At 38.3% G+C, this 69,311-nt stretch overlaps 4 protein-coding genes across 12 annotated transcripts in view; 2 read left to right on the top strand and 2 right to left on the bottom strand.

Annotated features, from left to right (window-relative positions):
* LOC111638160 (major facilitator superfamily domain-containing protein 6-like) overlaps positions 1–2,980 on the bottom strand; it is a 28,137-nt gene extending 25,157 nt beyond the window's left edge. Inside the window, exon 1 of the mRNA XM_023383811.1 lies at positions 2,958–2,980. The gene's annotated coding sequence lies outside the window, so the exon portion shown is untranslated. The remainder of the gene's footprint in view (positions 1–2,957) is intronic.
* Positions 2,981–16,300: 13,320 nt separating this feature from the next.
* LOC111638159 (major facilitator superfamily domain-containing protein 6-A-like) lies at positions 16,301–23,308 on the top strand. 5 transcript variants are annotated; one of them, XM_023383808.1, is made up of 7 exons: positions 16,302–16,696; positions 16,823–16,911; positions 17,134–17,212; positions 17,361–17,457; positions 17,632–19,029; positions 20,785–20,940; positions 23,104–23,308. In XM_023383808.1, exons 3-7 carry the CDS (start codon positions 17,171–17,173, stop codon positions 23,232–23,234), a joined length of 1,824 nt encoding a protein of 607 aa, XP_023239576.1. In that variant the 5' UTR covers positions 16,302–16,696; positions 16,823–16,911; positions 17,134–17,170; the 3' UTR covers positions 23,235–23,308. The 5 variants fall into 5 exon arrangements, with proteins under 5 accessions (XP_023239574.1, XP_023239576.1, XP_023239578.1 ...); XM_023383806.1 differs by lacking the exon at positions 16,823–16,911 and having other exon boundaries at positions 16,301–16,696; XM_023383810.1 differs by lacking the exon at positions 16,823–16,911 and having other exon boundaries at positions 16,302–16,778.
* Positions 23,309–40,630: 17,322 nt separating this feature from the next.
* Positions 40,631–59,693, top strand: LOC111638162 (major facilitator superfamily domain-containing protein 6-like protein B). Of its 5 annotated transcripts, none has more exons than XM_023383816.1 (6): positions 40,631–40,980; positions 45,291–45,365; positions 51,619–51,706; positions 51,823–53,298; positions 58,960–59,136; positions 59,250–59,693. In XM_023383816.1, exons 3-6 carry the CDS (start codon positions 51,634–51,636, stop codon positions 59,498–59,500), a joined length of 1,977 nt encoding a protein of 658 aa, XP_023239584.1. In that variant the 5' UTR covers positions 40,631–40,980; positions 45,291–45,365; positions 51,619–51,633; the 3' UTR covers positions 59,501–59,693. The 5 variants fall into 5 exon arrangements, with proteins under 5 accessions (XP_023239584.1, XP_023239583.1, XP_023239586.1 ...); XM_023383815.1 differs by lacking the exon at positions 40,631–40,980 and adding an exon at positions 41,704–41,786; XM_023383818.1 differs by lacking the exon at positions 40,631–40,980 and adding an exon at positions 41,704–41,786 and having other exon boundaries at positions 45,291–45,361.
* A 5,902-nt stretch (positions 59,694–65,595) lies between these two features.
* On the bottom strand, positions 65,596–66,551 carry LOC111638163. The gene is made up of 2 exons (XM_023383820.1): positions 66,465–66,551; positions 65,596–66,382 (listed from the first exon to the last, which is right to left on the bottom strand). Exon 2 carries the CDS (start codon positions 66,372–66,374, stop codon positions 65,724–65,726), a length of 651 nt encoding a protein of 216 aa, XP_023239588.1. The 5' UTR covers positions 66,375–66,382; positions 66,465–66,551; the 3' UTR covers positions 65,596–65,723.
* Positions 66,552–69,311: the final 2,760 nt, after the last annotated feature.

A 69,311-nucleotide genomic window follows, 5' to 3' on the forward strand; every position in this document is an offset into this window, starting at 1 on the left:
GTAAGTAATGGTTTAAGTAATAATTATATACGTAGGAACTAGATTTATTAGAATCGTTTAATAATAAATTTTCATCGTAAATTATCGAAGAAGATATGCTGCCTTAAAGATTTTTCGTCCTGAGGTGATATTTATTTATTGTTCGATAATGTACTCGAACTTATTGCTCCATATTAGTACAGTACACGAAGAAAAGATATACTCGGCTTACATTTTATGAGCTTTTTAACAAATGTTTTTAGGACAGTAAACATTGCTTTTCAGATTTAAAAACTATTTATCACATAATATCAGAGTCGATAGATATACTGGTACTTGCGCTGAAATAGATAGCTGTTTAAAACTGTTGAAACTAATATCTCAGATATTATAGTAGAGATAAACGAGATTTATCACACTACTAGCGGTAACATAAAAATGACACTTTTATCATCAGAATACAATTTTTTGACATTTTAATGTTACCAGTTTTATTGTGATATAAGTCTCTGTTATCTCTGCTATAGTATCTGAGATATTATTTTCAACAATTTTCAAGACGAGAAGCTCTTTTATAATGTTGCTACGTATTGTGAATGAAAGTTTTGTACATAATGTTCTGTATGTAAAATAGCTATTCACGACATTGGTAATGGTAAAATAAGTAAATAAATTTGCATTTTACTGTTTTGTTTTATTACGTATGTATGACAATATAATTACGAAAACTGTAGGAAAATCCTCCGATACATTTAAATAGCCATAGAAATTGAATTCAGATAAAGACGAACTATTTTTAAATAATTTATTAACTTTAACCTTACATAAAGTGTGTTATATAATTTTACTTGATTTAGTATAGTGAGAAATAGTATTTGGGATGAAATAGTTTTGTATTTTTTACACGAGAAATTACATTTTTTATGACACTGACATTGGCTGTACATACTTTAGTAATTTATATAATATTCTGCACAAATGACGATTTATTGATAGCCTACTACACCTGTCGTTTATTTATATAGGTTTAAAATATCATTAACACGTCCTTTTTTTTGGTCTCCGTGTCATCACTAATCGCTTTTACTGTACTGTCAATATCTAACAATACTGTCTGAACTCTTTCCATTCTACATTTACCTATTTTATTTATCGACCTCTAACTCGTCATCCTCTAATCACTTGTAAGTTATTATGTGTCTGTAAATATGTTAAATATGTTGTCTAAATAGTTGGAATTTCCTCTTTTTCTTCTAACAGCCTATATTTGAAATCCAAGAACTAAATCTACTGACTTTTAATCCCCCTTTCTAACCTGTTCCTAACTTTTTTGGTTCAACTTTAATCGCTCTCTATCTCATTAATAAACACGATATAAACTGTGAATAACATATATCATAGCTCTTTTCTCACTGCAAACCATAATAATTTACTTAATATTAATAAATTAGAAAAAAAAATATGGGCTTAACCTCGATAAATTCGAAAGCCACCCTAAATCCTAAATCTCTTTTTCGTAACACTTTAAATCTATCCTACCTTAACACATGGTTTAAGATTTCTATACATTTCCATAATTAAATGTATATAATTCTCATCATTCCCTTCATTTCTTGACTCCCGAAGACATCCCATATTAATAATGTATATACAGGTTTAAACGTAGTCAAAATTTTTATTTTGACTAGGTTTTCTTGCCCTTAACGAAAACTCCCAAAAATATTTAAAAATGAACACAAATTATAAGCAGAAAACAAACAGTCTAATCAATTTAAAGTTTAAAGTAACAGTTAATAGAAATATAAATATTAACGATATTTACGAATAAATAATGTTCAAAACCGGAATAAAATAGTATTTAGCATATAAGCGGGCCTTTAAAAATGACAAATGAAATATCCGAGTTAAAAACGAGAAAATTTCATATATTAAAAGAATTTCGAACGTTAATAGCCGATTCTCCCTACGCTGCAGTCAAACGTACGCCTAGACGCGATGGAAGCGCTCGAAGTGGCAGAAATATTTATTACGCCAGTATCGTAGCATTAGAGCTATCGGCAGCGCAAAGACCGCTATATCTATCGACTCTGATAATATTATAATAAATATTCATTAATCAATTATTCTTCAAAAACATCTTATTTATATTAATTAAATTACTATTATTATTTATTAATTATTTGCGAAGATCTCTACCGCGTGAGATTTGTAACGAAATAAATGATTTAATAAACAACGATTCTTCGGTCCACAGACAACATATAACGACGAATCTGTTATAATACAGTATGTTGTCTGTGGACCGAAAACATACTTAAAACTTAACTTGGACGCTCCCGTTGGCAGTTTGCGTAATGTAAAAATGCGCGCGCATATAGTAAACGAAATATATGCTAATTTTAAGAAGTATCTGCAAAGTTCTTGGGTAATTTTGCATTTCGAAACTAAATGTATATATCGTATGATAAGAACCAGGGACGCGGCTTTTTATTTTCAAAGCTAGTCAGTTAAAAGCCCGGCAGCAAATGTGGCAATAGCCTCTGAACGAAAAGATATTCTATTTGGAATTACGAACGAAATTCCGCAGCTGGAGATGGAAAATGTACACCTCCACCTTCGAACACGGGAACCAATATAGCGACTCCGTAGGGAACATCGGCGTCCCGACCCGGCGTTTGTAGAGCTCGCCCGAATTCTTCTATTTTCCCGGACGGAGGCGGATAATTTTCCCAAAATCTCCCTAGACGGAAAGGTAAAAGACGCCTCTGCGGACGTTTTCCCACAGCCGTCCGCGAATCGGAGGAACCTTTCCGAATGGGCAATCCGAGTAGTAAGCGCCGTCCGATTCCCACCCGCTTTCCGGCGCAATCGGTAAATATCTTCTCGGCAACGGGAGGAAAACGACGAACGGACTTTTTACCTCCCGACCAATAGAAATTGCGATTAAAAAAGTGCGACCGAGCCAAAACCATACTCACTTTTCAGACTCGAACAGGTTGTCTTTTTTTTTCTATACCCAATCCTCGGCCCCGGCTGCCGACCCGTCCGACGGGAATGGTGGGGAAATCGTTTAAGAGAATTTCGCCACCGGTTTTATCCGTTTCGTCACTTTTGGCCCGACGTAAGGCGGGAGTGAGGCGGCAAATTTTTTTCCGACTTTAGACAAAATACTTTGACAGGATTTAGTGCACAAGTGTCGCCTCCGTAAGAACGAAGAGACGCCAATTGTTTGGCCGTGGACTTAGAAAGACCGACGACGGTTTAATTTGTCGAAACGAAACCGGCCCGAACGTAGAGCCGGGTTTGAGCGGTGGTGCGTGACCGGTAACCCGCCGCCCGACGGCTTATCCGGGCTACGCGTCGCTACTTAAACCCGGCTTTAACGGTACGGCCGAGCAATCCGGGTCCAGTCCGACCTTCGGCGGAAGACGAATAATTTACTCGCTTTTTTCCATTGGGAGAAACGACCCGAGTACAAAATTGTGTTCGTTTGGGAAACGCACCGTCGATACGGTTATCGTAACCTACGTTCGTGCGTCGAGTAGTACGTACTGTACGTGTTGCGATGCTACGAATCACGCTTTTTTTTTTCTTTCGGCGCAAAGAAGCGCTATTAGTGTCAGACGGTGTTACGCAATGTCATTGATGTTTGCGGGTTACCCGTTAGTGCTTAGTTTATATCAATTTTACCTTCTCCGTTTAATCCTTCGCGTTTAAATTTGTAAACCAATTTGCAAACCAATGTAAGGCATCGAGTGGTATGCACGTTGCGTAAGCTCTGTTTGATGCTTTGTTATCTTTCCTGTCGGTGCAAAATAAGCATTTTCATTGTCATCCAGTGTTTTGCAATGTTTTTATCCTGTACGCGTTACCTGTCACCGCTTCTTTTTTGTACATATTTATTTATTTTTTTTTTTCATTTTTTTTTTGTTAAATTCTCTTTACTTAGGCCTACATACAATCGATTGTTAATTATTACTGCACGTAAATCTGTAATTTGTCGGCTTTTCAATACGTAACGCGGTATTACTCGGCTGCGCTTACGCGGCGCCAGGGACGTAAATTATTTGTATGTTATCAATAAAAAAAAACTGAACCGAAGCACATTTTCCCATTAAAAATTTTACCGGGTAACAGAAAGATATAATACTTCTCGACGATTATCCTTTCTGCCGCCGACGTCTGTAAATTACAAACGGCGATGGCTTAATCCCCAGCCGGCCCTTTTTTTCGCCAAAATGCGAAATTGTATAAGTCTCGCTTGTCGGCCACCGCGGTGGAAACTCCCGTCGATAATTCCGCGCAATATTTCCAGAATGTCTTTTGTACCGCTCTTCTTAAAGAGGTTTAAATTCTCGACTGCCATCGCTGTCCGGCAGCCCACGACCGCGTAATTTACTCTAGTTAAAATAGCGGTCTCCTCGGAATAATCCGGGTAATAAAAATAAAATACGCTAGAAGATTCCGACCGTCGTTTAATTCGTCGATTGACGTTTTAAACGCATTCGCCCGCCAGTTGTCAATATGTCGTTCGCCTACGTTATCGCCGAATTATTCCGAAAATTACCGACTAAATCGTTCGTAATTATAATTTTGCCCGTATCTACGTTATTTGTCAGGTTAGAGTCGTAGTTGAGAATTCCTGGAATGAAGTAGTCTTTCGAAAATCTCACTGCCGACGATTCGACCGGTATATGAGAACAATAACCTAGTAGGCTATAAATTAAGATAATTTGTCGAAAATCTTACTCGTAGTATTTATTATTATAATTGGACGGTAGTCGAAAATGTAAGATTTATAGCTTTTTTTATAAACAAAAGTAATCGCGCTTTGGCCAAATTTACGAGAAAACGGCCAGTTCCCGTTACGATATGTACAGCACTAGTGGCGACAGTAGCGGCCACCCAAGAGTCGTCCATCGTCGGTCGTAGAGCGCGCGTGTTTCCTCTTGTAAAGTGTTTAGTTGTAATAAATAATACATTAAGTTTGCTAGTCGTCTTAATAGCGCAGTATACAACGTATAATATAACGGTTCCCACCCCACCATTCCAAATCTAAGATGGCGGCCGAGACGTAACGCCTGTCGGGCATTCTCCAAGTCGGATGGCGGCTATCGCGCCCACCTCCGTTCGATTTAATAGTAAAAATCATCGGCAAAATTTCGGATTCCGTTATTACGTCGGAAACGGAATCCGAATAAATTATTTATTTGTTATAAATAATTATAAATTTATTGGACAATTAAGGAAATGTCCACGGACAATTGATTTCCACTCCTATTTTAACAATTATACCCGCATTAATTATACATCTATTTCAACAATATAATAAAACAAACAAAAAAGAAAGTTAATGTTATGTTTACTAACAAAAAGTAAGATCTATAAGAGCGAATTTTATTAAGAAAGAAACGTTTCGCGTATTTCATTTGATCAAAAAATGGCAAAACGAGCCGCATTCTCCCGTCCTCGTACGAATTTTCCACTGCCCCGTTTCTATTTTAATTATTTTAATAATAAGCTTCGATTCGTTACGACAATAGAAGAAAATATCTTTTTTTTTCTTGATTAACACTTTAGTTATTTAGAATGATAACTTATTTTTAAATAACTTTTCGTACTTTTGGTAATATAATTCCTTTCATCTTTTGGAATGCAGAAATTTAAGAAATAACGTTATTTTTTCGACTAAATCATTTATTTCGTAACGTGTTTGTTTAAACTGAGGTGTTTATGAGGCAACGGATCGCGTAAGGCGCCATCCGTTACGATATCATACTTTAAAAAATTTTTATATTATTAACTGTTATAAAATGGAAAAAGCTTAATGTTGAGGGTTGAGACGAGTTTCCTACAAAATTGTAAATGTTAATAACGAATAACACCTTCATTAAGTCCGATGCCTCGCGAGGCGCGATACGTCACACCTCTTCGTCTCCTCGCTTGCTCGAACTTTAACCACCAAAATTTAATAGCATCAATGTCCCTTATACACGAGCTACCGCGCCAAACTTCGTTTTTGATCTTTACCTCATCCTGAGATATTGAACGAAATCGATTCCAACACACGTACTGTACAGTACCTATCCACGAAACTTCCCCTTTTTTTACTTTTTGAGTTCAGTAGGTCTCAAACTTTGGAGATTTGAATAAAAAAGAAAAGAAAAGAAGAAAATTTCGACACGATTACAATACTTTTCCTTCTTATTTATATGTTACGGCCAGCGCCCGATGTCTAGCCAATTGGCGAAATGGCTGGCTACTCGTAATTATGGCCGAATCGCCCGGCAAGTCCGAAATACGAGAGAATTTACGATTACTTCGGGCTTTGGCCGGCCAATTCGATACGCGCACGATGGCCAGTTGGAGAATCGTTGAAGAAAAAGTGGCCGAACCTAGAAGTTTTGCGGAGCTGGATCGTGCGGTTAAAGGAATCAGTTATATATAAAAAACCACACCAGCAAAGAAAAATCTCCTTAAATACAGCCGAAAAAATGACGTGAAGAAAAATAAAAACCCTTCAATTACAGATGAAAAATCGCACGACAGAGAAAAGTAAGTTATCTTACCGGGACGAAGGCCTCTACTTTTACTTGTTTCTGCAATGTGAACTGCTGCGATATTTCGAGTTACATAACGCGTAGACTCGTTTACGGTTGCCACGATTTGTCGAACACTCGCTAGCCCGAGAACGCACGTTTTCTAACGCGTATCCGGAAACAAAACGTGCGGTGGAAATCCCATATTTTTGAAGTAATTAATTGTCCCATTCCGGATTTTATAAGTATTTCTTTTTTCTCGTGACGTTAAAATTAAAATATTTACCGAAATTACGCGGCATATATATTATCGGGCCCACGAATAAATAGCTAGGAAAGAATTTCGGTAGGGTTTACTATTTGTATCCAATTGTTTTTAAATTTTACGCAGCCGCAACATCAATAGTGTCGTTTAAAACTGCGATCCACGACTTCGGCGCGCTTACGTTATAGTCTAACGTTAGATCTTAATCGTTATGTCTAACGATTAAGATCTAACGGCGATGGAAATTTATTAATAAATAATTATACAGATATAAGATTTGTGTTATTGTCTTTATTCCGTCGGTGTTTTTTAGAACAGCTAATTAACGCTAGGTGTTATTGGGTCGAAACAAAACTGATATTTGTGCAGTAAGAAAAAGAACATCGGCACCAGGCCGGCGGGATTTGGAAGTAATCCCAAATACCTCGTTCGAAAGATAATTGTTAAAGAAAACAATTATCTTTCGCCGAAGTATAAGCAATCGAAAAGTGCAAAAATCGGCAAAAAATTCTCTTCTTTTTCTTTATCCGGCAATGTAGACGCGCGTAGAGAAAAAAAACTACCGGATGTAGAAAGCTCAAATTTTAAACTTAAACCTTTCTGGTTATGGGTGAGGTACTGGCCAAACTTCCGGGACGATAGGTCAAAGTTCACGGGGATTTTCCATAGTGTTAATTAAGTTTTGCGGCTTAATTTTACGCTTATAAAATTGCGCGGAAAGAGACGAATTTTATTGAAAACGTTACTCGGCGTAACAAAAGCAGAAATTTATGCCAATTAAAACTTTTTATAACGATTTTTCTGAACGGCGTATCAAAAGAGTTCGGTCGGCGACGCGTTCAGTCGCTCAGTGCCGACCGATCTTATCTCTCGACGTAATAATACAATTATTAAACAAAGACAATCGATAACACGTGAGATGTAAAAAATTTCTGACGATTTAGACGACGATGAAAATTTTTCTTAGCAGTTTTCTTTGGTAAAGACAAGCTTGGCGTTTGGTACCCACAAGACTTTTACTTCTATTTACCTTACGTTTTGCCTTTAAGCGCCACGCTCATCTTTAGCAAAAAAAAAAACCTGCTAAGAAAAATTTTCATCGTCGTCTGAATTGCCTTAAATTTTAACTCGACGAATTTTTTACGCAAACTATTTAGAGTTAAGTGTTTACGTTTTGGCCGCGAAGAAAATAGATTCGATGTTCCGTGCATCGTCACTTCCTTCCGTAATCTGGAGCCGGATCCGAAGTTCATCGAAATAGTTTTTGACCGGATTATTCAAAATATAAACGTTAAATTGGATCCTTCTAATGTCTAGAAGATGAGGCTAATCGGTAATCTAAATATATAAAATTGCTTGTCCCGACTGACTGACTCACTCATTCACTCACTGATTCATCATCGCCCAGAGCAAACCGCTTAACTTAGAAGTGAAATTTGGTAGACAGTTAGGGTATGCCATGGGAACGCACACTAAGAAGGGATAAATTCCTCCGCGGGGGGAGAGGGAGAGGATTTAGTCTTCATCGAGTACTTAGGGGTATTAAATTAATAACATTTCGGACATTGTTATAAATATTTTTATCTATTTCGATTTTAAAAATGTTCGAACCGTTTTAAATTCGGATTTGTTATTGGTCCGATTATAGAACGATTGTAAACGTTGCAGAAAATTGATCAAATTGAAAACAGTTGGTTTGATTCTTGGCAATACTCGTCATTCTCGGCGGTAGGTGTTATATAACAATTACTTCGGTTGTTGAAATATTGAATGTAAATGCGGTTTGCTTGCAAAATCCGCGAGTAACAGCTAGTGTAAAGACAGAGAAAATTATCGGACAGTGGTTTTGCAGTCCAAATTAATTAATCGTAGGCGTGAAGTCAGTCGAAATTTCCAAGTTTAAGCTATTGTAGAATTGCGTCGGATGGCAATTAAGTTGTAAAAATAAAATTGAAAATGAAGCGGAAGAAGATTTGTTTTTAAGGCAAGTTTTAATTTTGACGGCTTAGCCTACAACGAAAGGTCGGTGGTCAAAAGTTTATACAGTATTCCAAAACATCGAAAGTGAATAAATAGTGATTCTTTTTTAACAGACTTCAATTTTATTTTTTCCGGTTTAAGCTATATTTTTTATAGGCCGGTTTATCCGGGAAGCCTACTTTAATTAGACGAAAGTAGTTTTGCAATTTTGGAAAGAGTTTTAACCGAAAGAAATTTGCGGTAAGTGGTCGTTACCATTAGTATTTATTTTATAATATAAATCGAGGAGCTGGCTTTTCCGCGCATTCGGCTATTGTAGTGTACAATTAGAATCTTACCGGCATTAATAATAGATGACGTAATACGTCGGAGCGAAAGAAGGGAATGCGTACGACACTTTACGCTTTCCCCGGAGATGCGTTGCCTCGGGTTTCGTACGTACCGCAATTAGGCCTAAATGGACGGAGATATTTTCCCTTCTTGTTACGTAGTCCGAATAAATACAAAGTTTAGTTTCGCATTTTCCCTAAGGATAATCCTTAAATTAGAAAATATCCGGAGCCGTTACCAGCCAAATCGGTCGGTACCGTAAGGATCGTCAATTTAAGGAAAGCTTTTTGTTTTTTGGAAAATCGTCACCGAGTTAGGGGAAAAGTATTAATAGATAGTCTAAAGACAAAATAGTTCCACACCTACGCTTACCGATTGTAATTTAACGGTATTTTGTACGGAATCTAATAACACTCGCGGCCCACCGTCTGGCCGGGAAGAGGTAAAAATTTTGTATTTTTATGTAATTACTGTTATTACTTACCCGCGGGTAATTGATTCCCGCGCGATTATCCACTGCGCTTTCGAAGGACGTTGGTCTTACTCGAAAACGGAAACGTTTTTGTAATCGGACGGGGAGTTTGCGCGTAAGTTACACGCGACAACCCGCGTGTAAATGAACGTGGGTCCAACGGTTCCTTACGAAATATTTTTATCGAAAAACATGGTTTCGATCCGACGATTGATTTCGCCGTAAACAAACTTTGCTTTCGTCTAATTTTGGTTAGCCTTACGGACGGCGCCGACGTTCTCGAAGTAAAAAAACTCGAGTTTATCGCGTGTAAGTGCAATTTACGATATCCCACGCGGTAAATTCGCTCTCTTTCTTCTAAACCGGCTCCAGAAATAACAACTTTTTCCGAAGCGAGTAAGGAGTCGGCTAATATCTGATGGGTTCGGTACGCCATTAACGAATGTTCGAATCTAGGGCTGTTGCGGCATTTTGTCTGGGAAGAACAAACGTTATACGATTTATATAAGTAATCGGTCGATCGATCGACAGGAATCGCCGCCTTTATTACCGTAAAAAGTTTTATTTCTACTTCTACCGTCTTCCTCTATCTCGGCCACAGTCAATAATAAATGCGTACGAAGAGAAAACGAGCTTCCGAGTAGTACGGCGCTTGAAGGGAATGACCGGAGGCGAAATGAATGGCGAAGAAAATAGTTATTTCCCCGTGACGACTGGTAAATAAAGCGAATCTTACCGGGAACTTTCTCTTCGTAAAATTGTTACTTTAACAAAAGAAAGAACGAAGCAAATCTTCAAAGGAGCGGTCGCCCCTTCTAGCCCTCCTCTCGGAACTTCTCGGCTAGATTTACGGAAAATTCTAATTAAATATATTTCGTGGCCCTTATTTCCGCTCATATATTTTGTGTCCTATCGGAATAGGAATACTGGACTTTATACGAATCGTATTATACGCCGTCATTCGGTATCGTCGCCATCTAACTCTAGCCGTATTACTTTGAGCACACGTGCGGACTTCGATCGACTAATATATACAAAGGCTAATTCGTAACAAACTTATCCGATAACCTCCGGAGTCCGCTCCTTTTGTCCGATGACGTAATAACACTCGGTGTCGGCACTTTTATATAGTCGTTTAAACAAAACCTGCGGAAAATAAAATATTTGCCAGAACTAATTCTAACTTTTCATAATTAAAAAATGCAAGTTTATTAAATAGAAGAGAAATCGAACTTGGTACATTATACGCGTAATCCAAAAAATAGTATATCGTTCGCAACCTCGAGTGGCGCGTTATTCCTTAACGCAAATAAGAAGAACGTTATTTTGCCACGTCCCGCCTTTCCCCCTGGCGGTAGATGGCGTTACCGCTGGCTGACGTGTTTCGGATTTTGGAAGACTTTTTGGCCCGTGGCGGAATCTGGTCTCATTAAAACTTCACTTAATTAAACCATTTCCACTGCGCGGTAACTTTTCGGACAACCTGTTCCGTGTCGTTCGCACCGCTCGCTATTAAAATGCGCGCTTCAAACGGAAATGATAAAAAGTTGAAATTAACATGTTTTTTCGGTACCGATCTCTTCCTAATTATTAACGACACGCGTAAAATACGAAGATTTGGCAGTTTTTTTTAAAATTAACAATAAATATGCTGTAGAGTCTGCGTATAAATAAAACTAGGAGCCCGAACAGTGTATATTTATCGTTTGTTAAGATGACAACTTTTAATTATATTAACGGAAAATTTTTGAATTAGAACGTGACGTTTTCGACTTGTTTTTTGCACTCGAACAAATGTCTATAAACAAAAGTAAATATCGGAAATTCGTCAACGAATCTTATCCTTCAAAATAAGACTGGTACTGTTATTAACACAGATATAATCTAGATTTTTTACGATACCTCATTTATACTACGATTAAAGATTTTTAAATCCCTACGAAGTCGATATATGGGTGACACCTGAGATTATATAATATGTTCCAATCAAAATATAAATATAGAATATTTACTATTTTACAATTTATACTTTGATTTTTTATAAAAATTGAAGGAACCGTCTTATACTCGTTTATTTAATATTATTTATTTACATTACACGTTATTTTGAACGGGCCAAGTTCTTAATTTAGGATCGGTAATTACAGAATTTCTCGATTGGCAAGAAACAATTATGAATAGATTGGCGATTGATCGTTCTGCCGTGGATGAACTATCGATTGCGAGGAAGCCGAATAAGCTGGGTAAGGAATTAAAGCTTAAACTTTATAATATCGTAATTAAACTCGCTACTACACAAGGTATAGAGTCTCGGGTCATAAATATAACTGACGAGCAAAGGTAGATAGCGTTGGAAACTAAATGTTTAAAGAAAAATTATCGAGCAGCGCGGGAAAATACGGCGGTGTTTTCGGTGTTATTGGCGAGAATCCGAGTAGACGCGCTCATCTACCATCCAACGCAAGAATTAAAACAGAAAGAAGAAAGGAAGCCGGTGAATGACCCGTGACAAAATATTAGACGTGAAAATTATAAAAATTTGTTTCGATAAAACGAGATAGACGAACAGACTTTATCCGAGGAAGACTCGACCCGTTCTAGGCGTACGAATAGGGAAGGAAAAGTTATTCTCTATAATATTTAATCTGTATTTCTAAATTTACTTCTTTACTGTCGTATATTGTTATCCCGCGCAAATTAATCACATTTAAACTTAAAATTGTTTTTGACTCTTCTAGGCCGACGGATCTTTTATAAAGAAATTTTATTTATAAATTACGTTTATACGATAACGCGGTTATTTTGTTCAAAAGATTTGTCTGCTAAAGAATACATTAAATATGGTACGAAGTAAATATACAGGTTATTTTGTCAAATGTTATAATAAACGAAATGTAATACAAAATCAAATTAAAACGTGTAAATTTAGTGACATAAATAACCGAAAGTCGAATACTAAGGTGTAAATATTGTAGTACAACGGTGGGCAACCCCCGGCCCGCGGGCCAGCTATGGCCCGCGAAAAGTTTCTATCCGGCCCGCGAGATGTTTAGAAGAAATTATAAATAAATATTTTCGATGTAATTCGTCTAGTTTAAATTGAATATTTTTTTCTGAAGTGTTGTGGCAGCAATGAGACGAAAAATAAGGGAATCATTTCCTTATTCAAACAAAAAATGGGAGAACAGAATTTTTCTAAATTATTTATATCTCATCGTGTCATCCATCAAGAAAAGCTATGCAATTAGAAAATGTAATGTCTGTCGTATCCAACTACATAGTGATGTTTTTATTGTGTTTAAAGTCACTTAGATTTTATAAATATGTGAGCCGTTCACAGCCCGGCACAGGCATTTGTAAAATCTAAGTGACTCATACAACATGGAATTCATATAAAACGGAATAATCAACAGTGTTATAGGGGGGTCGACTGTAGTAATTAATTTCTTTTTATTTATTTATTTATTTCATATTTGCAGACTANCGTTAAAAATTATTTCTTTATTTCTTACAAACAAAATAAATATATTAAAAAATATAAAAACAAAAATAATTTATACTTTAGAAGTTATCTAGTATCAAAAACGTTCGATTCAGCACGACACACAGTCCTCAGAAAAACACCACACAAAAGTGACAGTGCTGCCAGCTAAAACACATACACAAACAAAAAATATTCGAGTAATTCAAGATATAGCCAAAGATTGAAGCGCCACAGCACTAGCGAAAATTAAAATTTGCCGACTGGAATTCTTTCGGATAACCGACTTTCGGATAAACGACGCTCTACTGTAGTTAAGTACTGTCGGTTAAAATTTTTTTAAAGTGTATATATAAAGTGTATTTAATAAATTACGCGAACAACTTTTAATAGAATACGTGTCGTACTTTTGTACAATTGTAATTCTTCGTATAATAGTTTTACTCAAATTTTCCATCAAAATTATAAATTATCATTTTCTTTCGTAGCACTGAATGAGGATTTCACCTCAACAGACTAAATATACATACTTGGTGTTGTCAATGTTGTTCCCGAAAGCAATCAACGCGATCTCCATCTCCACAGACTAAACCTACGTCTTCGATGATGCTTTTTCCCGCATTCAACTCGGGCTTTCGATATCTTCGGCTACTAAGAAGACCAGGCAGGACTCTTGCGAGAGTCAGCCAATTGTCAGACAACCTGTTATGCTGAAAATGCATGTGTATATCTGTTTTATCCCCCTTGTGAGGATTTTCGCCATTGCCAGTTGCAATGTTTCATACGTTTATTTGCGTACTGCTAGTTTGGCGTGCTTTTGAGTTGTCAAATTATTGTTATTATTATTTGTAACACGCGTAAGTGCATATTATTATTATTGTTGTTATTATAATTATTTTTCCTCTGTGTTAATGGTCTTGTCGGTCTTTCATTGCAAGTCGCAATGTTTTGTCTATTTACTTCGTAAGTGTCCCTCGCTTATGACACTTTTGTAACATGGGCATCTTTCTGTTGTACTGTACATATCGTTTGTCTTATCATAAGGAACTTTGTCGGTTCTCTCATTGTAAGTACAATGGGTGTTGTAAATATGTTGTTTCCGTGCCAATCATTAGGGCGCTTCTGCAATTCTTTACTACTGTTCCACAACTGTATGTAAATTTTTAATTTTGTTTTAAATAAAAGCGATACAGGCGCCCTTTAGATTTCCGTTTCATCCCTTTCCTATCCTTCTTTATAATTTCACCTTCAGCCTTTTCCTCTAGATCATCTTTCTTCTTCATTTTCACCCCAGGCGATACCTTCGAGTAGCCCTGGTTTCATCCCCTATCTGCTAAAAGTAAAAGTATTTTTTCATACGGGCGCGCGTTTAATCAGAAACGCGCGCCCGTATGAAAAAATACTTTTACTTTTGGTCCACTATATTTTCAATCTGAGAAAATATAGTGGACCATTGTTAAGACCGAAATACGGCTCTCCCTTAATAGTCCGACAGGTATGGGACCAAAGGGGTGTTGGATTACCAAAAGTGTCTGGATTATCGAAAATAATTACATATTTTGCATTGTCCTTTTTGCTACCAGTAGCTTACAATATTCCCTACTCCAACTGTTCGAACAGAACCGCTCGCAGAAAACACACGAAATGTGTGTCATCGTGTAACAATTGGATGGGGAGATTCACGTCGCGACACGCTTCTGTGCAAGCAGACACATAACGGGGACGGGTACCTTGACGGGAGGTGCGTCGGACTACTGAGCATGTCGGATTAAAAAACGTCGGACTATCAAGGGAGAGCTGTACTTAATAATTTGATTCCCAAAATTAAAGTAGAAATTCCCCGCTTCGGCTGTTATTTTCCAACGCTTTATTTATAACGGATGAGAATAAAAACTGATCGAGCCGTAATCGGCGATTTAATTCGAATGAATCGGGTTAAGAGGGACGGAAGAAGTAAAGCCACTTCGTCTCCAATAATAAAACGTCGGTCGTATGAAATTAATATCAATGACGGACTCCGGGTCTTCTTTTTCGCGCTTTCGACACGCTTTTATTTAGGCTACCTTCATTTTTACTTTATTGGACGGCCGACGTCTTAACACTCTTATATTTACGAAAGATTTTTTAATTCTGTTTCAAAATTTTTCTATTTTTAAATTTAAATAAATACTGCAACCAGCCGCTTAACTTTCCTGGCAAAAAACGTTTTAAATCGCTCGTGGCGCTATCTGTTACCAGATTTTATTTTAAAAACTTTTATATAATTAATTATTATAAAACGACAAGGAGCTAAATTCTGACGGTAGAGACGAGTATTATAAACAAAATATACGCTAATAACCAGTCGAATAGTCATTAATTCCGACTCTACTCGAGATATAACGCGCCATCTCCTTTCTCTTCCCACCCCTCGACCTTTAACCGCCAAAATGTAATAGTGATTTTTTTGACCGACCGACTTTCCTTTTGTTATGTAAGCTATAACAGAATCGGAAAAGTAACCGCTTTTTATTTACTTAACGAGAGACCGCGGCCGTACGTAGAGTGTTTATTCGGCGGAAGAGGAAAGGGAAGAAGGAGAACGAGGAGATAGAAAGAAGCGAAACGGTGGGTTTCCGTCAGCGGCGTACTACTCCCTCCGCCTTTAACGCCGGCGTGCGGTTTTTAGCTTGCCGGGCCGTGGGTCTAAAAGAAAACCCGAGATGTAGCCAACACCGATAAGTAACGCGACTACTACCGGTACTTCTTTTTATTTACCAGACTTTTTGTTACCGCCCGGTATTCGGACAGGCGCGTATAATTTTCCATCCGGATCTTTACCCTTTCCGCATTTCCAAGTTCCGGGCAATTACTCCTATTTTCCACGGATTACGTGAAAAATACGAGTAATTTTTAAAGATGTTTTTCCAAAGAAGACGTAAACACGGTAATAGATGAAACCCGGTAATTTATTTTTTTCCGTAAATAAAGCAATTTTGGAGAAATGGACCATGTAATTTTTTTTAAAATCAATTATTAGCGGGTTGCAGTCGGCACTGTTTTGTCTCTACTCCCTCTACGGACTAAGGTGACGTTTATAACGGAAACGACGTCGGCCCGGTCCCACCGAGACGCGCCAGAAACACTTCGTAATAGCCAAAGGCCCATCGAATGTTTTTCGAATTGCCTTAAATCTTCCATCGGCGGTTACCGGGCGGCACCACATTTTTAAAGTGCCAATTAATGGAAGAACGGACGCGGGGGTTAAACGGGGCGGAAAGAAGAAGGCCGACAGATAATTTCGGTCGAACGGTTCGCCCTCTGGACTCTTTATCTGGGAATTAGCGCCATCGGACGTTTACGAAACGAAATTCTTCCCTCGATAAATAACGTTGGCCCGGACTCCGATTGTCGGCCTTTTCTTTTGGAAAACCGTCGTCCCGGACAATAGGAGATTCCGCCCTTTCCCCGGGCGACCGTCGGTCCCGGTGTTTCGTCTCGGCGCGTTTTGCCCGTCGATCGACCTCCCGATAAATTTCTACTTAACTCGGAAGCAAATTACTGGAAGCGGAGTGGCAATCCTCGCCAATGACGCGCTCGAATCCTTCTCCATTGGTCGAAGGACTCGGATACGTCACTCGAGAGCAAAATTCGTAAATGTCCGACTCTCGGTACGAAATGGGATTTCGATGACGTCACCGCCTCGACCTATTCCGTATCGTTCTCTTCGCCTTCCTTCTCCGCGTCCACCGCGTAAGTGTGCAGCGCGGGCGCTTAATTGGTTTCCTTTTTGATAGGACGGTTTGTTTAACGAAAATAGTGCAAAGATCGCCTTTACTTATCGACTAGAAGCAACGGGATCGAAGACCTTCGTCCTACGTCGTTAGTAAGTTACTGACCTTTACGCATTTCGGACCTTCTCTACTCCAAACCGGATCTCGTCCTCCTTTCGTAAACGCCGCTTCCGTAGACTTTTGCGTAAGAAATTATCGGGTGGGATAACGCGTAACGCGGAGGCCGTCCTCCTGGAGTACTTCGCTTCGGCCCGTCCCGCCGTCTTACTATTTATTTTCGATGATGGAAGACGTGACGAATTCTTGTATTCCAGGTGTCGAGGAACAAGGGCTATCCGGGAACAAGCGGATATGGAAGACGGTGAAATGGAAGACGGGCCAAAGAAAGACCAGGTAAGATTTACCCGTCGGTGTATTTTTACGCATTCGATTAGGTTACGCCATGACGGTAATCGCTACCCGACTCGTTTATTCTTACCAGGTAAATTATAGAATGAGATAGCCGTATATTTTTATAGGTACTGTACAATGTAAATTTCAGGCTAAAAGAAAATGCGAAAAGACGATGTGTCGACTTCCGTCCGGAATCAACCTCCCTCTCGTGCCTCTTAAGATCGTCAACTTTTGCTGGCACGGAGGTAAATATCTTCTCTTTCGCTTTTAGGCAATTAGTTATTCGCTCGAATAACGGAATTATCTATAGTAGAAGTCGAAACTTTTTCATATTCTTTTGTTTTCGTAGCTCCTAGATTAATGCAGCCGCGTTTTATAACTTAGTTCTAAATTAACTGTCCATTTGTTTTCTTTTTCAGCCTACGCCAGCCTAATGCCTTATTTAACGGTTTACATGAAAAGTCTGGGTTTAAACGTTCAAGAAACGGGTATCATCTACACCATCCTCCCCATCTCGGAAGTGGTGGCGCCGGTGGTGGGTGGCGCCATCGCCGACAAAACCGGGAAGTACAAAGCCGTATATATGACTTCGTTACTCATGTGCGCGGTTTTCTGCGCCTGCTTTCATTTCATCCCCCATATACCGAATAGCTGCCGACCCACCCGAGTCGACGTCGCGTGCTCTGGTTCTCGATATATCGCTTCTTTTTCCGCCAATTCTTCCGCCATTTACCTTAAAGATCTAGAATTAGAACTGGGCGACTGTCGACTTCGGTGTTCTAAACATTTTATCGAAGATTATCGGCACTTTTGCCACGACCGAGACGCCTGTTTCCCCGAGTTAACGGCGGGAATAGAACATTACATTAGCCTTAGGGGATCGGTCGATTCGAATCGCAGTCTTAACGTCAGCACGATTAGAGTCGTCGATCGCGTTTACCACCATCCCACTTGCGACTGGGATTCCGAAACTAAAGACTACCAATGCTCCATGAAATGCGTGGCTACTAAAGTCAATAACGTAAGCGTTTCTTGCGGACCCGAGGCAAAGTTCCGCTATTTAACCGTAGGGCTTTGTCTAATCGTCAACGTGGGTCTGGGTTTTTGCTCCGCTCTGTGCTTCAGCATGCTGGACGCCACCATATTCGTTTTGGTGACGAAACACAATAGTTATTTCGGAAGACAGAGACTTTGGGCCAGCTTGGGCCAGGCGATTTTTTCTCCTCTGACGGGTTACGTGGTAGACTTATTGAGCGAAGGATGGGGCTATACCGATTACTCCATCGCCTTTCACGTATTCATCGGCATGATCGCCTTGGAAGCCTTGGCCATGTGTTCGTTAAACGTCACGGCACCGGCCAGACCCAAACATTTTTTTAAGAACCTGGTCCGACTTCTGTCTTCCCCAAAAATATGCGTATTTTTCGTGGCGGTGTTTTTCCTGGGGACCAGTTGGGGGTTCTTGGAATCGTTTCTGTTTTGGTTCCTTTTAGATTTAAAAAGTCCGAATTATCTGTTGGGTCTGACCATAACGGTAGCTGCCGTATGTTCCGCCCCCTTTTTGTACACGTCCGAATGGTTTTTACGCAAACTGGGTCACATAAATCTCATGTTGGTGGCGTTTTTCTTTTACTTCGTCCGTTACTTCGGCTACTCGTTCATTACCGATCCCTGGTGGTGTCTACTCTTCGAAGTGATGGAGGCTTCCACCTATCACATGTTATGGGTGACCATCGCCACCTACAGCGGAATATTGGCTCCGGAAGGGTTGCTGGCCACCATCGAAGGATGCGCCGGAGCACTACATTTCGGAATAGGTAAAATTAATTATTATAAATATATAATGTTTAACGTCGAAATTTGCACGTGCCGAAAGTGTAGAAGGCGTATAACATATATACTGTTAGTTAATTTTATCGATAAACACTTTCAAAATCATTCGTGTCGCAATCGTTTCTTTTTGCGCGCACAAATTGACGCAGCTACGCATCAAAAGACAAAATGTCGAAGAAACTCGATTCGGTCGCTTACTTTCAAAATACTCTTTTTATCCTTGACCATTCCAATGAGGAATTCTTAATTTCAAAAGAAAGAAATGCTGGCTGATTATTTACATTTTTAGAATTTTTAAGTCGCGATAAAAACAATATAAATAATTTGCCTTTTAATAATCAGACGACGGTTTATTTATACGAATAAAAACCCCGATATACGATCGTAATTGGAGAAAAGGCCGATCTAAAGAGGTTACGGACGAGAATATTTTATCGTTAAAGATTCCGAAAGAGGGGAGACGAATTAATAGAAAATATAAGTGGACCAATTTCTAGAAAGTTATAATTCTCATAACCTAGGTCCATATCGCATATATTTTCGATAAACGCCACGATATATAAACAATTTAGTTATCTGGGACGAACTTCGAAGAATCTGTTATACGTCATTCCTGGCCCACTTGACCTTCGCGCTCTCCTTTGGTGGACATCGACTATCCGCATTTCGATAATTAGTTAAAGCCTTTTCGGACGTCCCTAATAATAGTAAAGTAATAATAATCTATTAAAAATAAAGGCAAATTTAACCTTTCGTTTGCGGAATTAAAGCTTGTCGCCGTATTAAAGAACAAAAGACTAGCAAAAGATCTCTAAATCGGATAAAAATTTATTGACTTTTTCTATTTCGTAGGTGTTTTATTTTTCTTTCGTCGTCGTAAACTTCTGTATCGATGTCCGACTACTTCGACAAACAAATTTCCAAAATTTTATTTTAGTCGAACTGTTAATATTTTTAATTGTTATCATTAAAAGCTTTTATTTAACTCGCTTCGTACCGTCCTTATAACTCGCCACTCAAATTTCGATCGCGCGCAGTAAAGATAGAAGACCGAAACTTTCGTGACGTACAGTACTTTACCCCGACGACCGAGCGTTTTAACGATGTTTTGAGGAATGGCCCCCGGTCCCGAAATCCGATAAAAGTTAGAAAGGTAGAATGAACTTAAGATAGAATTAAACGTACTCTCGATGCTGGCGTGTATTTAAACGCGCCGTTGCGATTTACATATCGTATATAGGCCTATTGATAGTAGGATTACCCCACTGTTATCCTTATCCAGTTTTGTAAAACACAACCAATAAAAGCGTTATTTTAGACTTATTCCGAAACCGCGTCTTCTTTAATTTATTATTCTATACTTCGCAGCTGGGTGCTTAGGTAGACGATGCGCATCTTTAGCATCACTAGGTAGACGATCTTTTGCTTCGTCTACCTGCGCACCCAGTTGCGAAGTATAGAATAACGTTATTTTAATCGAAAAGAAATAAAATTGTTACGCGAGAAAAATTTATTAATCCCATCTTTTCGACATTACTTCGGGCGGGAAAGGAAACTCGGTGGTTAAGTAATTAAGACCTCTTTCTACCTCTACCGATATTTTTTATACCACGTTTCTCTATCGCAGAACTGGCAAAAACTTTCTAACGAAAATCTCTGGTAAGAGACGAGAGGCGGCTATTTATTTCCTTCCCGGAGTTATATAGGCAATTAATAATAATAATTTGAATATTTTACAGGTCGGGGTGCGGGCAGTTTTCTAGGAGGAATGTTGATAGACGTTGTGGGAATAAGGACCTCGTTTCGGATAGTGGGAAGCGCTTCCGGTCTGATCGGAGTATCGTACGCCGTCTTTCACTATTACACGAGTAGAAAAGAAAGAAAAAAGCCAATCGGTAAGTTTGCCAATCGCCTTTCACTTCTCGTAATTCTGCCGTTTTTCGTACATCGGCCACGCGCGTCTTCGTTATTTTTCCAGCGCCGGTTTACCTTTAAATTAACTTAACTAACAAACAAAGTTGTATCGATTGCGTCAAACTGGAAGGCCGACGTTTAACGCCAGATATAAAATTTCGTCGCGTACAAGTGCCGATCCGCGACTCGTACGAATCGACACTCGGGGATAAAAGTTAGAAATGACCAAGGCGCGACTGGATATTTCGCTTCATTTACTTCTCTCAATTCCGTGGTCGACGGCGTGGAGGACGTTCCTCGGCCATTCTCCCCCTCCGCTCGGTAGTCGGACGATTCGTTCTTCGCCAATCCAATTGTTGGTCGAAATAAATGTGGTAAACCCTGTGCCATTCGAACGAATATTTATAGTTTCGTGGCATTTTCATCGTTTTTCTAATTACTTACTTAGAACGCAATAAAATTGATTATTTTAAAACCTAGGTTTCTATGGAAATATCTAAAAGGAGGGTTAAAAAAATATAGCCTATAATAATAAAATTTTTTAAAAATATATATTTCTAGGCCATATATTTTAAAATTTTATTTCAAACTCATTGGGAGGATTAGGAATAGAAGAGATACAATATACAAAATTTTCCAGCGATAAAGGAAAGCAAATATAATTAATCGAGGTATTTTGTGAGGAATTCGGGCACTCGTTTCATTTTCTTTCGTAAGGGTATAAAGACGGTCATTTAAAAATAATGGATAACGGAAAAGGGAAAACGTTGTTGTAATTAACGTTATAAAGTAAGATCATATTAAATCAAAATTCGATTTGACTTTATCAGTCGTTGAATATCTTTCTAATAGGCTAAGTTCTATCGGATTTACCAAGTTTATTTTACCCAAACTGATCCTTTTTATTACCAGGAGGAAACAAAGTTTCTAACGAAACGTTTCGAATTTTCATCGTTTAAGAAAGTTTAATGACGTCATTTAGAAATGTCCGCGGAATGACTTTTGCGTTATATTTACGTTAGAAATAACAACGAGTCGCGTTACGACAAAGTGCGATTTACGCCTCGTATTTTTACCAAAGTTTCTCAAAAAGCCGTTCGAAATACAGTAGAGTCTCGAAAACTCGGCCTAATGTGGACCGAAGGGTGGTCGAGTTTGTGAAAATGCCGGGTTATCGGGAATGGGCTTAAAAAAATGGTTATCGGGAATGGGCTTAAAAAAATAAGTACGAGTGTTTCCTCATAAAATACTGTACTGTACTTGTATGTATTGTTTACTTGAGAATACAACAGAGAATAAACTGCCTAAATACCCTTAAACAAAGGAAAAGTACGTCCTTTATGAAGGCGTAGAGCCTTTACTACATGAAAATGAAAATTAATGAATACACTGTGTACAGTAATTTATCCGATAAGACAGACCTCAGAAAATACTTTACGAAACATAAAGCTGTCTATAATGAAAATTAATTAACTAAGGACTTTTTTGCCCTGCCAGGGTGTGGCCGAGTTATCCGGAATGCCGGGTTATCGAGTGCCGAGTTTTCGAGACTACTGTACCTTCATAATAAGCGGGTTTAGTGGTTGGTCGTAGATCCGGATGGATCCTTTCGAATATCGGGCCTGACGACGTTTCCGTTCAATTTCAGAGTTAGGCTGTCGTACGATCTTTCTATTACCAGAAACCAGTTTAGAAATTATCACACTATCGTATACTGTATCTATTAAACGGCATTTTTTGGCAACGTTGTAATTTTTTTAAGATATTCTTTTCTTTTTACAAAGTCGATGGATCCTAACGCGTTAAATAGACGAGTCGTATTTGCTTAAAAAAAAGTAAAAAATACCATACTCCCCCAAATCTATCATTTAATTTCTACCGTAGAAATTCTTCGCCCACGTCGGTAATGCCTTCTGTAAGTAGGAAAATGTGACCGACGATTATTAGATCAATCGGTGGTTAGATTTAAATTCATAAATACAGTATTAGAATATATGTTAGTCTTTAAACTTTCGTTTCCCGTGTACTAAACGGGAGACGGAGACTGATAACTATTGAAAAAGTGAAAGGCGTAAAAGGCGTGACTTTTAATAAGGGTTAATTTTTTTTTTATTTGAAGGTTTATTTGTCAATGTCTTTTGCAGAGACGAGGCCATCCGTCAACGGAAACGTCGATCATCAGATGCAAAACCTGGGCAAGACGGAATTCAAATCCGCTAATTCATCGTTAAGCAAAGACTCTACGGGTGTAAAAACCAACGCGTGTCCCGTTTAAACTATTAATTAAATCGATTTTCATTTGTATAATTCCCAAAGACGCCGACTTATAATAAAATTTACAATTTCTCACTCTCGTTTTCTGATATTAATCGCGAACAAAGGTACTGTATAACGGTGGGTAAGGCAAATCTTACGACATAACTGTCGTAAAATTTTTCTTACCCACCGACTTTTCTCTCCTTCCGTCTTCCGATAAATTTGTAACTATTAAACACTCTGGCATGCCTTCGAAAATTCGAAAAATAATTATTTGATGGATAGAAATTTTAAAAAAAGTTCGAAAACGATACAGTAAATGTGGATAATAGGAAGCGCGTTGGAATCTAAGCTCGGACGGGATAAAACTGAACGGAGAGTTAGTTCTTTCAACTGTGCTGAGAAAATACGTAGTTACGGCTATTTTCCACACATTGGCCTTTGCGGTTCGTAACGACGGACGAGTTGTATCTATCTGCGTAGGAATCTCGCGGTAAGTGGCGTCTTTTGTTTCTAATAATCCGCCGTAAGTTTTTGCTATTTCGTAATGACTTCCGGCTTGTACTGTCGCTTCTCGGCCAGGAAGAACTACGGCCGAATCTGGAAGGTCGAGTCGGTGGGTACGACAGAAGTCTGAAGGTTAGTGCGTTGGAGAATAGATGTAACTGGGTATTTTCGCTCCACCTAAAGGTAACTTTTCTTTCTTTCTAGCCCATCGCAAATTATTAAAGGATAAATAGGCCTTTAAAACGTACAGTACAGACCCATCGCTGTAGTTATAAGCCTATATTTATTGACGACTTTTAATTAAGTGCTAAAATCAGTTTAAAAAAATTAATATACGTGTGTAAACAAAACACCGATTAGGTTTTTCCATCTGATTATTATGGTAGACTCGAAGCGAGTTTTTGTAAATCCGTATCGTAATTCGAAATTTTTCTTTCTGAAAATAAAAGATTTTAACTTTAAATTAAAAAGACAGTTCAACAATTTTTCGAATTTATAAACTTATTTACAGTTTAAAATAAGATAATAAATAGAAATACTAAGAACTGGAATCCGGACTAAACACTAACAGCCGATTGCGAAGACAGAGTTTACGTTAAACGACGTTTATCAACAGAACGGCTTATAGACGTTGGCTGGCCGAACCGCGGATTAAAATGCGTTGCAAAGACGACGATCGTCTATTTCCGACCGTTCTCTAAACGAACTTCGGCAAAACATTGGCTCTTACTATTACTCCCCCGTTTTTGGAGTCGTTGGGCCAATCGGGTTGTTTGTTTGTGATGTCAGAAATGGTGGCCAGCTATATTCCGAAAACTTCCAGAAATAAAATCTTAAGGCAGTCAAAACCATTGTTCGGCAATTAATGACAATCCTTTTCCATTTCGATATTTAGGCCTAATTTCGTCGCCGATACGGTTTAAAATACGAACAAATTTATATTTAGAAAATTTATACCGAATTCGAAATTCGTCTTCGGAATAGATTTTTAAGGAATTATTTCGACATCTTATTACTGTCGAAATGAATAATTTTAAATATTTCATTATTCATATTACATTTTTTATATCTGTAAACAGATTTCTATAATTATTAAAATCGTCTCGTTTGTTTAACAGTAAAATGACTCCGAAATGCATTAACGTTTTATAACCGACGCGATACTCGAATTGTAAATAAATGCATCTGATTTAAATTAATCGAACTTTTAAGTCTTCACCCATTTGAATAGCGAAATTGGAACATTTAAAACAAATTTAAAGTTATTAATTTTGCTGTTTTTGTTCCGAGCAATTAATTAATGAATAATTTTGTCGATTCGTACCGTTTACAACACTTATCAAAGGAACGATATAAGACGGCCGGATGTCCGAGCGGTCAAGCTGGCAGTCTACTGCTCTTGGACACCAGGAATCGAATCCCCAGGAATTTTTCGGGGTGTGGCCCGTTCTGATATGTGGTCCGTCCCTCACTACCAGACAGCTCCATTGTGGGCCTGGCCGAACCCGTAATGGGCTTGCTATAAGAGGCCCTCTTAGTGCCCACAGGTCGGAAAGATTATATAAAAAAAGAACGATATCTGTTTTTATCTAAACTTTTCCACGAACAAAGCTACCACTCAAATCGAAAAGCCCTCTAAACCCGCTATCGAGTGAGTCTAGAAAATAGGTCAAATAACTCGTTTCTAATCGCTGTGTACATTGTGGCGGGCGAGAAACGCCGTCTCTGCAATGAAATTTTTCTGAACAGCGGTCTACCCGATCTCTAAACCATCGTCAGTCTCTAAACGTTCTCTGCGATCGGCTGTGAATGAAGAAATGGCTTTGTCCGAGCTCTTTTCAACTGCTCAACTTTTCTAATGTTATATCAATATGAAAATTTTTTTATGTAAAATCTTCAGTTATAATAAAAGTTTACGAATATAAAATAATTGTACAGTATACAAAATTTTTGTTCGATATTATTGAAGAATACGTTAGAGTTTCAATAAAATAACATGCTGTATGAGGTTGTTTTTTCTCGGAGTTGTATATAATTACGAGTAAAAGCGAAAGTATTCATTCGTGTTATGAAGAAACTCGACTCCGCAAGGAGCCAATTGCTTATGCAGTTGCTTGGGCCCCTGAGCCAAACGTGGTGCTATCTTGTCTCGTCTTCCCGTTTTGATCTCGTTCGTTGCGCTTAGTTTATGTCTTATCTGCGTTACCATTGAGGTGGAATTTGCCAACGCACGCTTGGACAAACTGGGATGAGAGGGAGAGGGAGAGGGGGAGTAAAAATTTCAAGAAAAATAAGGACGTAATTTATGAACAGTCCCTAAGCAACGTTTCGTTATTTTATACTTAAATACTGAACTTGGGGTTCTATTCCCTTTCCTAATCCAAAAGTTCATAGAGTCTGCCGTTGACAACCCTCACAAAATTCAAAAATTAAGATCTGGCGATCATCTTATAGAAACTATATCTGCAAAACAACCTGAAAAATTCGTGACGATAAAGACATTAGGCATTATCACAATTACTGTTTCTTTATATGCCATCCTCAACTTTTCTCTTGGAGTGATATCGGAAAAAGATCTCTTCTCCAAGCCAGAAGCTTCCATTCTTGATAGACTGTTTGCTCGCGATATAGTGGCAGCTGCCGTATTAACATTCGTCAAGACGGGCAACAGATTGCCACAAAAAACAGCATTCTGACATTTAACATCCCCGAGTTACATTCTTTTGTGATTGTCGGATATTTGCGATGCTCAGTAGGTCTTTATATACCGAATCCGCCGCACTGTTGTCAATGCCACCGGTTTGGCCATTCCAAATTATCATGCCGTGACATCAGTCTTTGTGCCGGATGTTGTCTTCCAGGCCACGAAAGTACCACATGTAGTGCTGACTCTTGTTGCGAGAATTGTAAGGGTTCCCATCCCTTGCCCTTCGTGGTAGCGTGAGAAACAAATCCAAGAAGCGAAAAACCTCAAGGAACAATACTTTTGCTGAGACCAGAAAAACAGTGGGGGGCTTGAATGTCCCCAAAATCGAATTCTGCTGCCTGTAACAGTTTGGAGAGATACATTATAAATATAGATGTTCTACTTTAATTTATACAGATGGAAACAAATTTGATAATCATATTGGATCGTTTGCGATCTGTCACCCGATGTGGTGACAAATCATTTACCAACGGCTTCAGTATTCTTTGTAGAACTGAATACATACCATCCACTTAGCACTGAAACATATTATAAACAAAGGACACCGTCGAAGTATAATATTTTCAGACTCACACAGTAGATACAAGCTTTCAACTCTGCAGTTTTCTCAACATCAGTGGCGGCCTTAGGGGGTGGCGAGCAGGGCAATCGCCCGGGGCCTCGCTCTTGGAGGGGCCTCGCGCAACAACCAAGTAGAAAAAAGTTGATATTTAAAACTTTTTATTTTATCCTTGGCTATTAGTTATAACAATAAAATAAATAAGGGCCTCGCAAAGATCTGCCGCCCAGAGCCTCGCAATGGATAAGGCCGCCGCTGATTAAGTTATTAAGGCATTAATGGAATGTTCCATCGACCACATAATATTATTAAGTTTATATGAAAAGGCAGAGCAATCTCTCTCTGTAAACACATGGATTAACAATGAAATACCAGATAAATGTAACGAGCCAATATAAGTTTATCTAGTACAGATCGTGGTGATTTTACTGTATCTTCTTACTAAGTTGTTAAAGTACAGTAGACCCCCCTATAACACGGGTTCCTATAGTTCGGATTCCTATATGACGGCGAAAAAATTGCGACGGTATCCGTACAAACATGGTAAAAAAACTCCTATAATTCGGTAAAACGTCATCGGGCAGCCGAACTACTTTCCGCCGTCCAGCGCCACGCTANTTATAGTACAGTATATATTAATATTAATAAGTGCCTACTATTTCAATTCACATACTTTGCACAAAGGACAAGGGCCTCGCAAAGTTCTGCCGCCCAGGGCCTCGCAAAGATCTGCCGCCCAGAGCCTCGCAATGGATAAGGCCGCCGCTGCTCAACACTATCTAGTATAGAAGGTCTAGGTTTTGTTGGGTTCCGGGACACGTTGACTTAAGGGGTAACGAATTGGTTGACATAAGTAACAAAGTCAACTACCCCACTTGGCCGGTTTTCACGTGCACTTCCTACAAAGATTTAAAACTCATCATAAAGGCTAAACTGCGCAACGTTCCCCGAATAGTCAGACAACCCCAAAAAGCTGCACGAGATCAAGCTAGTTACAGAATTTTGAGAGCCGAACCATCGCAGGAACAGACAAGAGGAAGTTGTCCGGTATGATTGCACATAGGACACAATCTCCTCACCCATCGTTACTTCTTGGTGGGCGAGGATCCGCCCGAATGTCCTGGGTGCCATTGTTTTAACAGTCGAGCATATTTTAATTGCTTGTGGGCTTTTTTAACAGATTACGCTTGCGATATTTTAACCGGTCTAATCTTAGTCCTTATTGGCAAGGATTTCAATTCTTTTCTTCTTTTTCGTTTTTATCAGATATTAGTATTAGTATTTTAAAAGAAATTTGATGTTCTAGACCAGGATTGTTCAACCTTTTTTCCCAATGGGCCAAATTAAAAATTTACGTATATTCAGCGGGCCACAAAGGTTCTTTACATAAATAAATGCTTTTAAAAAGTTCAAAATGTAAATATCAAATGTTAATAACAAACACAGTATTTTTTGTAATTATATATCTTATTGTCAGTCAAAAGAAATTATACTCCCACAAAATAAAAATAAATTCAAAACGATTTTTGGCACTGCCTTCATTTTATAATATTGTCAATATCCGCTGTTATGGTACTAGTCTTAATTCTAAGAATGTTAGTTAAATGGGAATCATTCAACTTATTCCTTTCAGCAGTTTTGGTGTTTTTCACAAACAAAAGAATTGTTCACCACAGTAAGTATGTACTACTTCACACGCGTAACAGTTTTCTAGAACCAATTACATTATTAAGTTACATTATTAAGACATCAAAGTATATCCAGTGAAATTTTTTACTACATACTTTACCAAAATAAATGAAAATGCATCTAAAAAAGTGTAGGGTGCAGTAGGCCGTGGGCCGCATAAAAATATTAAAGGACCGCAATGAGGCCCGCGGATCGCGGGTTGGACATCCCTGTTCTAGATCTTTCTTGATTTTATCTGAATTTGTTTTATTATTATGTATTTTCGAGATCGTTATAATATGTTTTACTGTGTAGCCGACGGACGAGGGGCCTTGCCCGAAAACGCGTATCGGCCAATAGAAGATCGATAAAGATGATGTAAAATGCCTCGTATCTATTTATGCACCTAGTAGTGAAGAAACAAACAAATTGTTTTATTATTTTGATTCTATTTTAATTATCTTGTAACATGCATTTTGTGTTTTATTTTATACGTCTTTTTTAATGATTTTTTCATTGACTGATTTTATGCAGTTTACTTATTCTTATATCTGCACCATTGTTATGCTGTTTACAGTTTTCTTATTTCAGCTGAGTTTGAGTCATCATTTTATCATATATCTATACCATAACATAATATATAGCCTATATATTATGTTCTTTTTCTTTTAGGGATTTTTGTTATTTTTATCATTTTAATATGAGAATGCATTGCGTATCAATGTTATATATTTTATAGATGCATTATAGATTATAGATTTTATAAGCAATGTCTATTTTATATATTTTATTATTTAACAAAGTAGGTAGCGCAGCGTGGTCCACAAGACCCTCGAGCCATTAAACAATAACAATCCGAAGCCCAGATGCCCGATAATTCAACCGCTTCGAAGTTAAAACAGAAAACTACACTTAAACCATACAACAGTAATAAACAACGCTTCCAACTCTTCAAAAGATAGTATACAAAAGGAACTGACCGAAAATCACTAAGCAAGAGAGTAAGCAGTCTCCAAAGACACATCAATATCAGATATCCACTCGATGAGCGAATTCACGGACTACTGCGAAGCTGAAGAGGACTTGGACGTAGTCTCCCCAGTATCTCCTCCAAGTCGGAGCAAAGTCAAGATAAGGAGAAATGTGCCACTGGCTAAACACCCGTCATCTTAATGGCCAAAAGAGTTTATTTTATCATAACTATATTTTACTTTCCCGGTCTATTGTATATAACAGAGAAAAATATAGACATCGGTTAGAAATTTACCCTCCAAGATTTTTAAATTTTTGAACTCGAGGACCTCAAAACATCGAGAAATGCAAAAAAATCAAACAAAAAAATTCGGGGTATTTTTCTGTATATACGGATGTTGCGGGAGTGTGGGGGAGCACAATTTTATTCACCCTCTTTGTAGCTTAGTAATACTCGTATTTTTGACGGAAAATTTCCGAAATTTTTCAAGGAAGTTTGTGTATGAGGGGATGAATGCTATTAAATTTTGATAATTAAAGGTCGAGGGTGGGGATATAAAAGGGGGATCGCGTGTAATATCGCGAGTAGGGTCGGACTTATTGACGATTTTACTGATTATTAGCATTTACATTTTTGTTTTTTTAATAAAAATCGCTCTTACTCCGAAAATTAAACCTTTTGCCATTTTATAATAATTAAAAATATAAAAAGTTTTTAATAAAATATCCTTCTCCCCATAGTAAAGCTTGGACTTTGCCGCTAAACGTCGTCGATCGTCATGCCAACCAATTATTGAAATTATGTCGACTGGACTAGACGATCTCGCTTAAGGACACAATATTCTAATATAGGCCTGCGTCTATGGACTGGCCGGATGGAGCTTCTTAATTTATTCTTGCGCCGTTGTTGGCCTAGCTTAAAAAGTACAGTAGGTACTCGCGACCAAGTGTATTTTCTCTATCGACGTCATTTCCATTAAGGCTCAAAGTATCGTAGCGAAGTGCACTGGAAACTAACGTTTTTCCCGATCTGCGTCTAGATTTGACACTCGGCATTTATTTTCAGAAAATTATTTGCCGTACGAAACAATGATTTTTCCTTGACAAACAAAAAATACTTTTGTGTGAATTGTTTGTTATCGGATTTGGATACATAAAATCTTCGGCATATTCGTCGGTTATCTTTCGCTTCGAGTCGAAACATTTGGTAGAAAGATGTTTGTAGATCTTCGGCCTGTGACCTTTATACGAAGACCAGAGAAGAGAACAAAATCATTGGAAAAAATATCTCTACCGCCAAGTCAAATGGAAGGAAATCGGTCTAAAAGAACTTGGATAGAAAAGCATTCTTATCGGTATCGTTAAATTCAAATAGAACATTTTTATTGACGATTATTTTCGTACGACTACGTTAAGCCGGCCGGGAGCGAAACGTCCTCCGACCGTTTAACGGCTGAATTAAAGGAAATTATTAATAAATAAAAATTTCGATTTGTTAGTAATTTCCTCTGACTCGAGAACTATTTTATATAAATTTCCACCTTCAAACTCGAACAGCTTCTCCTTAGGCTATTGGAAGCCACTCGTAATTTCATTTAAAATAATTTGAACCAATGTGAACGACGAGATATTTTTGAATCTTTATTACAATGAAGATTACGTAATAATAGATGTAAACATATACAAAGTAGTGATGTTCCATGCATATACATATATTCCAATTCTGCACCCTAAGAATGCCTTTTTTCAGACCCACAGTGAGATTGGCTGGGACCGTAACGGAAGACCGAATGGTGAGAAAGGGAAACCGAAATATCCGGGTCGGAAAAATTTCCTGATTTTATCGTTCGCTCGGATGCCATCCCGGATTCGCCGGAGCGGTAAACCGTCTTAATTAAAACATTTTTTCAAGCGTTTGCGGGTAAATTTCGAGTGACTAACAAGTTCTGGAAATTCTTCCTCCAACGGTAAAAGAATGCGACGTTTCGGAGGCAGAAAACACGCGAGTCTGTCGATTTACTTTAGGCCAATCGAGTGTGGCGGTAGATTTTAATGGAGAGATCACACGTTACTTTATTTAATTTCTGGACGTTAGATTCTATTTTTATTTTAAAATCAACAAGCTACTTTCGTTGTTTTATTTGCTTCTTATGACAAAAGTGTTTATTTTCTAGGCGAATATAGATAATAAGTATTAAATATCTTTGTAGAAAATAATTTTATACGATAACGACGCCTATTTATACTATTCCGAAAACAAAAATTATCGCTGAAGTTTATACTAAGTTAAGTATTTCGACACGTTCGTAACAATGCGACGAAACGTTTCGGAAACCGTCTTTTCGGTCGGAAGGAAATCGACCACTACTTTTTGTCCAATAAACTTCGTTCCCTCACCCCACGGGTCTGTCTGATTAGCCAAACTGTCGTATTCGGAGAATTAATAAATGGCAAATTACGGAGGTTTTCCCAAAGTGTCCCGTTTCCACCCATTTTCCCCAAATTCGAAATCATTAGCCGATTCGAGCCAGAAAAAACCGACAATAACGTGGAAACTTTGGAGGAAATCGGGAGGCGGCGAGTTCGAATCCGAAATCTATTAGCTGGGAGACGGTTCTGGTTGCTCGAAAGAAACAAGAATTCGGCCGATAAGAATTTCTGCAGCATTTAAGGAAGTAGACCAATGAAATTCAAAACTCGAATCGTTTGGCCAGATTAAGATTTTAAATGAAGTATTTCCGATTCAAATATATACGTATTCTTCGTCTGACGAAAAGACGATTCCTTCAAAAGAACGATCGACAACTACCGGTTTAGATCAATCGAATATCGCGTCGGATGTCAAAGGAAAACTTTAGAAACTTTTCCTTTGGAAGAGAAATTCTCAAAGATTTTATAGGTGTTGGGAATTTTGTTGGTGGAGTTGGATAAATTGAGCCAGCAAGGATAAAAAGGGGAGACGGATGAAACTTTTATACGTGTTTATTCATCGAACAAGTACAGATATAAGACGTTACAAAAGAGTAACAAGTATTCAAAGGGGTCATGGTAATCAGGAGAGAGTAAACAGTGTGTCATCGTACACCACATCTTACCTTTCAGGCGCTAAACTTTTGACACGTGGCTGCCACGTACCTAACAAAAGGGACCTTTCCTTTTCGTTAAAAATTCCTCAACTATTTTTCATTTTTCGTAAAGGCATATTCACCTACAAATGTTATTCGTTAAACGGTTTCACGTAACGGCTTCGTATCTTACCCAAATCTTCCAACACAAATTTCATTTAATCGAGACAGAAGAGGACAAAATTTTTAGGAGCTACAGTACCCGAGTCCGACGACCGCGCATTTTTACCATGTTATAGGAATTGACCCCTCCCACCGTCCTCCCCACCCCGAAACCCGATAAATATAACCGAACGAAGAATTTAACCTCGCTATTAATTCAATTGCCTCTATGTCCTTATTTTATACTATTTTTGCTATATTAATGTCTACTTAGGACTTAGCGTATTATTTGGACTTATTATACTGGTGTTTTCGTTTCTGAGAATAAACCAGGTAAAAAATAAAGATTGTTTTTTCTGAATAAGACTTCCTCTTTTTGCAGAAACAAAAACTAGTATAGTAAGTCCTAATAATACACTAAGTCCTTAGTAGACAATACAAATACAATACAATAATTATTAATTTAATCTCGCGTCCGTGTAAATGCACCGGAGTGACACATATGGAAGATGTGGCTCCGCCTCATCTTTCGTCTCAATTTCAAAAGAGCCACCAATAAAAGTACTTTTTTGTAATTTAAAAAAATGTATTAAAGGTATTATTGTAATAAAACAGATCCAATTCTCTTTCTTGGTATTATCGAACTTTCGGTTTCGGAAAAAGTCTACATTTAATACAACGGGCGTAGTTTAAATAATTTAAAACATAGACAGACCAACCGTAATATCGGAGATGGGCTCGGAGGACCTTTTCGTGTCCGCGTGTCACGTAACGGGGTAGTTATAATTATGTAATTTGCGGACGGCCAAGTTTTAGACTTACTCGTTAGAACGACTATTTTAAAGAAACGAGGCGAATACAGTACGATTTAATCAGCTTAAATTAAAAAGACCCGACACGATAAGAATTAAAACGAAGACATTTATAGGGTAAAAAATAAAGGAAACGACAGGATACGTCGAATGCCAGACGTTTCCTTCCACCCGGGGGGGACACGCCGTCCCCGTCTCGCCGGGTTAAAATTTTAAAGGATACTCGAGTAAAGGATGCGGAGCATTCCGCACGTTTTCTTCGGCACCGTTTACACATTTTTAACGTTCGATTCGTTTTCTGAATAAAAAACGACGGCGATAGTTTACGGGAAGGCGTTAGAAAAAGTTCGGAGTGTTTTAAGTCGATGGGATTCTCTTTAAGCCGTATTTAAATTAATAAATGGAAAATTATTTTAGCGAAGTCCAAACCTTCCCGGCGAAAAATATATCGAAAAATAACAGAAACGACCGGGCTTTTGACTTTAGGGTACGCTTCCGATGGACTTTTATCGGCTTAAAGACAATTTCTCCGTCCGACTGTTTCTAAAATTAGGCAAATTAACGAAAAAGACGAAATTGTCAAAATATTTAAGCAACTTCGCTACTCGGGAAAATAATTGGGAAAACGTTCTATTAATGCCACTAGGTTCCTATAAGACAATCGTCGAATTTCGCCACTTTGGCAGAGGGCCAATTGTATTTAAATAAAACGGTCGGGTTAATTATTTGCCTAATTAACAATTCCCTCTCTACGCCAATCAAAGGCTTCTTCATTTGTATATTTTCCAGATTTTTCCATAAAACGCCACGAAAACTTTTATCGCCTCCGGGATGACTCTGACGGGGATTACGAACGTAAACTACTAAAGCCGCGACAATTTACCGAATAATTAGGCCTCGCCCTCTGTTGGGTAAAAAATACACTAAGGGACGACGGAAAAATGCGCCCCCCGAGTTCCGTCTGTACCGGCAGGGGCGGGTCTATATAGGGACTAATAGGGCTTGAGCCCCGGGCACACAAAAATTGAATTATTATCATAAATTTATAATACTTTTTCGTTAACAACTAGCACTTATCGATATAAAGTTTGTTATTCACATCATTTCGTAAATAAATATACAGTAAGAGCGTCGTTTATCCGAATCAATTGGGGACTGAGGTTGTTCCGATAACTTATTTTTCGGATAACCGATTGTGTACGAAAAAATATATTAACCTATCCCGTGTTGAAATTTTTCTCCGTTGCGTGTCGCTTCGCGGTGAATTTTCGTCGATATTAAGCCTAACGTATATTTTTTAAATTATTATCGTGGCTATTGTATCGTTAAAAATTATTTCTTTATTTCTTACAAACAAAATAAATATATTGAAAATTATAAAAACCGAAAGATATATACTTTAGAAGATGATCTAGTATCAAAAACGTTCGATTCAGCACGACACACACAGTCCTCAGAAAAACACTACACAAAAGTGCCAGTGCTGCCAGCTAAAAAACATACACCAACAAAAAATATTGGAATAGCCCAAGATATAGCCAAAGATTGCAGCGCCACAGCACTAGCGAAAATTTAAATTTGCCGACTGTAATGCTTTCGGATAACCGACGTTTCGGATAAACGACGCTCTATTGTATTTCAACTTTGATTTTGATGTTATTAAAAATGAATTTTAAATACTAATTTAAAGATTCTTAATCTATCAAAAAAATGGGGCCCCATTAGACTTCGATAAGCCCTAGGCCCCGAAAAACCTAGATCCGCCCCGACTACCGGGCAATAGTTTCGAAAATAAATTTCACTTATCGAGCTCCGCCCTTTCCAGATATTTGTCGAGCGTATTCCGGACAATTACCGCGGGAGAATTATTTCCTTCTACGTGTGGGAAATACATTAATTTAGTTAGGTGTATACGTAATTATACGGTTAACTTATATACAGGTATAATATATTTACCGTATACCGTTCCTTAAATTGAAAAATGCTTTAAAAAATAAATTTAACAATTTGTCGACGTGTAAGTTAGCAAATACACGTGTTGTCGCGGACGGGCCCACCGTTAAAGCATTTAACGGCCGAAACAAATACGGAAAATCACCGATATCGATAAACCCCCCGCTTTTATCTCCGCCGCCAAACTTATCTGCCCCGTAATTATATACAAATATGTAATAATAACATATTTGTATATAATTATCCACGCCGTTTTATGTACGGAAGAGAATAATTATAACGATATCGCGAGTTAAGAGTAAAAATAACGAACCGAGTACGACGAACGACCGTACCATTTACCTACTTTCGTCCCCACATGATATGGGTATTAACAACCAGACGAAAATAATTTCGTATCTTTGGAAATAAGCGAATGACGAAGATATATTTTCTGTAAAAACACACGCACACAAATCTTTTTATTTCGTAACATAGGTTACATTGCAGATTCTGCAGTAGCATAATCCGCTTACAATTACTTATAAAAATTATAAATGTAATAATAACAATACAATAGTCGGACAGTTATTCGTATTTTACAATTATTAACATAAGTATACACATACATACTTATATATTATTTATGTTGAGCAAAACAAAAAAATAGACAACCGACAATTATAGTGGTTTACATAGTATTACGAAGGCAAACATAAAAAAATAGGAAAGAACAAATAAGTTAATAAAAACAGAAATAATGCTGGTGGTTATGTACTGTACATAGTAATGGAATTACAATTACAGATACAGTTAACATAATTCATAAAACATCCGATAACATAAGATGTACGATGATGTATATTTTCTTATACTTACCTGAAGAGTTTCAGCACTGTGGTCTGTTGAAATCTATTAGGTAGATCCCTGCTGGGCATGTCAAGAGTTGATTCCAACATTGACAGCTCTAAAGCACCTGATAATATAGTGTCCTGTATGGGCAAAAGAACCTCAACAGAGATGCAGCGCAACACACTCCGGTAACATTTCGTTTTCAAACGTAATCAATACCTTACTTGTTTCACAGTTCGTGCCAAACTCTTCCTAGTGGCTACGATAGTTGCACATACAGTGTTAAAGGTCGATCACAAAACAACTTGCACAGACATGTTTCTCCGCAAGAGTGAAGAAGGATACTTCCAAGCAGGCGTTCTAACAGTCAAAGTATTGTCATATACTATAAAAGATTGATAAGATACCCTTGTAATTTATAAGTGTCAGTTGCAACACAACATATTATACCAGTTATTGCAGTAGTCAATGAAAGATTACTATCCTTGCATATAATTAAGTTCAGTGGCGGCCTTAGGGGGTGGCGAGCAGGGCAATCGCCCGGGGCCTCGCTCTTGGAGGGGCCTCGCGCAACAACCAAGTAGAAAAAAGTTGATATTTAAAACTTTTTATTTTATCCTTGGCTATTAGTTATAACAATAAAATAAATTTAATTTGTAGTACAGTATATATTAATATTAATAAGTGCCTACTATTTCAATTCACATACTTTGCAAAGGGCCTTGCAAAGTTCTGCCGCCCAGGGCCTCGCAAAGATCTGCCGCCCAGAGCCTCGCAATGGATAAGGCCGCCGCTGCCTGGGGTACGCGTACCACTAATTGGGAACCACTGCAATATTCCAAGCAGAAAATATTTATCTGAAAATATCATCCCTGATATATTTCAAAAAGTTCAGTCAAAAATTCAGAAAGCTATTAATGATGCAAATATACAGTGGAACCTCGGTATACACCAGCGCCACGCTACGGAGAGTTTAGGCGAGTAAGTTGAGTTTACTATCGTCTGTACAGTATGTAAATTAGGTACCGTAAGTCTAATACAGCACTGTAATTTTATACATTTCTTGTGAAAAAAAACATTTCTTATTTAACGGCCATAAAAATTATTTATATTAATGATGTCTCCAAAGTTCAACGAAGTCTACGCAGAAAAATAACTTATCAGAAATCGCGGCCGCCGTTTGGTGCGCCGCTCCGCGACGAAAACAAGCTTAAGCAATGGCGACGTCGAACGGTGCACACTCGATAAGTAATCCTACAATTTTTCGTTTATAGCATAGTTTATACGGATTATTCCCAAAAAAATATACGCATTTTGGAAATGTTGAGTCGAATTAGTCTAGGAATCGATTAATTTTATGGAAGAAAACCTTCCAAACAGCCATAGTCGGTAAACTTCACACGGTGTCGGGCTGTGATTGGCAAGGACTCGTACAAAATGGATTCATAAAGAACGGAACGTATCTACCGTGTTATAGGGGGTCGACTGTATAGAAATGTTTCGTAATTGTTTATTAATTCATTGTGATTGCATGGCCACGCAACACCACGCTCAGACAAAATTATTTTAATTTCTTGTCTTTCCTTTTCTAAACATACACAGTCAAAAATATAATGGTCACTGCCATCAGTAATGTTACAGTGAGTGCATAAAGTTGTATTATGACTGACAAATCTTGATAGATATGTAGCAAATTTTCCATGGTCAGTAAAAACTGTGGTCAGATTTCAACCAGTGGTATTTATAAATATCATTAATATTAGGAAAGAATTTATAGATTATTATCTCCCTATTGCTGTTCCACTTGTTTTGCCATATATCCAGGACTTCTCTCCACGAAAGTCTTTTAACAGTGGTCAAGCTGACTTTGTTATAAGAAATTTCTAGCTGCCAATTATTGGCAGTTGCTTTAGCTAATGCGTCAGCTCTTTCATTCTCGGCCAAACCTTGGTGTGCTTTAGTCCACATCAGGCTATATTTGTTACTGGAAGTCATTATCAGATTCTTAATGCGTATAGACAAAGGATGTAATAGTGAACTGTTAATGACGGCTAGGGAAGAAGCACTGTCACTGATAATCGTAATATCACTTGATTGGTACTGAGTATTAGCCCGTGTCAGGACCATAAGAATGACAAATAACTCTGCCTGGAAAATTGTTATATTTACACCGAGTCTAAATGTGCTATGATGTATTTCATTATTATTCAATAAGACAACGAACGAGCAGCTAACGTTACTGCCATTTTTCGATCCATCAGTAAATATCAAAATGCCATTATAATCTGTATCGTAAATAATGTTTACAAGAGGTATACTCGGACTGGGTGACAAGCTAAAGGGGGTTTCGGATTCAAACTCCGAAGTTAAAATTGTATCTCTGGTTAGATGGATGTTATCCCCCCCATTTTAGATAGCTAAGTTGACTGTAGAACTGAATACGCAGTTCTATAGGTGGCTTTCGTGCTAACACTTGTAGGGCAGAGTTGGAGGTAGTTCTATAAGCTTTGGTGAGAGGAATCAAAGCTTTCCTCTGAGCTGATATTAATTTACGTTTAGGATGGGTCTTATTTGATGCCCATCCCCAACACCCACGAGCATAAGTGATAATTGGTATGAATAATTGATTGTAAATTGTTTCAACGGCATCAAAACTAAATCCCCACGTGCCAGCAGCAACCTTAGCGAAGGCCTGGAAAATTAATCCAGTTCGCTTTGTTACATGATCAATATGAGGCTCCCAGGAGAGCCGATAATTCAGGATAATTTCCAGATATGTCAGTGTTTTTTTGATAGTTATTGACTTTCCACCCATTTTAACAGTGGGGACACGTAAATAAAGATTAGGGCGATCAGGAAGGTTAAAGATTATGCCTTTTGTCTCGTTAGAGTTGAATTGGAGTTTGTTTTCACGCCCCCGGTCAAGTATTTTATTCAATATTTTAGTGCCCTTTCTTTCTAAATCAGCTCTACTATTACCTCGAATGAGTATAAACACATCATCAACATACGCTGTAATACCGTAATGTCCAAAGTCCTGTTCGAGGAACGAGGCAAATGTTATGATCCAGAGTAGTGGACCTAACACTGAGCCCTGTGGGCACCCACGAACAATTTTTCTAGAAACCATATATTGTCCGTGCTGCATTATCGCTGTCCGGCCAGTTAAGTAATTGTGGAGGAGTTTGTATAGATTTGAGGGGCAATTCTTACGATGTAATTGTAAGAGAGTTAATGGCCACCAACAACTATCGAATGCTTTACTAATGTCAATGCTAACAGCCAAGACAAATCTGTTGTTATTGTTCAGCAAGAGTTGTATTTTGTTGATAGCATGATAAATAGCACCATTGTTTGCGGAATCCAAATTGTGAATTAGGTAGTAGTTGATGGTATTCTACATGCCAATTTAATCTATTAGCAATTAGTCGTTCTAGTACTTTGCCCAGCAGTGAAAGAGATATTGGGCGAAATAATTCAGAAGTCCCTGGTTTCGGAATTGGCACAATTTTTGCCTTTTTCCACGATTATGGGAATGTTCCCGAATAAAGACGAGAGTTAAACAAGTTTATAAGATGGTTAGGGATCAGTTCCCACAATTTCTTTACAATAGTAGCTGTTATACAATCGCCCCCAGGCGCCTTTCCAGTTTTTAAAAAGGAAATAGCATTGTTTATTTTCATTTTCTGTAAACAGACAGAAAGACAATAAAAACGACGAACCGCTTTCGCCTTTATAACGGGAAGAAAGTCTCCCGAAAAGGTAAAGCGGAATTACGCGCCGACTTAATTCGCACGGGTTTAGCCAGCGGCGGATGAAAAATAATAAAATTTTGTCTGTCGTCGGAGTTAAAGCGACCGCACGACCATTAAACCGACATTTTTCGAGTGTAGTCTGTTCCGAAATGTTACAGCCACACTGAAGTAATTACACTAATAACCTATGTATGTATGTCTCTTTAATCCGAAATTAAGTTCGGTAGACTATCATTACAGCTATCGGGCTAGACACTTCTTTTATTGTTTCCACATACGCATTTCGGACTTATATAAATGCTAATTTCCTCTTCGGCGCAATATTAAAAATTGTCACACTTATACGGTGACAATTTTTAATATCGCACCGAAGCGGGGCTTAGAATTTATATAAGTTATATATAAATTTATATATTTACGGTTGAAAAATGCGGGAGGCGCCGCCATTTGCCAAAACTTCCGTCAACAAACGTAAAAAAAAGAAGCCGCAGTTTTCTCTCCCTCGGTAGACGAATGTTTTTCCGGCGGGAAATGAGATGGCGTCCGAAGTTAGGTTACGGGACTAGAGCGGAAAGAATGGGAACGAACGGTCGAGAAGGGGAAGGGGTGGCCGAGGAGGGGGAGAGGGGATCTAACCGGCGGACGGCGGCATTTTTATTTATCGAAAGAAGCGATTCGGGTTATCAGCCAACGGCAGCTATTTGCGCGGTCCCCAGTCAAGGTCGCCGACGACTTAACAATAGTTTCCTCCTTATTTATAGACTCGCTTTTAAAGTACGTACCTTTTGCTTTTGTCGCCGTGTCTTTCGTTTAATAGCGATGTAGATCGCCGGACGGAAATACTCCGCCCTCGCGCCCGTTAACTCGGACTTTTCTCCCGCTCCCACCCCTCGGCGCTTTTCCCCCGCCGCCGGCCACCGAAGACATTTTTAATTCGCCGCCGGCGGGGCAAACCCCGGACGAATAATTGCGAAGGGAAAGGGCGGCGGCGCTCGGTTTCGGAGAGCGCAGTGGGATCGGTCGACGTTTATATATAGGCTACTTACCGTTAGTCGAGGCGGTTGGGTCGGGCGCCGAGACGTAACGGAGGTAGAAGGGGACCGCTGGTAGTGGCACTCGATCCGTTTACCGAAATATTTGTTTATTTGGGGAAATAAATTATTATTAAGTGGACGGAAGAGAAGATGTTTTCCGGCGACGCGGCCTGCCTTCCACCCACCGACGAATAGAAGATGCGGCCCGCTTTTCCCTTCACCCACTCGCCCTTTCCGTTAGTCCGTCTTCGGCGGTCGAGTATCTTTTTACCGCCCTTCCGGATTTCCAAATCCCGCGGGTCCCGCCGGGGAAAAAGGAGGCCGGAAGCGTTTTTCGGCGCCGTTCGGGACGTTTTTTAAGTTGCGACGGGCGGTCGGCGGGTTCCTTCGGACTCTTCTTATCTGGGACGCTTTCGAAACCGTATCGAAAGTCGACGTCACAGATAAGACTTATAAATAAAGCGGAGAGGTCGACGGCTGTTGCCCACCGTCCTTCGCGCCGCGTGACGTCCGACCCGCTCGAATTCCGTCGGAGCGGGTTATCAGGTACGATTACTTTTACGGCTTTCTCCTCTCCGTCCTCGAAAAGCCTCTAACGACATCACCTTCCTTCGCCGGTGTTTCGGACCCGGACGTCGACCTCCTTTTAACTAAACGCTTTCCGCCCGGAAATTTCGCGGATTTAACTCTTCTCGTCGGACGTTTCTTCGCTTAGGTCGGGCGGAAACTGCCGTTACTCGTTCGGAAGTCCGACGGTCGGACGTCGTCTATACTTTACCAAAGCTAAATGCGCCGGACCGTCGCCTTCTACCGCCGTTTTTCCGGGGGAGGAGGTAACGTGGCTCGACGCCCTTCCTTTCCTTATTTCTTCCGGGAGCCTTTTTCCTTACGGACTTAACGCCGCGGCCATGGCCGATAAACGAAATTTTCACCTTTCTTGGTCTTTCGAGATTGGCTCGACCGGGTCTCGACGCGGCCGATTTTCTCAAAAACCCGGCTCGGCTGGTCCGGACCGACGTTGGCCCCGTCGAAATCCGCCACGAAAACGTCCGACCGGCGGTGAGATAATTCGGCAGTGGTGGGCCCGGACCCGTTCCGATTACCGGGGCCGCTTTCGACGTATTTGGCGGGGGAAATATCTTCTTATAACGACGGGGCCGAGACGGAAAGTTGTAAAATTGTTTTGCACGCCGAAGTCGACTACGCTACCCACGACCCCACTCGGCCCGGCCGGGAGTACTTCGGGACGCCTCTTCCCCCTAAATTCGTCGTTTTTACAAATTCTTTCGTGCCTAACTCTTTCTTAATTACGTTCGGGTTTAAGTTTAGCCAGCCGTTGTTTTTTTTTTATTACAAATTGCCGGCGGGTGACCCCACCGAAATTACACTCGGCGGTATCCCGAGATAGGCGAATTAATAGGCAAGGTTTCGGTGGAGTTAGGTAATCGAAACGTTAAGCTTTTCGATTACCGTTTTCTCAGAGTTTTAACCAAAGAACAAAAGTATAGTGTAGGAAGGCATTGGAGTTTAACGAACGTCGATTATTAATTAAAGTCGGCGAGCTATAACCGGGGCCGACCGGGCCTCTACCTTCTATTATAATCGACGTTCTTTTAAATATACCGTCGGAAACCGACCGTTATAAACTTGGAAAATGAAAGATTTCCCTAATACACAGAAAATAAAATAAGACGAACAGAAGACGCCGGTAGCAAATTTACCGACATTTTAAGTAGGTTAAAATCGGCGAAAAAGTCCGAAATTGAATTTGGCGGCCGGGCATCTCCCTGGCCCGTCTGGTGGCCACGACTTCCGACGCCGGCAGACGAAATTGCCCGTCGTTACGTAAGGAATGCGAAGTGAGCCAATGTAAATTTTTGGAAAGTTTTGACAATTTTCCAAATTGTGAAAGCCAATGACGAAAGCGTTTATCTAATTACTGCGCAACGTCCCACTCCCGGGCTTACTACCGGTCCTAATTCCGATGCCGCGCCGCTTCTTTACAAATCTCCTTTCTCCATTTTATGAATTCCAATTTTTTCCGGGATAAAATACTTCCGCGCATTCGACGGTCGATTTCGCTACCGTCCCAGGCTTTTCTCCGTCGGCGGAAAATGAAACGCTCGGGTGACGTTTCTTCCGGTCTGCGAGATTTTAATGTACGAAACGGAACAAAGTCGTCGGCTTTATACCTTAAAAGTAGGGCGCTACAGCCGAAATTTTCCCCTAAAACTGCCTAAGTTTCCGTATAAATCCCAGCCGGTCTGGGCGGCCATCCGGGCGGGGGTGTGCCGAAATCGCGCTCTACCGAACGGAAAATTCCCACCTTCCCGACCTCGACGTACGATCTAAAGTAAAGCTCGGTTTCTATCGGAACGATTTGCCGACGGATTCGTCCGACCCGTGACGTTAAAATAAAATAAACCGTCGTTTACGCTTTACAAATTAAATTTATTTCCAGAATTTCGTAAAAAACACAAGCAATTTTATATTTCTTCCATCATTTTATACCAAGAAATCCCATTGTATTTTGTAAAAGTATCGACCGGCCCGAGGTAAAAATCGGCTTAATTATTAACGCTTCTTCCTTGCGGTCGGAAAATTCTGCGTATTTAGCCACTCCCTCCAAACAACTTTTTTCCGAATTCTCTTTTAAAAGAGAATTCGGAAAAAAGTTCTTTTAAAATTTTTTTTAAAAAAGTTCTTTTAAAAGTTCTTTTAAAATACGGCATTTAAATAAAAAATTCACCGCCATTTTATACATTTATTATTTTCGGGTGGTAATTGACTAGCCCCCTACTCCGTACCTGGATACTGTCTTATTCGGTGTTAATAAACCTACGTTACCGCGTGGGCTTATTAACACCGAATAATAGAGTATCCGCGTATAAAAATTTGAATTCCGCTATATTGGCAAGGATGTACTGTATACAATACGGCGCGTTATTACGTCAAATGTTATCGCTAATTTTACTTTTATAATCGGTATTTAACGAGATTTAGTACAGCGTTCTAATTACGGCTCCGTCCGTGGGGATTTTACCACCGCGCTCGCGCCGCTACCCGGCTTACGCGGCCGGAAATCGCGTGCGCCCGAGCCGGTGGCGTAAGTTAGATCCGGCCGTAGTTTCTCTTACTTTATTTAAGGATCTTTAGTAATACGTATTTAGACGTAACGATAGTTAAATACGTTCTAAAGATTTTTCTTTTTGGAATAAGATTTTCGAAAATACTTTTTAATATTTAAAAGAAAAATAAGGAAATTATGAAATTACGGGTGTTTAAAAAATATATTAAAAAAAAAGATTTAAATGGGTTAAATATCGTATTGTACCGAGTCTAACAAATATTTGGAATAAAATAAAACAGGCAGTTTTTTGGAACGATGGAGGACGTATTCGGTCGAAAGTTAGAATAGGTCGTCCCTTCGGATCGCTCCCGTTGGGCCGGTAGTTTAGAATAATATTTAAAGAGATAAAAGTTATACAAATAAAGATAAAGCTGGCAACCCGCCTTTGAAGGTTATCTCTATTTACCGCCGCTCGGTTTCGTTTATTAAGAAACATTTATATCCACTCTTTTAGTAACCAACGATTTTAAATATCGTCCATTAAAAGTAATCCGTTCAAATTGAGGAAGAAAGTTACTGTACGTGTTACGATTTCTATTACGTAAATAATTATTGGTTAAAATATTTCTGTCGTAAATCGTCTTTAATATATTTCGTCATTCTCGTCCGTTAACGTCCATTATTCCTCGGGTAGGTCCTCCGTCTCGACTTTTTTCCTTCCAAATCATTATTTATCCGTCGTCATAAATCTAAACGTGAAAGGTCTTTTAAATTCGAAAAGAAAAGTATTTTTTCGCCTCGGTCGGAGCCAATTAATTAAACGTCTTTTGTTTAATTAATTGGCTCCGACCGAGATAGACGATAATTCCAATATTAAAAATTAGACGATAATTCCAATATTAAAAGACGATAATTCCAATATTAAAAATTAAACGATTATTTTCTTCTTAACTTTCTCTAATTTCTTTCCTTTCCGATAGATTTTCGAGCAAATGAATCGGTCGTGCGGCCTAACGATTTTCCAAAAACAAACGAAAAGATCTGTAGACAAGTAGGTAAGTGCTGTTAATTAATTTGGTGGACGATGTGTCTATTGTTAAGATTCGACGCCGAGACGGGGCGGACATTACCGCGGGCGAATATTCTTCACCGATAAATAAATAAAAATACGTGGATTATAAAACCCGCTTTTTGTATTTCTTGTTTTATTTTTCCGTTTTGTCAGAAATTATTAACAATTGTAAGCTACGGCCGGTAGTACACTCCCTTTAGCCCATCTGGCCCATTGCTAGTCACTTCCGCCGTTTCTTTCGGCCGGGAGAAAAATTCCCTCCGTTCTCGGCCTCTTTCGTGGCGGAAACCGATGAAATTAGAGTCGAAGATCTTCGATCCATCGTAATTCCTCGTTATAGCTTATACCTAAGCTGATCGAATCCGAAAGGACATTACCTCTACTTATATTTAAAATTTATTTAAAATATTGAAGATGCGCGTTGTCGTCGTCTTTCTTCATTTCTTACGTAAGATTGAAACATTCTTCGCACTCTCTTCTCCCATTAATAAAGTCTCGTTGCTTTCCCGACTGTTATATATATAACGGAGGGAAAGTACGGCTACGGGTCAAAAATCGCCCTCCCCAGAGTTTTACAGTTTTAGACTTAGGACACCTCGAAACGTGGAGAAATACAAAAAACTTCGGGTTTTTTTCTGTATGTATGAATGTTAGTGTGTGCGGGCTGTGAGATACGATTTCGTTTACACTGATTGGAATTTAATAACTCCCATACTTTTTGTCGAAAATTTCCGGGAGGTTTGCTTATTACAGTGTTCGATTGTATTAAATTTTTGTCATTAAAGTTGGCCGAGGTGGGGAAATAAAGGCGATCGGGTGTGTCTCCGGTAGGATCGGACTTAATGACGATTTTACCGATTATTAGCATTTACAATTTTTTTTTATAAAACCGGTCTCTACCCTCGAAATTAAGCTTTTTGCCAATTTATAATAATTAAAAATATAAGAAAACAACATGGCTAAACCCTATATACAGTACTATAAAGCTATAAATACAATCGACCCCTCCTATAACACGATACGTTCCGGTTTTTATGAAATCCATTTTCTATGAGTCCTTAAATACACGAGCCAATCACAGCCCGGCACGTATGCAGTTTACGGACTACGGCTGTTTGAAAGGTTTTCTTCCATAAAATTAATCGGTTCTAGACTAATTTGACTCGACATTTCCAAAATACGTATAATTTTTTGGGAATAATCCATATAGACTATGCTACAAAAAAAAAAATTGTAGGATTACTTACCGAGCGTGTACCGTTCGACGACGCCCTTGCTTAAGCTCGTTTTCGTCGCGGATCGGCGTATCGAATGGCGCTCGCGTGCTTTCTGATAAATTATTTTTCTGCGAAAACTTTGCTGAACTTTGGAGACCTCATTAATATAAATATAATTTTTATGGACGTTAAATAATAAAGGGTTTTTAGTGGGTCCGCCGCTCGTTTAAACTCAACGGTTTGTACAATATCCACTCTTGGTCTAGATTCGACCGATTCTGTCGCGACACGAGTCGGCGATGACGTTTTACCGAATTATACGAGTCTCTTTTAGCGTGTTTATACGAATACGGTCGCAATTTTTTCGCCGTCATACAGGAATCCGAACTATATGAACCCGTTTTATAGGGTGGTCTACTGTATAGTGTATACCAATCAATGCCGAATTCTATCGAGCTAGACACAGCTATATTAATCACTAAATAAATTATGCAATCGATTTGGCACTAGAGGGAGGCGTCGGGCGCCATCTCTTAATAACTTTAATAATTATAATTTTTAATTAATTTATTTAAATAATTTAGAACTACTGGAAGAAGAAATCGGCCCGGAGCTGGACTCGAATCCACAACTCCCGCTTACCCTGCAAATGCAACGCCAGTTACGCTACCCGGACCTCCGGTTCGATCTCCTCTTCCAGTACAACCATTGACGGTTATTATAACGTCGATTGCGCCCACGTCCCGTAAACATCTCCCAAGGTCCTCAACTGGCCGTCGCAAACCCCGGCAAGGCGTATCTATATATATAACCCATTCAACGGGTTTGGGGGTTATATATATTATATATATNGGTCCTTATTTATTTGTGGTTTTAGGCCCTTTACTGCTCAAAAAGAGCACAAAAAAGGCCCCATACACAGGACCTATGAGGGGTAAAGTCAGTCGTAAGCGTGGGCTCCCCTTTTCTAATAGCCAGAAAAAATACTGATAAAATTAATAAAATAGACTTTGCTACACTTATAAAAAAAAAAATGAAATTCTGGAGGCCCTTCATATCCGGGGCCCGATTATAATTATTTATTAATAAATTTTAACCGAAATTTTATTTATTTATTTATTTTTTCACTTCTTGGAAGGATGTAAAATTCAAATCTATCGATTTAAAAGGAAACGTGACGTTTTTCAAATCAACCAATTAAAGCCTAAATACATTTTAAAATAACCAATAGGCGAGCGGAATTTTAAATTTCGTCATACAACCGTTAAAAAAAAATTTAAATTCCCGATCGACTATTGGCTACTTTTAAGTCTATTGAATTTTTATAATTATCAATTAAAACACTTCCGTGTCATACTTTCTAAATATTGCAGCGTGGCCCAAAACTCGGTTAACCAAAGCAAATAATCTAAATCGGTGTTTTTGTTTTTTAGCTTATGTTTCTTACCTACAGCCGTAATCGAACACCGCACGGTTAACTGACTTTTGGGCACAGATTACTCGAGTTTACCGTTTTTATTTATTTATTTATTTCTATTCCCTTTAGTGTCGGAATTACATGCGAGACCGGATTCGTAATCAATTTTTCGCCCTTATCAAGACACGGTAGAACGTAAGTATAATTCATACTGTATAGTACTTATTTATTTTCCTGGTAGGGTGAACGCTCTACCTAAGTAATTACCTATGTAAATCCATCTTATTTAAAGTTTAAAAAAAAGGGGGGTGAAACATCTTTCCGGATTCATAATAGGCCAAATCTAACAGATGACATCAAGGGAAGCCGGCATAATTAGTTAAGTTTTATCTCCCCTCTTATCTAAACTAGCCATTCTACTGTAGAAAAAGCGCATAACTAACTTTCCCTCGCCGAAAAAGAAAAAAAAATATAGGGGAGGGGGGAAAAAATAAATAAATAAATAAATTACGCCCACGTAAGGGGTGGCCCAAAAGTCGGTTAACCGCCGACAACCGCTGGCAACTTCTAAAGTGTGTGTGTGTGTGTTTGGTATTCGAACTGGGAGGCACGTCGGTTTTTTGCGGCGGGTTAACAGACTTCTGGTCCACTCCGCGCGAACAGAAAATAAATGAAAATTAAATTAATCATTAGTGTATCATAATGCCGTCGCCAAGGGTGATTTTCGTTTATTACGCTCATTAGGGTCAAGTAGATGATTTCCTTTTATCATTTTCGTCGTACAGAGACTTCATTAACTTAATTAATTAATTAAAAATTATAATTATTAAAGTTATTAAGATATGGCGCCTAACGCCTCCCTCTAGCACAAAATCTGTTGCATAATTTATTTAGTAATATAGCCGTGTCTAGCCCGATAGAATTCGGCATTGTTGGCGTCTAAAAATATAAAATGTTTTTAAGATAAAATATCGTAACAGATGGCGCCACCAGAATTGCCGGGAAACTTAAGCAGCTCGTTGCTGGATTTTTTTGAAAGAGTTTTACTTTCTACGCTTTCGAAACACGCTTGTGGTTTTAGTTAAATGGCGCCATATTTTAAACTGCGGGTAACGAAAACGCTCTGGCCTTTATTATTCGTCGTTTTCAAACTTGAAAGTTTTATTTTTAACTTTTTCCATCCGTGGACACGGCGAAAGAACTTTTCGTCCGGTCCGTTCCGGGTTCGACCACTCCCGAAAAATTTCTGAAGATTTCCATTTTTAGGGATTCGATTCCGGGTCTTCCGGAACGGAGGTGACAAAGTTTGCCCCTCTCAGCGCCTAGTGGCCTGGACGGAACGTGCCCCGGCCCCGAACGTGGCGTTTTCTCCAAAAAGATACGTAAACCGCCCACCGAGGCGACGGAATTGATTGATAAACGTACGAGTTTTCTCCAGACTGACGCGTAAATTGTCAGTGTCGGACGTACCGTTTGAACAAAAATGGTTGATCCAAGGTCGATCCGGCTACCGAAGACTTGGCAAATGACTCGCACGTCTTCGGCGTAACGGCCGAAAGCGATCGGTGACTCCGAGATATCCCGTTATATTCTTTCGCACCTTAGAGTAGGGCACCCCCGATGGCCGTCTTCATTGCGGGAGTATTGTAAGCCCGCTTCAGTTAGCATTTTTTATTGAGGATTTTAAAACGCAGAGAACAGCCACGATTAATTTACGATATGTATAGTTAACACTTAACAAACTACGATACTAGAGGGTATTACGATAGAATTATACCTGGTAAGCTTCGGGTTCCGTCACGATCGGTGTTAATGTTTTCGTTTTCACTTTAGTATTTTCATGGAGTATGCCACCTCTTATATTTATTCTAATTTTATTCAACCCTAATTTACAAAAGTATAAAATTACAATTATATATTACATGTCTCAGTAACTGTTATAAAGAATTTTCAAAAGTTACTTATATATGTTGTAAAGTTTTAAATATTTTCTCTATTTATATAATTTCTCTTTTTGTTTATATTTCCCTATTTATTTAATTTATGAATTGGTGATAATTACTTTTCATTTTTACATTTTTCAACGCAAGGAATTTTACATTTTAAGTTGTTATTGTTGAAACAGTTACTTACATTATCGTCAAGTTTATACAGTAATATTTACTATTTTAATTTGAAAGTTTCTACAACGATGATTGTCTGGCAAAATTACTCGTTGGGCTGCAATTTGAAGAAATTGTAGACATAAATTTCCACTAACATCCGTCAGTATGTCTTTTCTTTATGTCTAGAACGGAATTAGATAGAAGAAAGACGAGACCAAATATGGAAACCTTGGGATCGGGAGGATTCGATTAACTATATACGAACGTCCGATGCAAACCGAAAGTCACGTTATTTCCATTCAAAAAAGTTTATCCCGAAAGGTATTAGAGAGGTGACCGGCACGACTCGATTGCTAACAGGAAAAGTATGACGATTTCAGGTAGAGAGCATATGTTTTAAATTAAAATTGTTCTTTTATGTTACTACTACTCTTATTATCTAATGCCCAACAATTTATACCTACGTCAAACCTTCGTTTCCATTTATTTAAATTAATTTATTTTATTTTTGTTAGTTCTACTATATTTAAAATTTACGTCTTGGACAGCGGCGTTGTAATTCGATCGTCGATTTTCTCGTCTTCGTTTTAAAATTCTCAATAAAAAATGCTAATCGAAGATGGGTTACAATTAAAAATAACCCGAAATGCATTTTAGAAAAGAAAAAGTCTTTAGTTGTGTATTAATTTCATAATAAACGACAGAAAATCAGAAGTTGTGAAATGGCTAAAGTTGGTTACAAATTGATTCGATAAACTTTTCATTAAAATATTAATTTGTATTTTATTCATTTACAAAATTATAAGAATATAATGTGAAAAGCTTTAAAATTAAACGCATTTTTTCCCTTTTCCTTTCGGAATCGCGGATTATTTTTAAATGTCATTATTGATATTTCTGGTTTCGGTGTTTAAGTTTTTGTTTAATGTCTGACGAGAAAAGGTTTTTCTCGAATAATGCAAACGGTAAAACTGAAGTAGTAAAGAGATAGTTTTTACGGCTTGTAATAAATCATTAGACTGTCACGATAAGGAGAAACGGTGAAAAATGTCATATTTCATTAAGAATTCATTATCGGACTGCGGAAAGTAATGGATTTATCTGTAGATAAATAGTTTCGCTATGGTAAACCTCCTCAGATATATTTAACTTGTTTCCGATAAGGATTACGATAATTATTATAAACAGATCCTTATTGGCGTATTTATCCCGTTTCGGGTTTCGTACGAGCTTTCCGCAACTTCGATTAAAATAAATAATTACAATATTGTGTTAAGTAACTTGCCGATTGCCGAAAGAAATATAATTAATTTGGTAATTAATCATCGGCATAATTTAGTATCCGAAGCTTCACCAATGGGAGTTGACGTTAGACTACCCGAAAATCTCTCGATATTAACATTAAATTTCGATGAATGTAATAGACGTTCGTTCGCTAATGCCAATGAATTAATAGCAGACATCTTTGTTTTTACTTCGTTTTTTTTCTTTGTCTAGACAAATCGATTATAAATGGCTTGTGACTGCAGACCCGTGGACTGGGTTCTAATTCCTTTGAAGATAGTCGTATTTCTCACTTTTGCCGGTAAGATCTAGTGCAATTTGCCCTTATCGTAATTAAAACTGTTTAAATCAAATAGAAAGAAATTTTTTAATCCCGATTTTAACTTTCTTCTAATTTTTTTTTTATTTCTTTTTCAGCCGTTTCCAGTCTTCTTCCTTTCTTGAATATTCACATGAAGTATCTCGGCTTCACCGTACACGAAACGGCGGTCATCTGCAGCGTTTTACCGCTGACTCAGATCCTGAGTTTTCCTCTGATCAACAACGCGGTCAAGAAATTGGGAAGCTATCGAAGCCTCTTGATCTATTCTCTGGTTTTCATCCTGCTCTTCGTTTCGGCTCTCTTGATCTTCCCGTTTCTGCCACCTCCGGAACACCGACAACATTCCCTGCATCTCGTCTGCGGCACGAAAATAAAACCCTGGATCATCGTGGATAAGTGCGGGGAAGAGAGAACTTGTAGTCCCGTGCAGGGAAACGACATCATCAATTTACAGTTTACGGCCTGCAGCGTCCAGTGTCCGAACCACGGAGCCGATCTGCAAGAACCCGTCAACGTTGCCGATTTATGTTTCGACGACGAAGTGGGCCGGGTCTGTCACGTGGTAGAGGTTAATAACACTCTGTCCGAAAATTTCACCTTCGGACTCTATCTGAATTCTCCCGAAGACAGGAGTACGGATTGCTATTATCCGGTGGATGCGGTGACTTGGCATCAACTGGTGTTTCATCACATGTCTTGTCCCATCATAATTCCTCATTTAAACAAGGGAAATTGTTCCTTAAAGTGTCGATTCCAAGAAGTCAACGACGTAACCTCTACGTTATCCTTCGACAACGAAGAATGCGTTTACGTCGGATACAAGAGGTGGTTATTTTTTAGTCTGTATTTGGTTCTTCGCTGTTTTATACACTTGCTGGTGGCCGTAATTCTTCTCCTCTTGGAAAACAGCTTAAACGTCGCCACCGAATTTGCCGACGGGAGATACACCATGCTAAACGTGTATAACTCGTTAGCCACCGCAGTGTTTCCTCCTTTGGTGGGACTGGTGGTGGATATCAACCATTCGGATTACAGTTACGCCGTCTACGTATTCAACATTCTCGTAACCGTCGTTATCGTATCGGTGGTGGTTCTCGACGTTCAACTTTACCCGCTTCCCAGAAATGGGATCGACGATTTAAAACAACTTTCGTGTCACGCCGAATACGTCATGCTGGTAATAATCATGTTTTGGATCGGCACGATGTGGGGATACCTGGAAACCTTCCTCTTTTGGTATTTGCTAGACTTTAACACGCCGAAGTATATACTCGGTTTGACGATAACCGCGGGATCTTTAAGCGGGATACCTTTATTAAAGAAATATCGTCCGATCGCAAAAAAGTTCGGATGCGCCAACATCTTGTGTCTGTCGCTCTTCATGTACTGCGGAAGATACATATGCTACTCTTTGATCACCGACGGATGGTGGAGCGTGCTTTTGGCGGTGACGGATTTGCTCACCTACCACTTGATGTCGGTGGCATCTAGTTTATATTGTTCCTACGTAATTCCCAGAAACCTCATCGGATCCGGCGGATCTCTGTTGAAAGTGGTCCATTATTCCATCGGTAAGTTTTAATATTTAAGTGTTTCCATACTATATCCATTCGATAATACGGGGGCGTACGGGAGCACAAATAAATAGATTATGGCGTTTACTTTTATATGCGCCTATTACATATGGCGTTTTTCGTAGTATGCGCCCGAGTTTGGCGCCAATCACCTATTTACACTAAAATTCTCCTCCAATGGAGATTAAAAATTTGGACCATCTGACGGGATGTAAAGATGAATTTTTGGTTAGTCAACTATTTAGTCATAACAGAGATAAAGATCTCTCTCGGGAATTAACTTTAAACAAAAATGAGAAACCCTAGTAAAAATCTTTCGATTTTATGCTGTTCGTGTATGTAGACCTATCTGTGTTTGGGAATTTCCCGACTACGTGACGTGTGTTTAGTACGGCATCCTTCCGTACTAAACACGCTTCACGTAGTCCGTAGTGCGATGTATGTAGGCCTACCGTGGTGACTCGTGAAGCCTAATGTTTCTAGACTTTTACGCAAAGTATGCGGTATTAAGCCCGTGCAACGAACGAGTCTACATACATTAAGTACGTACCTTATCCATTCTTTACGGACGCTTTATTTTGTGGATTTCTGAACTAGAGTTTCATTCTAGGTATTTCGTATATTATGGATATTTAGTACAGTTATGTGTATGATATACTGTACGTGATTTTATTTTGCTTGTCGATGAATGTGGTCGGTCGGTTAGATTTTTGGCGCGAGCTTCCTGGGCCAAACTGCGCCAGTCTAGTAGTAAAAGATGTATAACCAAAGCCATAAACGTTTAAAACGTATACAATACATTCGATATAAAAAAGAAACGATTAGAAAGTACAGGTATACCTCGCCTTACGTCGGTAATTGGTTCCAGGAAAACGACTTAAGTCGAAAAACGACGTAAGTCGAATTTACTTGTCTTCGAATCTACTTGTCACAAGGAAAAACCATAAATTACTATTCCCAGTTCTGTATTTTATTTATTAATGCATTTTTAATAATATATGGTTAATAAGAATCTATTTTAAGCTTACAAACAAAAAAATTTTAATTTTTAATATAGTACAGAGAAAAGTAATCTAAATTTACGAATGCATGTACTGTACTGTAAATACAGTACATACTTGTAAATGTATATATTTTAATATGATTTTATGTGCTTTAAACGCTTTACTAGTGATGTTACGGCTTCAATATTTGTGGCGGACAGACGTAAAGTCGAATAAAATGACTTAAACTTGATTTTTATTTTTCCGTATACTTTTTTGACAAACGACGTATAATCGGGAACGACGTAACTCGAAACGACGTAAGTCGAGGTATACCCGTATTAAAGCTAACTGAAAGTTAATGGAATACAAGTAAAAATGTAACGCGGGTAAGTGCAAAATGGTAGGTTATAGATCTCAGCGCGAATACGCGTAGGCTAATGGATTAAAATAGCATAAACAGTCCGATCGTATATATAAAAAAAATGTTTCTGCTAAAATTTTTCTCGGAAAGGTTCTGGAGGGTAAATGTTGTCAGTGAATTAATACCTGGTCTGTTGCGACGGATTGTTTTGTGATAATAGTTTTCGTACGGCATATTCAGAGTCGCAGCAATGTATTTGGCACCCTTGGCAATGCATTAGTGTTTTAGTTCACGGCGCATAACCGTTTGTCTCTCGCCCTTGGCACTCGCCCGTTGCCAACGCGTCGCTACGACTCTGGCCGTAGTATTTTGTTCGTGTTGTTTTCTACTTCAGTCTGAGGTGTGTATTTTTAGCCCGGCACGGTTCCCGAGGACGTAGTAGTTTGTGTTTGCATACAAGTTTTTAATGTATTATATTAGCTATTTGGTTATATCTATGTAAGTAGTACGTTTCTGTTAAAAGCTTGCGACTCGATGTGGTGTGTAGTATACTTTCCTGCAAGTGTTATCCTTTGAAATGTGCTTTTTAAAATTTTTATGATCTGTCGTCAATGAATGTATACGGCAGTCACGAATCCTTTCGTCTCTCCGAAGAGGCATTCGCGAGTCAGTCGGTAGTTTGACGCGATTCTGGCCGATATCGCGGAGCTTCTTTTCAACCGAAAACTGCTTTATGATGTCTGTATCTTTCGTACTGCGTTATATCCGGGATTTAATCGAAATTTCGACAGGATCAAATGTCGATATCGTCGAAAGCCGTCATTGTTCTTACATAGTTTTGCAGACGTCCAAAGACTTTCCGTTGGCAGTTTTGTGTAATTTAAGCGAAAAATAGCATAAAAGAAATTTAACTCGACAAATATTTAATGGTCGACGTAATGGTTCGCTCTCCGTCCCGAACAAAGTTTGCATTATAATAATTGATTATATAGTATTACGTATTAATGTATTACTACTAATATATTATTGTGTGTCTGGTAAGAATCGTGTATAGCTCTAGCCACCGTTTTTTATTGGCCAAATAGGCGTTTCTACGTCAACCATGTTCGAATCCTATTCTTAGAACAATTTTTAAGAACAATTAATACTTAAAATTTTGATGGTGAATCGATTACCATTCTGTTTGTAATAATTTTGAGTTTAAAATGGCTTACATTCAAGAAAATAAATTATTATTCAAATAAATATTCGATGTTATGTTCCGAAGCATGGCCCAATTTAAAATTGAGGAGGCGCATTTCATCTCCCGTCATTTCTGACCACGTTGCGACTAGTAAATAAAATAGAACGATAACCGTAAAAACAGGTCTTTGTGACAAGTATAAAAATTAATTTTGTAATATGAAATTATTGTAATATCAGTAGATAATGAAATAAAATAACATTAAGAGAATACAGATGCTATGTGTTTTTTCACCCGCAGCCTGGAAGATTTCTAGTTCGTTTTCGACACTCGTTGTAGTACTTCTTTCGCTCTCCAGTATTCTCGATTTGTCTACCTCGGCTGCTTTAATAGAAACATCGAGTTTATAGCCCGATAATTCGGCAGTTCGTTTGTCTTTAATAATCGGGTTTACGAATAAAAACTTCGTACTCGTTTGTATCCTGGTCCAACTTGTACAACCCGGCGTAATGCAGTTATTAAAGCTACTGGACGTGGTTAAAAATTAAGACGGCATCGGCTCGTTATTCGAGATATTACAAGTTCCGACAAGTAAAAAATTTTCAGACCCGTTATAAATAGTCTACGTATTGATTATTAACAATCTGTGCCATAACGATCAAAAATTTAAAGAACTAATAAATATTAATTAATAAATAAATACAAAGCTTAAAATACGGGTTTAAATTAATAAATACAAAGGTATTTTCACAGTTTATGGATTAATTTCACTTTCTATTTGCAAAATTTCCTCAACCTTAACAGAAAATAAGAAAAAAGTGATCTTATAAAAAATTTGCGAAATTTCAGATCGGTCAAAAAATGGCCCCGAACATTTTTACATTTTAGGACTCGGGGAACATCGAAACGTCGAGATACGAAAATATTCGGAGGTAATTTATGTATGTATGGACGTTAGTGTTCGTGTGGGGACACGATTTTGTTCACTATCTTTGAAGCTTAATAGCCGTTGCGCTTTTCGTCAAACATTTCTGAAATTTTACTAGGAGGTTTGTTTATTAGGGGGATCGATGTTGTTAAATTTTGGTGATTAAAGGTTGAGGAGTAGGAAGATAAAGGGGTTCGCGTATATCTCCCGTAGGGTCGGACTTAATGTCGATTTTACTCGTTACTAGCGCATACAAATTTTTATAAAACCCATTCCTACCCTGGAAGTTAAGGTTTTTTTCCATTCTATCAATATAATAGTTAAAAATATAAAATGCTTTCTTAATGACATATCATAACAGATGGCGCCACTAAATGTCGCCGGGAAAATTAAGCGACTGTTGCCAGATTTTTTCCGTAGTTACGCTTCGACTTTGATCCGACACAGTATACGTGCCACGGAGCGTAAATTCCACTAACACCATAATGATATTAATACGAAAAATTTAGTAAATTTAAAATTAAGACAATTTTTATTTTGATGCGTGCATTTCTGCGCTTTTTAATAATTTTAGACGTCAATATATAAATGAAAAATATTAAACTATCGATTCCGAAATATTAAACCGCTACTTCGTAAAATAACAAAGCTGGGAAGCGGTAAAGGTTGGGGGTCCGGTCTGAGTCACTTAACCGAGTTCAAAAGAAACATAACGCAAATCCCTAAGTACCGTTACGATTTTCGAAACCTACGAAGTAGTGTTTCTCAAACGGGATTCCGAGATCCCGGTTGTTTTTTAACCCGGTAAATCCCGCAAATTTCTTAAAAATTCACTTTTTTTCTTATTTTGTGTTAAGGTTAAGAAATTTTGCAAATAGAAAGCATAATTATCTCATTCACTGTCAGAATACATTTGTATTTATTAATTTTAAACCTACTTATTAGTTTTTTTTTATTTTTGCTCGTTATGGCATGTCACAAATGGTCGATAATCAATACGTAGCTTATTTGTGGCAGGACTATAAAAATTCTTTACTTGTCGGAACCTGTAATATCTGGAATAATTGTGCTTACGCTGTCTTTAATTTTTAACCATGCCCAGTAGCTTCAATAAATGAGTAACGCCAGATTGTGCAAATTGGGCAAAGATACAAACGAGTATAAAGTCTGCAAGTATGAAGTTTTTCTTCATAAACCTGATTATTAAAGCCAAACGAATTGCCGAATTATCGTGCTATAAGCTCGATGCCGCTATTAAAGCAGCCGAGGTAGACAAATCAAAAATACTAGAGAGCGAAAGAAGTACTACAATCTCGAAAACAAACTCGAAATCTTCCAGGCTACGGGTGAAAAAACACATAATATCTGTCTTCTCTTAAATGCATTAAATACGATTCCAATCACACCAATTGAATCGGAAAGGGCATTCTCGGTAGCGAGACTTTTCGTTACTAAAATAAGAATTAGAGTGAGTGATCGGAGTATTGATCATCTTTGCTTTTTAAAATCTTATAAAAGTTTACAATATTTTGTATTATATTTTATTTAAAAAACAAAAATTACCTTCTAAACTATAAGTTTGATCTAAGTTCAATTTTTAATTTTTACTCAATTCAAAGCATTTTTGTTGTTGTTGTTGTTGTATGCAGTTTCTAGCAAACTTTAATAAATTTTTTTCTATTGGTGAAAATTTCTACGTAATTAAAAGGTAATTTTTATTATATATCTTACACAATATCTTACACAGCATTATTAATATGATTTTGGATGATACAGAACTTTAAAATTATTTTTAAAAATGAAAAATAATTGTATCATTTAATTTCAAGTATACCTTAAAAATAATTGATTCTATCCCTGGATTTCCCGGGATCCCGGGAAACAGTTCACTTTTATCCCGGAATCCCGGGACAAGCAAAAGACCGGGAAATGAGAAACCCTACTACGAAGGTTTAAGAAGGATAAAATATTTTACAAATTGTTTTGTACGGATGTAAATCGTTTGCCGGCCGCTTTCTACCGAAATCTACTTAATTAAGTTATATTTTTGTATTAAAATCAAATTATTTTCCATTTTTCATCTAATTCCGTATATGATATAAGAACGATGTAACTTATTATTACTAATCGCCTTTTACTATTTTTTATAATTTGCTAAGTCGAAAAAGGCAAATTTTGAAACGATTTGTGTTTGGACCAGGGAGAGGAACCGCAGCCATCGTGGGAGGAGGCATCATGGGCACGTTCGGCGCGCCGGTCACGTTTAGAGTATTGGGAGCCAGTTGCGGAATACTCGGACTTCTGTATCTACTGGCTGTCTACCTCTTAACTTGTAAAAGATCTCTAGAAAATAATTCGGAAAACGATTCGAAAATAGGTACGTATAATTGGCTTATAAGACTCGAAACTGCCAGTTTTTTCTCGAATTTAAAAACGTAAAAGTTCGAAGGTAATATCCGTCTAAGTAGAATTTGATTTTTGTCAAAACAGAAGCAGAGATATGGGAGATAAGAGAAGAAAGAATAAACGGCGCCGCTACCCGCGACACAAACTCCGAATCCGACAAGAACGAAGAGACGAGCTCCAACCTACTGCGCGAAATCTCGGACGATCGCTCTCGAGAAGAGCTAGAAGAATCGGCGGCGTTACGGAGATCGGACCGAGGTATTTTCGGTCGATCCGGCGACAGCGTCAAAAAAGAGAAACCCCTCGTCGCCGTTCACCGCCAAAATACTTCGTAAACGGAGTTAAAACGCTCGGCGCCCAACACCGGTTTCTAAACGCTCCATTTCTCGAACGTTCCGACAATTTAAAAACGGGACGGGACAATATCCGTCGCGTCGTCTGTAAATATTGTTGTACGTATTTTGTAATTTAATAAAGTTGTCGGTCGGCATCTTAATATATGTACAAACGAGAAATAAAATCGGCTCGAACCGTTTATTTTCGTAGAAATCTGTTGATCATTAAAAACCGTTTCGTTTCCGTTAGCGGAGATGTTCACTTGGGATAATTCTGGCGTAAGACTTCTAAAAGAACTCTTGGGACGTCGAGTCTCTGAAAGTTCATATCTGAGTGAAACGATGGGCCTCGTGTAAGAAAAAAGAAAAATGAAATTTTCCTAGCTCAATGAGAGATTTTTACTTTTCTATAATGAATGTCGTAGTTTATAAAACACTAGCAGACGAGCCCGGCGTTGCTCGAGCAAAAAGTAACCACCAAAATTAAGATTATTAGATTATTTTCTACTTCTAACCTTTCTATATTTTATTATATTGTACTATTTAATTTATATAACTACAAAGGTTATCTTACCTAAGGGATTTTTAAAATATGTTGGATCGATCACACCGAGTGACGATCCAACATATTTTAAAAATTCTTTAAATTGTGTACAGCGGAGGAATAACGAATGTTTAAATTGTTTTAGACTGGTTACTCCGGTGATAAACCTTACGTAAGATAATCTTTGTGGTTATATAAATCAAATACAGTAATATAATATAACAAACATTAAAACGTAAACCGTATAAAGAGTTTGGCAGTGGCGTACCGTGACATTCGATGATAGGGAAGTTGCGTTTCTGTAAGAAGCCGACTTCCGGGGGCAATCAGTTAATTCTTTAAATGTAATTTTAATAGATTATCTATCTGACGTAATTAATAAATAAACAAGTTCAATATAATTACAGTAGAGCGTCGGTTATCCGAAACGTCGGTTATCCGAAAGCATTCCAGTCGGCAAATTTAAATTTTCGGTAGTGCTGTGGCGCTGCAATTTTGGGCTACTCCAATATTTTTTGGTTGGTGTGTGTGTTTTAGCTGGCAGCACTGGCACTATTGTGCGATGTTTTCTTGAGGACTGTGTGTGGTGTTGAATCGAACGTTTTTGATAGTAGATCAACTTCTAAAGTATATTTTTTTGGTTTTTATATTTTTCAATATATTTATTTTATTTGTACAAAACAAAAAAATAATTTTTAACGATACAATAATCACGATTATTATTTTAAAAAGTTTTCGTTAGGCTTGACATCGACGAAAATTCAACGCGAAGCGACACGCAACGGAGAAAAATTTCAACACGGGATAGGTTAATATATTTTTTCGTACATAATCGGTTACCGAAAAATAAGTTATCCGAACAACTCCAGTCCACAATTGATTCGGATAAACGTCTTTATCTTATAAATTCCGATGTCGTCCGTCTGTGTTTGTCTGTATGCTCTTTCTTAATGTTGAGAAAGAGATTAGATTGACGAAAGTCCAGAACAGATGTAGAAAGCTTAGGAGCGGGAGGCCAGATTAACTATATAGGAACTTCTGGTTTGGAACGGAAGTAACGTTACTTGGATTCAAAATTTTCCTTTCAACGGAGTTAGATAGCAATAGAGTCGTGTCGACAGATGAAATAGAAAAAGTATGACATAAAGGAGCAAGATCACCATTAATTAAAAGAGTTGAGAACATTATCAAGGGTGTACCCAGCGAGGGCAGGAAATTTTTTCTAGGGGCAGCTGCCCCTCCCTAGAAAAAAAAAATTAGTGTAGTAATTGACACACAGAGCAGACGTATCAATTTAGTATGAGTTTGAATAATGAATATTGTGACTAGACTAGAGCCATTTGTGGTGAAATCTCACACTCCCGCCCCACTTCCTCGAAACTAATAGGAGTTGCCCCCCTCTAGTTTAGATCCTGCTGAACATTGTAACGAGAGGTTGCAGCCCGTCTTTGTCAGGATGTCACAGTAAATAATCGCTCGTTAGAATTGGTTTGGATAATATAGTTACAGCAACGCGACAGGTAAGCGATCTGCAGAGGAGATGCAGATCGCTTGGCGCAGTTGGCGCAGTTTAATCCAAGAGGCCTTTGCGCCATTTAAATCTAACTAACCAGCCGATCGGGTATACCTGACAGGCGCGTCTGCTCGGCTATACCTGCCAAGTATACCGGTACGTGTGTACCTGGCAGTTAACGCTTAAGGAATGTGGGGAAAGAGTACGTGGTTTTTATATTTTGCATTAATGCACTCACAATTATCCGTATTTTAAAACTCTAACTATAAAACAATACCACATACCTTTAGCTTTTATGGATGTTTTATTTATGTAATTAGTATATAAGACATACACAAAAATAGTGTTTATCATAACCCATTTTTATGCGTACTCCTGCCCCAATAGTGGGGTAACAGTGCGCAATACATCTTACATTTTTATATTTACAAAGATCATAAACAAATTCTCCTGATCCGTCATAGCCAGCGCATTCTTTATGCACACCATTCTTTACACTTTATCCATTCTTCTGGTGGCGGTTCTCCATATTTTTCATTGCAGATGTAACTTTGTTAACACAATTTTCGCCTTTTACAGAGATTACTTTTGATAATTTTCTGGGACTGCGATGATCCATGTTAAACATTTTTGTGGAGCCAAATTTTATGTTATCGTATAGTTCTTGTAGCATAATGTAAAATATTTCTTGAACAACACTTGTGATTTCGGGTTGGCGAAGGGATAAAGATGATACATTAAATTTCTCTGTATTTTTAAGAAAACAACAAGCCTAGTCTTTTCCGGCTAAATGAAGCTCGTGTTTGAATGAATGCTTCAATTTCTCCTTTTCTGCCTGCTGGTAAGCTAGTGACCGAATGTCCATTTTGTATTAGGCCCGAGCGACACTGGAGTTCACGTGTTAAAAATTTAATAAAAGTGTTAAATCGAGGGATCGAGCTTTGATTCTAACGCTGGAAAAAACTGGAAGAAAAACCTAAATAAAATCGGAAAGAATAAAATTATTAGTCGAGAGGGAAAAAAAGCTTTTAAAATGACTTAAAAGGAGATCTAGCGCGGAGATTACAAGAATTCGAAAGAATAGTTAAATACGAGCAAGAGTTTCTAGGTGCAATTAACTTCCTTTGATCAAATAAAACGCGGTGTCGAATTTGACCCTTCGTAGTCCAAAATGGTCTGTTATCTACTTGGATACAAGAAACCGACCAATCGGAAAGCTACAGATCCGAGGAAAGAATCCTTTAAAAGCCTGGATCTGTAGGACAAAAGCGGACTTTCCTCTGTCTCACGTTGTGAGTTATCAGACTAGTCTTCATTGCTCTGCGTACGGTCTCTTCGTCCCTAACTTCACCATTCCGCCTTGGACTGATTTGGTTTTCGACACTTTGTCACTCGACTTCCGTACACTCATAGAAGCATCTCGTCCGACCCTTCCGGACCATCACTCTACAGACCATCTCCAACAGTTGACGAGAGGGCACTATAGAACGGAAGATTTAGCGTAAATGAACGAGCTTATTTATAACTGCTTCCATTCACCCCACATTCGATAAATTTTGACATTTGTTCATCCGCAATTCGGCAACTTCACAATTGTAAGGCATTTTGTCCGTTGTGTGAAGTATCGAAAAAGCTCTTTGAGTCGCTCTTAGTTAAAATTTGCTTTAAATATCAAGAGATGTTGAAATACAATTAAGATCCCGTAATTAATAACAAATAAGCAAACAAGATTCATATTTCCTTGTAAGGCATAGTGTATTTCCATTTAAATTGAATTCGCTAATCTGAATTAAATGAGATAGTTTAACTAGCTCGGTTACTTAAACCTAATTCTCCTTTATTAATATTACTAAACAGTAATTTGTGGGGCAAGAGTACCTCGCCCAACACCGAGAGGTTTCGTACTACTTTGGATAAGTTAATAGCATCGCGTTTGCGGCGGTAAACGAGTGGCATTAGTAACAATCGGAAGAACGAAATACCGTACGCTTAAACAATTGTCTTATTTACATACATATTTGAGGCAGAATCCCGAATTCAAAACATAGGAAAATAAGATCAGGGCGTAGAAAAAACAATTACGCCAAATTACGAAGAGCCTTAATCTGGGCGACAGTAAAAACGCGCTCGATAGTCGTCCACCATCGGTTTTATCAAGCGATATTAAACGTTTATTGTTGCCAACAAGACATAAAACGTGACAAAACACGCAATTCGTACTCTCGTTCCGCATTCCCTTACCCTTCGCGCCACAACGTAGTCTTCCTCGTCCGGCCGAGTTTCGTAAAACCACCGTACGGAAGAACGAACTGTTGGAAAATCGAAGCCGTAAGCGAGCCTCGGAGTAGGACGAAATAACGTCCGTATATTTCGTAGAACCCGAGTTTAGCGGAAAGGCCGCCTTCTTCGAACGGCATCAAAAACTTGTCGCATATTCCGCCAGTTTTTAAAACGTTTGATGCAGAGAATATCCGGATCAACCACGAAAATACAATTTTACAATAAATATTTCAAAGAAGTATAAAAACATTCGTAATTGACGAAATAAGAGCACACCCGGCAACAGACTCGTAGGTTAATGCCAGAGTCGAAGTTTTATCCTCCTCGTAATCGTTCTTCGTTTGCGGAACTATTTCATCAATCACGCACGTTCTTTTTTTAGTTCTTTGAAATATTTATTTCAAAATTAAATGCGACCAAACCCTTTTACCATTTTTATACTGTATATAACTTAATTTTACAATTAATTTCTTATCACTACTAGACGCGCGCGCCTAGTAGTGATAACAAATTAAGCGAAGAAGAGACGACACGGTTTCGGAACATAAAAACAATTAATTTTAAAAGATCCGCGACGAAAAAAATCGAGGAAACCACGGTATCGAGAAGCGCCATTTTTAATTAAGAAACGTGTGAAAGTGCGCGCCTTCCGCTTAATGGAGATTAAGGCAAAATATAAATTCCATTAACGAGTCGCTTTACTTTTCCAATAACATCTGTTAAGTTTTTAAAATAAGATTTTTAATTATTATAAAATGGCAAAAGCTTAATTTTCGGGCTAGGGACGAGTTTTAAAAATTTGTAAATTCTAATAACGAGTAAAATCGTCATTAAGTCAGATCTTTGGCGTAGATACGCGAGACCCTCTTTATCTCCCCCGCCCCTCGACCTTTAATGGGCAAAACTGAATACAGTAGCATCGATCCCCTTAAACCTCTCGGCAGAATTTCAGAAATTTTCAACTAAAAAGCTCAGGAGTTAAGCTTCAAAGAAGAAAAAAAATCGGCTCCCGCATACGCGCACAGAACCGCCCATTTTTGCAATTTACGATCTTTCGAAGTCACTAGTCAAAAAATATAATTTTTCGGGAGTCATTTTCCGATCCATTACTTTTCCGGCTGTTATAACAGCCGGAAAAGTAATAATGCGAATTCTGATCAGTTGCAACTTCTTTCTACATTCCGTCCGCTATTTTTACCCGAAAAGTTATATTTTTAAAAAGCAAAGCTGGCAAAAATTTAATTAGAGAGTTGTTTTATAACAATGAATGTAACCCAGCGTTTCGCGCTTAAAAGGGAAGTGGAATTAAGTTTAATATCCGCCGTAAGTACACTTTAAAACTCCGAATTTAGCTATTCCACTAAGAACCTTATATTTTCAAATCGAAATTTAATAAACGTAATTAGACTATAAATTTTAAACGTACGAAAACTTTTAATTTACGTAATTTAATTATGTTTGTTAGTAATTCGAAACGACTTTTTAAGCGAAATGTTTTAAGACGAGGAACTTAGTAAAATTACAAACTGAAATTTTGGCCAACGAATCAAATTTTACGGACAATTGGAGACATCTGGTGGGATTCGAATCTCCCTCCTTACGGGAGAGAAGATTATCGAAACGAAACGAGTTTCGGCGTTATATCGAGCGTCGGACCAAACATTTAGCGACCGAAAAGCCAGGTCGATTAAATGTAGTAAAGCGGCCAGGATGTTATTACGTATTAACTGGACTAAATGAGAAATTACGGGATTTCTGTTCTAGATCACTTAGTTTAATAAAAATCCATAAAAACATTTCGAACAACAAAAACAACAAATTTAAGACATTTTAGATTTCGATGAAAACGTCGCTCAAACTTAAAACGAGCAGTCTTACAAAATGACTTAAGACTGTTTACAAAATTTCGTACTGCCGGGCTGTTTTTGACCAAAGACTCGAACGCATTCTTCCACGGCTCGATTGGAGCCGACCGGCGATTCCGCGGAAGGTGAACTACTCATGCTGGGTAAGGTCACGCTTCCGGAATCTGTAAAACTAATTCTCTCTCCTCTTCCGCTTCCCTCCTTACTGGAAGCGGAGTCGACGCCGTCCACGAAATTCGAAGCTCCGTCGGGTTGTTGGCAGATGTTTCCTAAGGTGGAAAAAGTCGATCGGGGAGAGGGTTGTAGGCCGATCGTCCGACCCTCTCTCTCGAACCCGACGTCCCAGGCGCCGGTAGATCCGCGATAGGTGGCCACCGCCCGGTAGTCGTGATCCGGAGAAGGTTCTCGAATCGGGCGGATTAGCCACGAAATGCATCGTCGACACTTGACGCGCAGCGATAGGACTTTAGACAAGTGAGCCAGGCAGAGTACGGCGTGAAAAACGGCGAAAGCCAGCAGAAGGTTGAATTTCAGTTCGTATTCTTCTTTGTAGCTGAAATAAGTGTCCGCGGTAAAAAAGATGAGGAAAAAACACATGGAATACAGATAAAAAATCGTAGTCTTCCAACAACACTTCTTCCATTCGAATCTTCCGTTGGATTCGTCTTCCATGTTTTAATCTGTAACCATCGACGTTAATTAGCGCGGACATCTTTAGGTAAGAAACGTAAAGTTAATTAAAATAAAGCGCAAACTACTTACTTCGAAGTTCTTCGAGCTCGTTTACCGGTCCGAGGATGAAAGTAAGCGAAACGTCGACCGCCTTATAAGTTACTCCGTAATTTGCATAAAGAAGAGCCGATATTACTAAAACAAATCTTTATCGTCCAACAAACGAAAATTTTTTCTTCTTAAACTGTAGACATTATTTTTTCGTAATTCGATTTTATGTTATTACTAGAGGGGCTTTCTTTGCCTTTTCGGCCTCCGTACGTGGACCACGCTACTTCCCGCTGACTCGGCCCACTCTTTTCCGATAGACTATGGTAAGAAAAATTCCGACCGTAATAATCGCCATGGAAAAAATCGATTTTATAAACTTTTTATAAACGACATTTTAAAATTTTACTTTTGATTCGAATTGGGATAGCGGCTTTCGTCTAGATGTCGGTATAGTTACGCCGCTAACATTCGGTGGCTAAACCGCGGCCTATCTACGTACAGTACAGTACGCTACGTTTCGAGACCATCGAAACTTTCTCGGCAGTTTTTTTCGGTCTCGACCCGAAAGGTTCCCGTTGTCGTTTTCTTTCCGCTCTTTTCCATCCCGGGAGTAGACGTTTTCGCCGGTAGTTTTGATTTTCTCCGCCAAAATCGAACGTAGAACCACGTTCGGATTCCGGAACAGAAACGAAATATTAAATTCTTTCCGAGTGGTACAACGTCGGGATTTTTTCAACGTTTCGCGGAAAACCGTTCCGATTCCGCGGTTAAGAATCGACTGGGCCCACTCCTTCAAAAATCTCCCCACGATTCGTCGATTTCCGAAGTCGCCTCTCCTATTATTATTTTTTCGTCGCGATTTTAAACCGTTTTACGTAGACGGAATAGATTTTAAAATCGTAAGAATTTCAAAACTCTGTATCTTCGGGACGTCATACAAAAAATAAAATATACGCGAGAAAGAATTGAAGCGTGTTAATTGCCACGGTTTTTGTCCCGAAAGCGGTCTTCTGGTGGGAGCGGGTTTGTGCGCGGGATTTATAAATGAATAGCTATAAAAGATCATTTTATATTTTCATAGAGTACTTTATTAAATTAAAAAACTTCGTACACGAATACTGGAACGCGTATAAATTAACACTCAAAAAACCTGAACCGTCCAGTACTAAATATTTGATAAATTTTTGAAAATAATTTAGTAATTTTGTTCTTCGAATTCGCTTGTTCGAATGTCACTGGTTTTTTTGAACACGAAGAAGACCGAAAGTACCGTCGAAAACGTTTGTTTTCTATTAAATATTCAGTACTAGACGGTTAAGGTTTTTTGAATGTTAATGTACAGTACTTTATTAATGTTTACGATTAGGTTTAGGATTATTATTTTTATTTATTTTTCAATTCCTCGCAAACGAGAGGGATAAACCAAAGTTCCTCGGTGTGTACCACTCGGCATCCGACTGTAAATCGAAAATTTCAAATGCGGAGAAATATTGTTATGTGCTGTTTCGAATTAATTAAAGATGCGTAACGAACTCGAATAGTTTGAAAATACAATTCGTAATTTCGTTTGCTAATTTTTTTTTAATTATCTAAAAGAATTTCTTAGAAAACGGACATTTCTATAAATTTACATATGAAAAGGATATAGCGAAATGGTAAGACACCAACCGAATGCCGTAAATTAATCGGGCTATTTTAATGCTAAATTCTAAATAAATTACGTAATTAATTTGGCACTAGAGGTAAGCGTTAGGCGCCATCTCTTATTAAAATTAATAATTATAAATATATTAATTAATTTAAATAATTTGGAACNCGGCTCGGAGGTCCGGGTAGCGTAACTGGCAACGCATCTGCACGGTAAGCAGGAGTTGTGGGTTCGAGTCCCGCTCCGGGCCGATTTTTTCTCCCAGCGGTTCCAAATTATTTAAATTAATTAATATATTTATAATTATTAATTTTAATAAGAGATGGCGCCTAACGCTTACCTCTAGTGCCAAATTAATTACGTAATTTATTTAGAATTTAGCATTAAAATAGCCCGATTAATTTACGGCATTCGGTTGGTGTCTTACTATATTGGATATCGGGTTTGGAGATGTTTATTTATATATAGCGAAATGGCCTTTATAGACGAATACAGTCTATAAAGGTCATTTCGCACTAAAATTTTACGCGTATGGCGAAAGACGAACTTCTAGAATTTAAATATATTGGCATGGCTTAACGAGCCGTATCTTCTAAATAACGCGTTCGATCTAGGCAGGGGCGGATCTAGGTTTTTCGGGACCTAGGGCTTATTGAAGGCCAATGGGGCCCCATTTTTTTATTAATATAAATAATACTATAAATTATCATTATTCTTATATTATTAATATTGACTATTTTTTACTATACGTAAGTGCTGATTGTTAATAAAAATACAGTGAAAACTGCTTAGGCGACCACCTGCATTCGACGGGCACCTGCCAAAACGGGCAAAAATTTCAGGCACGGAATAGTTTATCCATAGAGTCTTCGTATAAGTTACCTGTATTAAACGACCACCTGTGTAACGCGACCGCGGGCACCGATTTTTGGTCCGAAACAACATACAACACCTGTAATAAGCGACCACTTTCGCGAATGTATCTGGTCTAAACTATTGTAAGAACCCATCTCAACAACATTTCCACCTCCTAATATAATGAATTAGTCCAAACTCTCGTTCGAACCCATCCCGGGCACTTCTCCCACCCTCAAAATTAGGTGCAGGTGTTAATAAATTAGTCTAGCAACAAAGGAAATTCATTTCAGTTTGTTGGAAAATGTCCGAAATGCAAAGTGCTATCGTTAGAAGATCGTATTAAAGTTATCACAACAGCAATTAGCGGCGAAGTTTAACTA

This window comes from Centruroides sculpturatus, unplaced genomic scaffold (assembly GCF_000671375.1).
Source record: "Centruroides sculpturatus isolate CEXI.00-Female unplaced genomic scaffold, Cexi_2.0 scaffold895, whole genome shotgun sequence".
Lineage (NCBI taxonomy): Eukaryota > Metazoa > Arthropoda > Arachnida > Scorpiones > Buthidae > Centruroides > Centruroides sculpturatus.

Excerpts from the sequence above, each read along its gene's own strand:
- LOC111638159 (XM_023383806.1), top strand. Across the intron at positions 17,213-17,360 it reads ACGGGCCAAAGAAAGACCAG|GCTAAAAGAAAATGCGAAAA; the intron begins GTAAGATTTACC and ends TGTAAATTTCAG. Across the intron at positions 19,030-20,784 it reads AGCACTACATTTCGGAATAG|GTCGGGGTGCGGGCAGTTTT; the intron begins GTAAAATTAATT and ends AATATTTTACAG.
- LOC111638162 (XM_023383816.1), top strand. The coding sequence starts at position 51,634 with ATGGCTTGTGACTGCAGACCCGTGGACTGGGTTCTAATTCCTTTGAAG. Across the intron at positions 51,707-51,822 it reads CGTATTTCTCACTTTTGCCG|CCGTTTCCAGTCTTCTTCCT; the intron begins GTAAGATCTAGT and ends TTTCTTTTTCAG. Across the intron at positions 59,137-59,249 it reads GGAAAACGATTCGAAAATAG|AAGCAGAGATATGGGAGATA; the intron begins GTACGTATAATT and ends TTGTCAAAACAG.
- LOC111638163 (XM_023383820.1), bottom strand. The coding sequence starts at position 66,374 with ATGGAAGACGAATCCAACGGAAGATTCGAATGGAAGAAGTGTTGTTGG.